Source organism: Aotus nancymaae, unplaced genomic scaffold, assembly GCF_030222135.1.
Source record: "Aotus nancymaae isolate 86718 unplaced genomic scaffold, 86718_ANA_hifiasm-v0.15.2.pri h1tg000046l, whole genome shotgun sequence".
NCBI lineage: Eukaryota > Metazoa > Chordata > Mammalia > Primates > Aotidae > Aotus > Aotus nancymaae.
The window spans coordinates 23,724,819-23,795,153 of record NW_026988460.1 but is presented as its reverse complement, the minus strand read 5'-3'; the positions used below and the strand labels follow the sequence as shown (position 1 = coordinate 23,795,153).

The 70,335-nt window shown below is 49.5% G+C and overlaps 2 protein-coding genes and 1 non-coding gene across 3 annotated transcripts; 2 read left to right on the top strand and 1 right to left on the bottom strand.

Moving 5' to 3' along the window:
- Window positions 1-17,938: 17,938 nt before the first annotated feature.
- On the top strand, window positions 17,939-23,717 carry RPL32 (ribosomal protein L32). Its single transcript, XM_012472399.3, has 4 exons — window positions 17,939-18,005; window positions 19,248-19,348; window positions 19,955-20,136; window positions 23,524-23,717. Exons 2-4 carry the CDS (start codon window positions 19,253-19,255, stop codon window positions 23,651-23,653), a joined length of 408 nt encoding a protein of 135 aa, XP_012327822.1. The 5' UTR covers window positions 17,939-18,005; window positions 19,248-19,252; the 3' UTR covers window positions 23,654-23,717.
- On the top strand, window positions 19,040-19,178 carry LOC135268942 (small nucleolar RNA SNORA7). The gene has a single exon (XR_010337275.1). It is a non-coding gene; the product is annotated as a small nucleolar RNA SNORA7 (small nucleolar RNA).
- A 1,816-nt stretch (window positions 23,718-25,533) lies between the features above and the next one.
- On the bottom strand, window positions 25,534-65,495 carry CAND2 (cullin associated and neddylation dissociated 2 (putative)). Its single transcript, XM_012472386.3, has 15 exons — window positions 65,416-65,495; window positions 58,777-58,920; window positions 54,271-54,425; window positions 53,390-53,513; window positions 51,339-51,604; window positions 49,034-49,139; window positions 48,740-48,882; window positions 46,733-47,025; window positions 46,159-46,300; window positions 44,290-45,792; window positions 41,978-42,073; window positions 37,100-37,269; window positions 34,760-34,924; window positions 30,122-30,229; window positions 25,534-26,513 (listed from the first exon to the last, which is right to left on the bottom strand). The coding sequence occupies exons 1-15, from the start codon at window positions 65,481-65,483 to the stop codon at window positions 26,286-26,288; spliced, it is 3,711 nt and encodes a 1,236-aa protein (XP_012327809.2). The 5' UTR covers window positions 65,484-65,495; the 3' UTR covers window positions 25,534-26,285.
- Between the last annotated feature and the right edge of the window lie 4,840 nt (window positions 65,496-70,335).

Here is a 70,335-nt window from a genome sequence, read left to right as displayed (position 1 = left end):
CCTTCAAAGGGAAGCACTTTGAGGTCAAGTCTTTAGAAGTAGAAGGAAAAGGGAGACTCTGGATATCTCTCTTACATTGTTCTATTTCTTGCTGAAGTCTTTCCTCAGAAAAGGTTGCTTAAGTTGACAATGTGCAGGCTTTTGGGATGACAGCTCTTAAAAGTCTGGGTTATGTGGGTGAGAAATAACTTGGACAGAAGGGTCAGGAACTGGGTCTGGAACTGGGTCTGGAGTGGCAGCGACTGCCAGAGGAGGGGGAAGGGCGAGGTCAGGACTGGGAAACGGGAAGATGGTCTCAAGGACCTTCCTAATACTGGAAGCAAAGACTTCCTTCTTATAGAATGTGGCAGTTTCTGATTCCTTCTTACTTTGTTTCCTTCCTTATCAGTTTTAAGGGATAGAGAAGAACAGGCCCTCCCCGCCAACAGAGGGTGTAGTCTGTTTTGTTTTAATTTTTTTATTTTTTTTGTGAAACAGGACTTGTGACTACATTATCAGGAGTTGGCAAACTTAATCTTTATCCAATCTAAACTTTGGCTAGAAAACTGTGGGTTTAAGGATTGGCTCCTTAGACCGGATGAAGCAGCAATATTTTATCATCTGCTGCTGCTTCTTTCTCTTTGTCTTTTCATTTTCTAATATTTTAACATAAATCTTAAGGGGCTATCGGGGGGAATTTTATCATCTGCACTTATCCTTATCCCCGCCTTACTGGAAACATTCCTTGTACTGGGTACTCAGCCTCTCAACTTAGAGATACTTTAACTGTTTTTCTGGCTTGTTCAAGACTCAACCTTACATGCTTGAGGTTTCTTTTACTTTCTTCTCCCTGGGAGAGGATCTTATCTCCCTGCCCTTTGGAGGTTTCTCACACTTTCCGCCTGCTTTGTCCTACCTGGCCGCTTCTTTTTTTGGGAATTTAGGCCCCTGTTAGCGTTGGCATGCTGGCATAAACTTTACAGCAGGATCTGGCCTAAGCTGTGTGAGGGAGCCATGGAACTGCAGATAGGACCTACTCACTCAGTCCCGCAGTGGGACTTATCACCATTCACACTCACTTTCAACCTCCAGAATATCCTGACCACCAAGGAAGCACTTTGTCACCTTCTTGTGACATTTCTTACTTTGGTCTGCACAGAGTTGCCTGACTGCCGCAGTTTTGCAAGCCTTCTTTGCCCTTCTGTTGCTGAGAATCCGGGTTTATTCCTCACACCAGGTGGGTCCTGGCTCCTTACCCCCGAGGCCACCGCAACGAGGCAGCAGGCACGCCACCTCACGAGAGAGGACTGAGGACATTTCCAGAGGGGAATGGCTCCCTGTAAGGGCCACTGAATTTGTGGGAAGTTAATGTTTATTCTCCGGTGTTGCCAAGAAGAATTAGCACTCAGACTGTATGTTTTCTCAGCAAGGCAGTTTTACTTTCTGCAGAAAGGGCACTACTTGCTAGCAGTCCTGCCACAAGAGTGCAGTGAACAAATGAAAGGAGGAAATATTTATCTTTCATGCAGCTGGGTCCTTATTGCTGTATCCTGCATCTATTGGCTGGAGCTGGACCTCACAGTCTAAACTAGACCTGATTGGCTAATACCTTAAAACTTTCTTAAATTGGTAAGGGGCAGGAAAGAACAAAGAAAAGAGGAAGTTGCTTAGAAAAGACTTGACATACTTAAATAAGGAAAGATATGTGTTACAAGTTTAGACATGCCTAAGCCTGCCTGGGCATGTCTGCTAAGAAACCACTTCTTGGTTTACAAATACCTGGTTAGCTATTTCCAAAAACTGTGAAGTATTCATGCCCACAAATCCTGCCTATTTCTGCAATTTTTGTTTAATGTCTTCTGCACACTGACTGACTAATGTCATATTTATCATGCATTGGTTTTCGGGGCTTTCAGGATCAAAAGGAGTATATATGCAAAATGCTTCACACAGCCTTTCCTCTGTGTTAAAAATATGCATAAGCAGCTGGTGACAATCAGCCTGAGTGGGGTTATGAGTCTGAATGATAGTTTGCAGTAGGTCAATGAGAGCCTGTGGCTTCTCGGTATCATTGGGAGTCCATATCTCTGCTACTGAATCTGCCCAGACCTTGAGAGTCCATGTCTCTCAGTGGAGAGGGGGTAGTCTCTAGCAGTCTGTCCCTTGGCCACTGAAACAGTCACTGCCTGTCCTCTTAACCACTTCGGAGGGTTCAAAACTAACTGCAACCACGAGTGTATGTACGGAAACTGATCAGGGTGTTCTAGCTCACCGCATATAACCTCATGTCTTACTTTGGAGATGAGACCTGTTGGGAGTCCCCTCTGAGGGCCAACCTACCCCAAATGCTGGTCAGTCTACCTCACATAAAGTCCTTAATTTCTCTGGTGTCATAGCTTCTCTATAATTTCCACTAAATCCCTTCTTGAAATTTTTCAGCATGGTCTCTAAAGCAGTGGGCTTGCTATGAGTGTGACCCATGCTTACACTTCAAAAAAACAATTCTCACAGTTAAGAGAGTGTTACTCCACCCACAGCAGTTCCCACCCAGCGAGACGTAGTACACACTCTCCAATTCACATTTGCTTCAATCCTTTTACAAAGCCTAGATGGCAAAAAAAAAATCCACTTAGCCTTATGTGGCTGTCTCTAATTCCAACCAGCCCTACAAATTGCTTGGGGTATGAGGGCCCCCTCTAATGGGCCTGATACTCCCACCTTTCGTGGCTGATGAATCCAGTTGGACCCCTCCACACACGCACACAATCGCTCTCCTCCCTCCACCCAAATCAAAACCATAAGCAAAAGCTTCCAAGGTTAGTTACAAAAGGAGAGAGAGAGAGCCAAGTTTAAAAGTGCCAACTCTGGCACACGTGGGTGATCAGGCCACGCTTCCACCTAAAGGAGGTGGGCAAGTTTCCCAGGACCAATCCTACCGTGTTTCTGTTGTCCGGACGTTCCAAGTACCTGTTCCTTCTCGGTGTTCAGCCACTGGGTGGATCCACACTGCGGTGACTTTCCTGCTCCGCTCTGGCTAGGTTTTCCACCGGACAAATACCTGCCTGGGAGCACTCTCAGGAACTGCATCACCCTATCGGGCAGGAGTCCCCCGCAGGGATGTGCCGAAGGGCTAGGCAGACCACCTAAGAGGCTTTTCTGGCCGTCTGCCAACCAAAACTTGTTTCCCAGTCAGGGAACCAAATGAAGCAGGAGTGGCCACAAGAAACAGACCTCTCGAACACCGAACTGGCGAGGAAGAGGTATTTATTATTATTATTATTATTATGGCCAGGAGCCAGGCAACACTTTGTCTAAACAACCAAGCTCGCCTAACAAAGAGAAGCTCTGCCTTTATATAGGCTTACACTCTAGATATTACAATGAAAGAAGCTTAGGTTCACAGCCTTAGAAACTACAAGTGAAAGGGTCTTGGGTTTCCAGTTTTAGAAATCACATATGAAAGGGTCTTGGTCAATGGAGGAGTGGGGTGGGGGTTTGATCTTGTTTAAGTAAAAATGATGTCTTCTGGAGAGATTCCCCCACAACATGCCTGCTATTTACAGGAAGGTGATTCAGGAGGCGCCAGTTGGCCAGCCTTTTCTTCTATTGAAATGTGGTGTGGAGGTCAAGGGGGAGGTGATCCTACATGCCTGGGTCTCCTTCCTCATCTGGAGCTTGGCTTCTTCAGGAAAACTGGGACAAGGGGGTGGTGGCAAGCTCACTGCAGTCCTCTCTCTACCTGAGAGCAAGACCAGCTCTCAGGACCCTCGTCCTTCCACCCTGTGATGGCTTTAGGCGGTTCTCAGGGACCACCTTTTTCAGGAAGATTTCTCAGGTTACACGAAAGTAAATGGAGGAAATGGGTTTTGAGTGGCCCTTAGCTCAGGCTCTAGGCTCAGTGTTGATTTGGTTGGCTTGCTTTTTCTCCCAACCCACACCCCTTCACAAAACCTGAGTTCCGGCTAGGGCCAGGGATGAAACTTCCATGTCTAGATTTTTACCGTTCTGTGTTGCACGGGAGGAGGCCTAGGGGAAAGGGGACAGATGTTAGCAGTGTATAAAAGAAAATTTAGCCAGAGGAACCTAGAAGAGGAATGAGGGTGAGGGGATTAGGAAAGGCAGAGGAGGAGCTCGGGGAGAGGGAGTTGGGGGGAGGCTGGGACAAACAGAAAGGAGGCAGGGGAGGTGACCAGGGAAATGAAGTCCCAGAGGTCAGTGGGGACCAGAAGCCACAGGCTTAGTGGTGGCCTCAGGAGAGCGGGAAGCTGCATGTATGCTGGAAAGGTAGAGAGGGAACTGCAGTGAACTGGGTGGGGAGGAAGGGGCAGGGAGCAGGGGACAGACAGGAGGAAGAGTTGGGGCCCTGGGCCAGGTGGCCACCGCCGCTACCATCTCCAGAAGTGGAAAACTTTTTGCCTTCTCCTTACCCCTGTCGCTATGATGCCCCCATTCTTTCTGCCCCCACTTCTTTAGTAATAGTGCTGGCAACTAAGGAGCAGAGTCTGATTTGAGGTTGCCAAGGAAACCCTCAGAGGTAGCTCTGAACCCACCAGACTTGCCCAGTATAGGGAGCTCAGGATTCCCAAGATTGGACGAGCAAATAAGCTTAGTGAGTTTCAGTCCCACCAGCCTTCCTGAGAGTGACAGTAGGGATGCACTGCCCCTGCAGGTCCCCAGGCCTGCTCTGCTGGGAGGCCTCTCGCACCCAGGACTCCACTTCCAATGCTCTGCAGACACACCTCAGGCTTGAATCCCATCTCACTGATTGTACAAATGTTGATTTGTAGCCTACTGGGTGTAAGGCCTCTGTGGCTGTCGGGGAGGCAAGGTCCCTGCTCCAGTTGAGGTGACAGGTGGAAAGCAGGATGACTTAAGAACCTGAGAATGGGTACAAAGCAGAGTACTGGGAAGTGGCTGGGTGGGTGCAGGGCAGCCTGCTGCGGGGTAAACAGCAAATCTCTGCAATTCGTTCCTGTCCAGATATCATAGGGAATGCTACCCAATCTCTCTTCAGCCTCAGTGTCCTCACCTGGACGGTGGAGTTTGAGCTTCCCCGCTGCCTGTTCCTCCTCTCTGGGCTGCCACTAGAAAGCCTGCCCTGCTCAGGCCTGCTCCCACTCCTCCATGGCTGTCAGTCCCCACCAAAAAGAATATTCTCCCAAAAGGAGGCCAGTGGCTGCAAAGGGAGATGAACAAGCCAAGGATTCCCAGCTGCACCTGGGGCCACATGGCTACTGAGGCCCAGCCTGGGTGGACCCTGGAAGGAGCTTTCTCTGTCTGTGGGTTTTGCCCTGGTGTCTGGAGCCCCTTCCCTATGGTGTATTGACCCAGCCCAGCTTGCCGAGCCTTGGAGCCCTGGCTTCTAGATTAGAGATGTCAAGCTCTACTGCAGAATATGAGCCAGAACAATTCTGACCTTCTCTGAGGCCAGTGGATGCCAGGCCTGGGGAAGGCACCTCCACTCACAGGGCTGGCACTTCCAGAGGATAGAGGGCAGCAAGGTGGGGAAGGCAGACTCTGAAGGAGCACAAGCGGGGCACACAGGGACCCTTTCTCTGGGGTTACAAAATGGCGTTAAGTGGAGGGAGATTCAGTATTGACACCTAAGAGAAACGTCCCCAACGTGGATTTTAAAAATGGCAACAAACTGAGGAGACAAGGGTCCTACAACACTCCCACCCTGTCCCCAGCTCACTTCTTATTTTCTGGTCCTGCTATCTTGAGGGGAAGGAGAATCTTAACTGATTTTCTCGGACTTCTGGCCCTGCTTGGGCAGCTGAAAAAGACAAGTAGGAAATCCTAGCTTGCTTTGAGCCTTCTTGGTTTTGCTGGGAAGGTGGTAACTTTACCAGTTGTGGAAGGACAGGTGGGAATCCCTGGAGGAAAAGACGGTGCTCTGATGATGGAGCGTTTCCTCTTCTGTTATATCTTGTGTTCCCAAATGAGGTATGTGCCATGGGATAGGCGGTTTCTTTTCCAATGTTGACACTGAGATGTCCTCAGCCTGCATCGCATGGCACCATGAACTGGGTCGTTTAGGGTCCAGGTGGTCCAGGAGTGGCTTTGGTGTGGTGTGAGTGCCATCTTGGCACTGTTTACCCACGGATCCCAAATCAACTTGTCCAATGGGAGTTGCTCCATGGGGTCTAGCATTAGAAATTTTTATTCTTTTAATTGGAAATGAAAAAAAGTGGTGGCAAGTAGTCACTTTTCTGTCCTATTTTGTTCTTGAGTTCCATAGAGTTAAAGGGCAGAGACCTGGCCATCGTGGAATGGAGAATAATGCTAAGGCATTGTATGCCCACGATGGGTCACTGGCACCCTGGACCCAAAAAGACTTCCGTGGCCACATAGGGGAACATGCCACAAGAAGGTTTTCAGAATCTGCTTCTCCCCGAATATCATGCCAAACCCAAATCCATGATTTTTCTATCGCGTTCCTCAGCAAGTGGGATGTTTGTAAACTTACGTCTGCATGTGTGATGCTTTTAAGTGGCAGTACTGCAGTGCTGACAGAATGTGCCTGAACATAATCCGGGTCTCCTCCTCCTCCTCATCGTGGCCACGGTGGCATATCCACGGTGCAGCTCTCCTCCGCTGGCTTACCGCGTCACCACAGATGGTTTCCCCCTTGTCAATCACCCAGTAAAGCTGAATTATGTTGGGTGGTTGAGAGTCTTCATGATACTCATCTGTCTCTCTGGAGAGCAAGGCCAATCTTCTTAGAGATGATTTGGAGGACAAGCTGGGTCCCAGTTAACCTGTGCTGGGCCAGTTCCCTGGCGAATGGCATCTATGATCTGATGATTTTGTATTTCCTGGTGAAGTGAGGTGGAGGCTGATCCCTGCTTTATGGTACCTCCTATGTTGCCTCAAAGTTGCCCGGCCTGCTATGGCCTCACAGCTCCTGAGGCCTGGCCAGGGTTGACAGTGGAGGGGGCTTTCCTTGTTCATGGAGTTTGTTCTGGTGCCTGAAGCCCCTTCCTTATGGTCTTTTGACACAGCCCAGCTGGGTCTGGCTTCTAGAGATGTCAAGCTCTACCACAGGTCACAGGCAAGAAACGATTCTGGCCTTTTCCAGTGCCAGTGGATGCCAGGCCTGGGGAAGCCACCTTTTTTCAGAGGACTGGCAATTCTAGAGAAGGTGGATCACAGCAAGGTGGGGAAGACAGACTTTGAAGGGCCCTTTGGGAGCTCAAGCAGGTCCATGGGGACCCTTACGTTGGGGTTCCAAACTGGCATTGGGTAGAGGGAGATTCACTATTGAAACCTGGTAGACCCTCACCCCCAAAGTGGATTTTAAGGAAAGCAAAACACTGGCTAGACAAGGGAGCCCATAATACTTTGACCCTCTCCCCAGCCTGCTCCTTGCTTCCTGATTCTTCTCTGTTGGGGGAAAGGGGAATCTTATCTGACTTTCTCTGACTGTTGGCTCTGCTTCTGCCTCTGAAAATGACAAGTAGGAAATACTGGCTTGCTTTGAGTCCCTGTTGGTTTTGCTGGGAAGGGAGAGATTTTTACAGATGGAGAAGGACAGGTGGGAACCCCAGGAGGAAGGGACGGTGCTCTGATGGTAGAGCGCTTCCTAATCTGTTATTTCTTGTGTTCCCAAATGAGGTATGTGCCATGGGATAGGCGGTTTCTTTTCCAGTGTTGACACTGAGATGTTCTCAGCCTGCATCCCATGGCACCATGAACTGGGTCGTTTAGGGTCCAGGAGTGGCTTTGGTGTAGTGTGATATCTTCTTGGCACTGTTTACCCACGGATCCCAAATCAACTTGTCCAATGGGAGTTCCTTCATGGGGTCTAGCATTAGAAATTTTTATTCTTTTAATTGGAAATGAAAAAAAATGGTGGCAAGTAGTCACTTTTCTGTCCTATTTTGTTCTTAAGTTCCATAGAGTTAAAGGGCAGAGACCCTGCTATTGTGGAATGGAGAATAATGCTAAGGCATTAATAATGTATGTCCATGGTGGGTCACTGGCACTCTGGACCCAAAAAGAGTTCTATGGCCACGTAGGGGGACATACCACAAGAAGGTTTTCAGAATCTGCTTCTCCCCGAATGTCATGCCAAACCCCAAATCCATGATTTTTCTATCGCGTTCCTCAGCAAGTGGGATGTTTGTAAACTTACGTCTGCATGTGTGATGTTTTTAAGTGGCAGTACTGCAGTGCTGACAGAATGTGCCTGAACATAATCCGGGTCTCCTCCTCCTCCTCATCGTGGCCACGGTGGCATATCCACGGTGCAGCTCTCCTCCGCTGGCTTACCGCGTCACCACAGATGGTTTCCCCCTTGTCAATCACCCAGTAAAGCTGAATTATGTTGGGTGGTTGAGAGTCTTCATGATACTCATCTGTCTCTCTGGAGAGCAAGGCCAATCTTCTTAGAGATAATTTGGAGGACAAGCTGGGTCCCAGTTAACCTGTGCTGGGCCAGTTCCCTGGCGAATGGCGTCTATGATCTGATGATTTTGTATTTCCTGGTGAAGTGAGGTGGAGACCAATCCCTGCTTTATGGTTTCCTCCTGACTACGCTGCCACAAAGCGGGATGAAGAAGCCAAAACTGCCTGGCCTGCACCCACGGCCGCACAGCTTTTGAGGCCTGGCCTGGGTTGATGCTGGAGGACGTGCTCTCTGTTCATGGGTTTTGTTCTGCTGCCGGAAGCCCTTTTCCTATGGTCCCTTAACCCAGCCCCGCTGGCTGAGCCTGGAGCCCCAGCTTCTAGAGTAGAGATGTCAAGCTCTACCGCAGATCACAGGCCAGAAACAATTCTGGCCTTGTCTGGTGCCAGTGGATGCCAGGCCTGAGGAAGGCACCTCCTCTCAGAAGGCTGGCACTTCCAGAGGGGATGGATGGAAGCAAGGTAGGGAGGACAGACTCTCAGGGGTACTTTGGGAGCTCAAGTGGTACCCTCTCTCTGGGTTTGCAAACTAGCATTAGGTAGATGGAGATTCAGTATTGACACCTGGTAGACCCTCACGCTCAGTGTGGATTTTAAGGACAGCAGCGGCCAGGCACAGTGGCTCACGCCTGTAATCCCAGCACTTTGGGAGGCCAAGGCAGGTGGATCACGAGGTCAAGAGATCGAGACCATCCTGGTCAACATGGTGAAACCCCGTCTCTACTAAAAATACAAAAAATTAGCTGGGCACAGTGGCGCGTGCCTGTAATCCCAGCTACTCAGGAGGCTGAGGCAGGAGAATTGCCTGAACCTAGGAGGTGGAGGTTGCGGTGAGCCAAGATCGTGCCATTGCACTCCATCCTGGGTAACAAGAGCGAAACTCCATCTCAAAAAAAAAAGAATCAATTTGGTGTACACATCTTTCAAGGCCGGGCGCGGTGGCTCATGCCTGTAATCCCAGCACTTTGGGAGGCCAAGGCGGGTGGATCACGAGGTCAAGAGATCGAGACCATCCTGGTCAACATGGTGAAACCCCGTCTCTACTAAAAATACAAAAAATTAGCTGGGCATGGCGGCGCGTGCCTGTAATCCCAGCTACTCAGGAAGCTGAGGCAGGAGAATTGCCTGAACCTAGGAGGTGGAGGTTGCGGTGAGCCAAGATCGTGCCATTGCACTCCATCCTGGGTAACAAGAGCGAAACTCCGTCTCAAAAAAAAAAAAAAAAAGGACAGCAGCATCCTGGGTAGACAAGGGGGCCCACAACACTTTGACCCTCTCCCCAGCTGGCTTCTTGCTTCCTGGTTCTCTGTTCAGGTAAAGGGGAGTCTTATCTGATTTTCTCTGACTTCTGGCCCTGCTTGGGCAGCTGAAAATGACAAGTAGGAAATCCTGGCTTGCTTTGAGCCTTCTTTGGTTTTGCTGGGAAGGTGGAAATTTTGGCAGATGGGGAGGGATAGGTGGGAACCTCAGGAGGAAGGGACGGTGCTCTGATGGTGGAGCACTTCCTATTCTGTTATTTCTTCTATTCTCAAATGACGTATGCTCCATAAAATAGTTGAATTCTTTTCCAGTGTTGACACTGAGATGTTCTTGACCTGGGATTTTATGGCACCATGAGCTGGTTTGTTTTGAGTTTGAGTGGTCCAGGAGTGGCTCTTCATACGTTGGTAGTGGCATCTTCTGGACACTTTTCACTTAGGGATTTTCTATCACTTGTTCTAGTGAAGGACACTTTCTTGGTTCCAGCGTTAGTCACTTTGTAATAAGTCTTTTCGTTCATAGGGGAAAAAAAATTGTGGTGAATGGTATTCTGCACTGATAAGTTTTTCTTGAGGTCTGTAGGGTTCCCTGAGTAGAAAGGCAGGGACCCGACCATCGTGGAATAGAGAATAGTGCCGAGGCGCTATATGTCCATGGCACATCAATGGTACCGTGGGCCCAGGAAGAGTTCTGTGGCCATGTATGGGTACAGGCCACAAAAGGTTTTCAGCATCTACGTCTCCCTGAATATTGTCCTAAAGGCAAGGTCCATGATTTTTATATTGCCTTCCTCATTGACTAGGATGTTTTGTGGCTTTAGGTCTGGATGTGTGATGTTTCTTTAAGTGGCAGTACTGCAGGGCTGACAGAGTCTGCCTGAAGTTGGTCGGGGCCTTCCCCCTTCCTCCATGTGGCCGTGGTGGCATATCTGGTGGTGCAGCTGGGTTGATGTTGTTCTTGGGTCTCAGCATCATATAAGTTGTTTCTGCCTTGTCAATTACCTGGTAAAGCTGAATAATATTTGGGTGGTTGAGAGTCTTAATGATACTCATCTGTCTCTCTGGAGAGCAAGGCCAGTCTTCTTAGAGATGATATGGAGGACGATCTGGGTCCCAGTCAACCTGTGCTGGGCCAGTTCCCTGGTGAATGGTGTCTATGATCTGATCATTTGGTATTTTTTTGTGAAGTGACATGGAGGCTGATCCCTGCTTTATGGTACCTCCTAACTACACTGCCACAAAGGGAGATGAACAAACCACAGTTGCCTGGCCTGCAACTAGAGCCGCACAGCTCCTGAGGCCTGACGGGGGTTGACACTGGAGGGGGCTTTCCTTGTTTGTGGATTTTGTTTTGGTGCCTGAAGCCCCTTTTTTATGGTCTTTTGACCCAGCCCAGCTGGCTGAGCCTGAAGCCCCAGCTTCTAGAGAAGAGATGTCAGGCTCTACCACAAGTCACGGTCCAGAAACAATTCTGGCCTTTACTGGTGCCAGTGAATGCCAGGTCTGGGAAGATACCTCTTTTCAGAGGGCTGGCACTTCTAGAGAGGGTGGATCACAGCAGGGTGGGGAAGACAGACTTTGAAGGGCAATTCGGGAGCTCAAGCAGGCGCACGGGGATCCTTACTTTAGGGTTGCAAACTGGCATTGGGTGGAGGGTGATTCACTATTGAAACCTGGTAGACCCTCACCCCCAAAGTGGAGTTTAAGGACATCAGCACCCTGGGCAGACAAGGGGGCTCACAACACTTTGACCCTTTCCTGAGTCTGCTTCTTGCTTCCTGGTCATTCTGTTTTGGGGGGAAGGGAACCTTATCTGACTTTCTCTGTCTTTTGGGTCTGCTTTGCGCCTCTGATAATGACAAGTAGGAAATACTGGCTTGCTTTGAGGCCCCGTTGGTTTTGCTGGGAAGGGAGAGATTTCTGCAGATGGGGAAGGACAGGTGGGAACCCCAGGAGGAAGGGACGGTGCTTGGATGATGGAGCGCTTCCTCTTCTCTTATTTTTTGTGTTCTCAAATGAGATATTTGCCATGGGATAGCTGGTTTTTTTTCCCAGTGTTCACACTGAGATGTTCTGGCCTGGAATCCCATGACACCATGAGCTGGGTTGTTAGGGGTTTGGGTGGTCCAGGAGTGGCTCTTCATATGTTGTTGGTCACCTTTTGGACACATTTCACTTACGGATTTTCCATCAGTGTTTCCAGCCAAGGACACTCTGTGGGGTGTACTGTTCATCACTTTTCAGTAAGTCTTTCCATTCGTAGGGAAAAACACTGTGGTGGTGAATGTTATGCTGCAGCAATAATTTCTCCTTGAGGTCTGCAGGTTTCCTTGAGTAGAAAGTCAAGATCACGGCATTGTGTAATGGAGAATAGCGCTGAGGCGCTATAGGTCCATGGCAAGTCAATGGTTCCCCGGGCCCAGGAAGAGTTTTGTGGCCACAAGGGATACATGCCACAAAAGGTTTTCAGCATCTGTTCCTCCCTGAATAGTGTAGGAAAACCAGTCATGATTTTTATATTGCCTTCCTCATTGAGTAGGATGTTTCGCAGCTTTCGTTCTGGATGTGTGATGTTTCTTTAAGTGGCAGGACTGCAGGGCTGACAGAACCGGACTGAACGTGATCCAGGCCTCCTCCCCTCGTCGACGTGGTCGGGGGGTGGATCAGCTGGTGCAGCTCTCCTCCTCCAGCATACTTCCTCACCGCGTAGATGGTTTCAATCACCTGGTAGAGCTGAATGATATTTGGTTGATGGAGAATCTTTATGATACTCATCTGTCTGTTTGGAGAGCAAGGCCAGCCTTTTTAGAGATGATTTGGAGGATGACCTGGGTCTCAGTTAGCCTATGCTGGGCCAGATCCCTGGTGGATGGTGTCTGTGATCTTATAGTTTTGTATTTCTTTGTCAAGTGAGGTGCAGGCTGATCCGTGCTCCATGGTATCTCCTAACTTGCTACTTACAACTATGCATGATGCACTGCACCACTGTTGCTAACTAGGCTAAGGTCACTAACTGTTGCTGACAATACCTTGGTTGCCAAACTTTCTGGGCCTGGAGGCCCTTCCCTTTGCTGGTTATAACAGAGTGCATCCCTGACCTATTGCCCACTTCGCAGGGAAGAAGCAGAAAAGTGAACATATGGACAGGCTCATGATGTCTCCTGGTGGGACAAGCTGGGGCTCCATGGCTGCAGGCACAGACACGGCAGAGACTGGGGCAGGTCTAGGTGCCGGGGGTGTGTCTGAAACAGGATTCCCATGGGCAAAGGCCCTGCCCAACTTGGTCTCCCTAGGCTCAGCCTGACCCCTGTGGGCTGCTGTGGCCACCTCCCTCCAGGTAATGCTGCCCCCACACTGTTGGGTGCCCTCAGCAGGTTCTGTGGCTCCCAGTGGCATTCAGCACCTCGAGATACCTCAGGGGGTCCTCTCCACTGTGGCCCCAGTGGCCTCAAAGCACTGGGCCCAGCATAGGGTCACTCCCCTGAGCCCCCCAACCTTCCCATGGGTGTTTTGGAGCCCTGGGTTTTGGAGCTTGTCCTTCCTCAGTGCTGCCTACCCGGACACAGCTGCCCCAGGACCACAGCTTCCTGAGCGTGGCCATGTCCCCTGCGGGCCACCCATCAAGGGCACATGCAACAGATGCCCCAAGGCACAATGGCCTGGCCTTCCAGGGGCTGACCCTGAGGGTGGGGAGAGGGCACTAACTGGGCAAGAGAGACTAGCCTATCAGTGCAGAAAATTCCCAGTAGGGTTAGGAACTAGGAAGGAAACCAGGAAAAGTGATGGTGGAAATGGGGGTGACCCTATTGCAGATGGGGTGCTCAGAGAGGGCATTTTGACATGCTTCCCAACAGATAGAAATCATCTTTTAAAAATCCTGCACATAGCTTAGGCTCGCCAGACAAACTAACTCCAAGTAGTTGGAAATGAATTAAAATCTTGCAATGGGTTGAAAAAAAAAATGGTTTTGGCTGGGCATAGGCGCTCACATCTGTAAATCCTGCACTTTGGGAAGCCAAGGCAGGAGGATCGCTTGAGCCCAGGAGTTCCAGACCAGTCTGGTCAATATAACAAAACCCTATCGCTATAAAATATAAGCTTCCAGAAAGAATTTACCAGACATGAAATTCCGTCCGTATCTGTTCTAGGCCCCAGGATATCACTATGACCAACGAAAACAATCTGTGGCACTCAGCAGGTGCATGTCACCATGGGCAGGTTCTGTCCCCCCGTCAGAGGACAGGAACATCTCCCCTATCCAAAGACACCTCCTGAGGATCCACAGGTCTCTGGAATTATGCTGAGCACACAGATGTGTGCAGCTAAGGCCACAGGCAGTCAACATGGAGCGCACTCAAAGGCACTCTACGTTTTATTATTATTATTTTTTTTTATTGCATTTTAGGTTTTGGGATACATGTGAAGAACTGACACAAGAACACAAAATCAAACACCGCATGTTCTCACTCATAGGCGGGTGTTGAACAATGAGACACTCTACTTTTTTTCAGAAGACACTCTTAGGAGTTTAACCCACTTCCCAGCTCATAGCACATGAGGAAAGGCAGACATTTTGACCTCAGTAAGACGTGATAAATGACAATAGTGGGACCCCACAGCAACCAGTGACTTTTGTAGGGAGGAAAAGTATGGTCCTTGCCTTCGGGTGAAGACCCCTAGATCCAGGCCAGTTGATTTACAAGTGAGAATCAGCAGCATGGTGCATCAGCCAATAGCTCTGAATAAGCCCTTTACCATGCAGGTAGGTAAACCCCAGAACATACAGATGCTCCTTACAGCATGCAGGTGGGGAGGGTACATGGCCAAAAGAGCATGAGCTTAGGAAACATACTAGGCTTGAATTCCACCCAGCTTTTGGCTGTGGACTCATGGAAACGTGGCATAGCCTCGCTGAGCCTTAGTTTCCTCCTGCATGGAATAGGGAGAGCAATGTACCTGCCTCATTAAGTTGGTGTGAGGATCTAGAACAGTGCCCACATGGATTGTCCCAGTCAAAATGGGCTGACCTGCACCTAGAGGAAGTAGCAGCTCTGGAGCCCTTTGAATTGAAAGTGCGGAGCACCCCTGGCCACTTGCAGCTCTCAGCTGTATGGCATCCTCCCTCCTAAAAAGACCTGGGGAGGTGAATAAGACTCTGGCCCCTGGCTGCCTCAAAGATGACTACAATGTGACTTCATCCTTTCATCCTGCAGGGCCAGGCTTCCGGTTAGAGGCTGCTCTGCAGGCATCTGTAACTCAGTTGTTGCACAGCTAGACGAAGCCGTGAGGATCGAATGGGAAGATGCCTGTAAAGCCTGACTCAGGAGCAGCATCTCATAGATTCTGGCTGTCACTTTTATTAGCTGTTATCTATGGGAAGCACCTGGCTAGTAGCCTGGCACATCAGAGGCACTCCGTAAATGGTGGCTTTTATTATCCGTGTAATCACTGGCCATGTATTACACAATGCTGCTTTCCTTAGCATCTGCCAACTAAGGTGGGAGAGGTGGTCAGGGTCTCTGATTCTGACAGCAATGTGGGCACTTCCCACGTACCTTCATGGCGGGATTCATGGACTTGATTCGTTGTGTCCTTTCCTGGCCTAGTCTATGAAAACTAGAGAGATGGCTGAAAATGTCTGACCCCTTTCTGCACATGAGGAAAAGCCCAGGTATGTTCCTGAGCTGTGTTTCCATCTAGAACCTGAGATGGAGTCTCAGGCCAGAATCTTCAAAAAGATATGGTGAACATGGGCCTCTCTACCTTGGCTTCTCCCTCCTCCCCCTCCACATAGCCCAATCCTCAGCTCCTAGAGTCAGTGGCACCTCCCCCAGTCCCAAGTGCTCCAGGAGTGCAGGAGTGTGAGGGGCTCCTCAGCTAAGCTGGAGGCTGTGGGTGGTTTTGCTCCCAAAGGCCCCCCTCCTCTACACATACAGTTCTTGCTGTGGTTCAATGGGTCCCCTCGGCTTTTTTCCTTTTTTTAAAAAAAAAGTATTTTGCGAAGCTGAATTTATTCAGTTGAAAGATTGTCCTTTCTTCTGCAACTATGCCTATATTATTGCTCTTTATAACAACTTTTTGAGATGTAGTTCACATCCTGTACAATTCACCCATTTAAAATGTACAGTTGCTGGGCACAGTGGCTCACGCCACTTTGGGAGGCTGAGGTGGGCGGATCACTTGAGGTCAGGAGTTCGAGACCAGCCTGGGCAACATGGTGAAATCTCATCTCTACTAAAAATACAAAAATTAGCCGGGTGTGGTGATGGGCACCTGTAATCCCAGCTACTCGGGAGACTGAGGCAGGAGTATCGCTTGCAGTGAGCCGAGATCACAACATTGCAATGCAGCCTGGGTGACAAAAGTGAAATTCCATCTCAAAAAAAAAAAAAGAAGTGTACAATTAAGTGGCTTTCAACATAGTCATTGAGTTGTGCAATCAACATTACCATCTAATTCTAGAACATTTCCATCACCCCAAAGTAAACCCCATTAGTAGTCTATCTCAATTCCTCCCTCTCTTCAGCCCTGGCAACAACTAACATACTGTCTCTCTGGATTTGCCTATTCTGGACAATTGATATAAATGGAGTCATACGATATGTGACCTCTTGTGTCTGGTTCATCCGTGCTGTAGCATGTACTGGTACTTCATTGTTTTTCATTGCTGAATAATACTTCATTGAATGATAGCCAACATTTTATTTATCTGTTCATCAGTTGATGGACATTTGGGTTACCTCTACTTTTTGGCTATGATGAGTAAAGCTGCTGTGATTATTCATGTACAAGTTTTTGTGTAGACATATGTTTTCATTTCTCTTGAGCATATACCTGAAAGTGGAATTGCTCGGTCATATAGTATCTCTATGTTTAACATTTTGAGGAACTGCCACTCTTTTCCAAAGTGACTGCACCATTTCATATTTGCACTAGCGCTGTACGGGGAGTCCCATTTCTCTGTCCTGCTTAGTGTAAAGTGGTACCTCACTGTAGTTCCAGTTTGCATTTTCCTGATGGCTAATGATGTGGATCATCATTTCATGTGCTTATTGGCCACAGAGAAATGTGTTTGGCTTTTTTACCCATTTTTCAATGGGGTTGTTTTTATAGGTTTGTTGTTGTTGTTGTTGTTGTTGTGACAGAGTCTTGTTCTGTCACCCAGGCTGGAGTGCAGAGGCATCATGATGGCTCACTGCAGTCTTGAACTCCAGGGCTCACGTGATCGTTCCAGCTCAGCCTCTCGAGTAACTGGGGCTACAGGCATGCACCACCAGGCCCAGCTAATTATTTTAGTTTTTGTGGACAGGGTCTTGCTATGTTGCCTAGGGTGGTCTTGAACTCCTGGGCTCAAGCAAATCCTTCCGCCTCAGACTCTCAAGGTGTTGGAATTATAGGTGTGAACCATAGTGCTCAGCCAATTTTCACAATAATCTTAAATACAAAAGCTAAATAAAACAAATCAAGACCAACTTTAAAAACTAGGCAGTCTGGGAGGTAGGGGCTGCAGTGAGCTGTGAGATGGCGCCTTTGCATTCCAGCCTAGGTGACAGAGGGAGACCGTGTCTCAAAAAAACACAAAAAACAAACAAACAAAAGAACTAGGCAGTAGCTACTGGGCCCAGGAGCTTGTGTCTGTAATCCCAGCTACTCAGGAGGCTGAGGCAGGAGGATCGTTTGAGCCCAGGAGTTCGAGACCAGCCTGAGCAACACAGTGAGACCCCATCTCTGAAAAATGAACAAACAAAAACTAGGCAGTTTAGCCTAATGGTTAGAAGCATAGAGTTTGGAGTCAATGCTCCAAAATTCACCTTCCACATATGCAAAATTGAGACAATAATAGGGGTACATTATAGAATTGTGGTAGGCTTAGTGAACCCTATCACATGTTAGCTGTTACAGTCTCGTTACTCTTTACTGTCTAAATTCGGTGAGGAAATTATTAGGAAGGCTCTGTCTTGTTCTCTCCTGACCACTAAGAGGCGCACTTCGGAATAGAAGAAACGCGGGCGGAAATAGCCCCAAAGCGGAGAGGCTTCAACTTCTGGCGGAAGTAAATTCCTCCCTCCACCAGGTCTTAGCTCAGAAATAATTCCAAATTTCTACGTAGTCCCAAGGACAAGTAGGATACATTTTCAGTTATATTCATAGATATTAATGTCTATTAAAACAGTTATACTCAGAATTTTTAGCGGCACATTTTTTGACGCGTCTTTTTCGTTGAAAGAGCTGGATCCGGAAGTGCTCTCCTTTTCCCTGCCAGGACCTAGGGGGTTACGTCCCATCAGCCCTTGCGCGCCAACGTCCCTTTTCTCTTCCTCGGCGGTGCCTACGGAGGTAGCAGCGATCTCCTCCTCGGTGAGTCTTAAAATCCGTGGCCATCCGCGTTCCTGCTGCGTTCATCTGGCCCCCTCGCCCAGTGGTGCGGAGGTCTCCCCTTCGGCGCGATAGTGTCTGTGGGTATTGTTATTGTCGGCTTACTGGGGCATGTACAGGCACAGAGTGAAGGAGCTCAGTGTGATGGTGCTTTGCGTCCCCAGGGCCTCCTGCCCTCAGCCTGTAGTCACAGCTGCGGGCTACTGGTTTGTTCCTTGGCGGTGGAGGGTGCTAGTTGAGGCCAGACTGCGGGGTCTCCTGGGGGCCGCGGGACGAACAGGGGTGGCCCAACTTAACAGTCTTCAGCTGAGTTCCGTAGATCACAGCGCTCACGTGTATTCGTTCGTTGTCATGGTCCGCTTCTTCCCCTGCAGTCTCGCCCTAGGGCTGCTGCGGCGGGACCGCCAAGGAAAAACCAGGTGTAGGTCGGCTGGTTCCGTTGCTGGCCCAAATTCTGTAGTATCTCTGGGAAGATGAAGATGCAGCCGCCCCCACTTTGTCTTCGAGAATATCATGGGCCAGAAGGCAAAGTCGTTTTGCATACGTGGTTCATCGAGTACCCACTCTGTGCCAGTTGACGGCTGCGAAGAGAACAGAAAGGGTGTTATTGTAGGAAACAATGACTCGGAAGACCACACTGAGGAAGGTGTGAGTTGATACTGGAAGATCTTCGTATTCGAGGCGGCTTAGAGGGAGATGATGGTTTTGTGTGTGTTGTGGGTGTGGTAGTGCAGCAGCTCCCTAGGCAATTAGAAGGTTCTCTTTATTGAACGTTTACTCTGTGACAGGCACTGCAGGCATTCAGCGAGCCGTGTCATCTCCGTTTTACAGGTGAGGAAACTGACACGCCGGTTCAAGTAGATAATCAAGGCTAGTACTATCGGAAGGACCATCTGGGGGTTCGGACACTGGTGGGGTGGGATTTGCCGCCCCTTGCAAATTGAGTGTGTCTTGGGAACAGTTTTGCTTTGCTCAGCTGTTGGCATTATGTGGGTTCAGAGGGTGGGGTGACTCCTGACCTCCTGGGATCGCGTCTGGAGAGTGCCTAGTATTCTGCCAGCTTCGGAAAGGGAGGGAAAGCAAGCCTGGCAGAGGCACCCATTCCATTCCCAGCTTGCTCCGTAGCTGGCGATTGGAAGATACTCTGCAACAGTGTTCAATCCCAGGGCGGGAAAGCCTCCTTCCAGGATTCTTCTTCACCTGGGGCTGCTTCTTTCCCAAAAGGCATCATGGCCGCCCTTAGACCCCTTGTGAAACCCAAGATCGTCAAAAAGAGAACCAAGAAGTTCATCCGGCACCAGTCAGACCGATATGTCAAAATTAAGGTATGTAGTCCTGGGATGGAAATGGGTGTGGGTGAAGAAAGTTAATGACAGGCTGTCAGTTTCTGACATCACCTAGTCAGGCTTACCTTTGGCCCATGAACTGGTTTGTGGAAGAGCTTTCTTCCAGAAAATAAAGGTCTCCCCTAATGTGCCTTAGTGCTGGTACTTGAGTCTCTTGATGTGTTAAGTGAAATTTAAATGAAAAGGGACACTCGGCAGTTTTGATGTGTTTAGAGGGCTTTGCATTTGTGTCATGTATTTCGGGTTGTCTTATGACAGCAGGATCCCTATTTTATATAGACAAGAAAACTCAGGTGCTGAGAGTAGTGTCTGCACCTGTGCTCATCATCTTGGTATCTTCACAGTCCCTTGACATCCTATTGGTGTCTCCTCCATTGCTTGGGAGTGGGAATGGTGGGGGTGCCTGCATTCCTAGTTGCTAAAGCCACCCACTCAAAAAGTATATAAGGAAATAATGAAGTCCTGTTACCAAAGGCAGTTACTGTGTGGCATACTTCCTCTTCATTTGGTCCTTTTTTTCCTCCCCGAAAGGAAGAATTGGCACTCTGCACAGACACTAACCCACCTGTGTGTTATTTCCTTCAGCGTAACTGGCGGAAACCCAGAGGTATTGACAACAGGGTTCGTAGAAGGTTCAAGGGCCAGATCTTGATGCCTAACATTGGTTATGGGAGCAACAAGAAAACAAAGCACATGCTGCCCAGTGGCTTCCGGAAGTTCCTGGTCCACAACGTCAAGGAGCTGGAAGTGCTGCTGATGTGCAACAAGTGAGTTGGGTCCCACCTCTTGTTTTCAGGGATCAGAAGTTTGCATCTGTGTGAGCACTTCTGGCAGGAACTCTAGAAACTCTTGGGATGCATTTTGGGGAGTTGTACATTCTGAGGGAATCTGAAGTTGTTCCTTGCAGGATTTTTAGAGAATGCTTGTTGGGGATTTCAGAGTGTTTACTTTGCTGGAGATGGAGGAGACCTGGTCTGCTAAGTGTAGAGACCCAAGCCCAGGAAGAGACTACTTTATGAACACTGCAGTAAACACTGCAGTAACAACCACTTTCCAATACTACACTACCCTTTGGCTGTTGTTTCCAGAACATTGCTTTATGAGGGTGTCCACCAAAACAGTTGAACTCTGAAATATTTGAAGAGATAATTCTGAACCAAATATGAGTTGGCCATGGCCCGTGACACAGCCCTCGGGCGACCCTAAGAACATGTGCCCAAGGTGGATTGGGAACCGCTTGGTGTTTTACATGGTTTAGGGAGACATGAGAGATAAATAAATTTAAGGCATCTGTTGGTTTGGTCCAGAAAGGCGGCACTTCCAGGTTTTGGATAGATTTTATGTTTCTGATTGGGAATTAGTTATCACTAGAAGGGAATATCTTGGCTATGATAAAAGGTGATGGAAACCAAGAGTGCCCTGTTCAAGGTGGGGGTGTATTCAGATGGTTGCTGCGGGCTTTGAATTTTATTTTTGGTTTACAAGGAGAGTAGGGAGAAGATCAAACATGAACCTCAGACATTAAGGGGCCCTTAAGTCTTTGCTGTATGGTAAGGGATCTCTTCAGGGGTGGGAGGGCTTTAGAACCAAGTTTGGATTAGGTGGAGAACAGGAAGAAAACCTGGCAGGCAGAGTGCTTACACAAAGGTGTAGAGGTGAAAGAGCGCATGGAGGGTTTATAGGGCATTGGTTCCGGTGGGTTTATTGGTTTTGTTGTTTTTTAAGATGGAGTCCAGCTCTCTTGCCTGGGCTGGAGTACAGTGTCTTGATTTCAGCTCACTGCAACCTCTGCCACCCACTTTCAAGTGATTCTCCTGCCTCAGCCTCCCAAGTAGCTGGGATTACAGTCACACATCACCACCATGCCTGGCTCATTTTTGTGGTTTTAGTAGAGATGGGGTTTCACCATGTTGGCCAGGCTGGTTTTGAACTCCTGATCTCAAGTGATCCCCCCACCTCGGCCTCCCAAAGTGCTGGGATTACAGGCATGAGCTACTGCACCTGGCCTGGTTTGATTTTAGGGATGGACAGGCTCTAGGTTGCCCTCACTGCACTGTAGTGGCTATTCACAGCTGTGATCATAGCACACTGCAGCTCCAAACTCGAGGTGGGCTCAAGCCGTCTTCCCATCTCAGCCTTCCTGGTAGCTGGCACACTACCACACCCAGCGAGTTCTAGGTGTTTTAAGTAAGTTAGACACTTGGTGAGCTCTGTGTATAATAGATTCAGTGATCTGCTTAGACCAAAAAACTAGGGCAGTGGAATGAAAAATTCTCATGGGAAGTGACAGTTTGTCTTCACTTATTGGTAAATGGAAGCCAAAAAGCTGAATTTTCCTAAACTAGAAAGAACGTGGAGTGTGACTAACTAGGATGTTTGTGTTTATGTTTGCGAAGATCTTTTATCGACAGTGTTGTAGATACAAGTAATAAAAACGAACAAGAGCAGTATTCTGACGTGATTACCTTTCAAGGTTGGAAATGTAACCAGGCATTGAAATGCTGAAAATTTCTGTTTGAAAAGATGGGTGTAGGAATTAGCAGTGGACACGGAAACCACAGTTGGCTGTATGAGTTGGGCTGTAACAGGCAATACCTGTTGTATGGCCAACATGATTACTCAGTTGCAGCGCACATGTTAGCTGCTTGCCATATTCTCTGTAAGCACAGCTTGGCAGTCTAAGAGCCGTAGAAGTTCTCTATCTCTGACCTTTAATCTCTTAAGTTCCATTTCTGGGCATTTGTCCTTAAGGAATGGAAAAGCAGGGAAACTAAAGCTAGTCACTGTAGCAATAGTCCACTGGAAACAATGAAAATGTAATTAGTGACTTGTAAAGTGCTGGATGGAATGTTGTGCGTCCATTCAAGATGACTGGAGTGTTACAGTATGGAAAGTGCCGAAACCAGGGGGACGCATTTCAAATGGTGGGTGCGCTGATTGTGATTATCAGGTATGTGGGGGGACAAGGACAGGAGGGGTTTCTGAACAGTAAAGACATGAGAATTGTAATATAACCTAAGTCTTGAAAAACTTAGAAACATTTTAAAATGTAGTTGCTTCGAATTTGAGTGGACTCCTATATAAAACAAGGAATTGTTTGGATTTGCTGTCTTGCTGTTCAGATGGGCTTCTTGAAAAGAGCTGTGTCCATTGCCTCATTTAATCATTCTTCAGTCCTGCTGCTTTGCTGAAAATGCTTCAGGGGTGGAATGTTGGTTCTTAAATCCACTATGGGTGGCTTCATAAATCACCTCCTTACTGAAATGTGCTGAATAGGCCAATTGGTTATTAAATAGGGCACAGTGTAGCTGCCTTTTAAAAAGTTGTAAGGAGGCCAGGTGTGGTGGCTCATGCCTGTAACCCCAGCATTTTGGGAGGCCGAAGTAGGTGGATCACGACGTCAGCAGTTCAGGATCATCCTGGCCAAGATGGTGAAACCCGTCTCTACTAAAAATTCAAAAATTAGCCAGGCGTGGTGGTGGGTGCCTGTAATTCCAGCTACTCAGGAGGCTGAGGTTGCAGTGAGCTGACATGGCGCCACTGCACTCCAGCCTGGGCAACAGCAAGACTGTCTCAAAAAAAAAAAAAAAAGTTTTTAGGAATGAGTTAGAAGCAGATCTGGCACACCAAGTCCTCAGGTATTAGGTATGACTATGACAGGGTGACTTTTTTAAGCATTGCTGTTTCTCAGCTTGCTTTGTATCCTCAAGCAGTCAAAGCGGGTGCTCTTGGCTCCATTCAGACTCTGTGTTCTGCTCTTGACCACTTTGCAGAGAGTTCTGAAACTTCATGGGCAAGGTCAAGCACCCTACAACTGGGGAGAACCTTTGAACCTGGAGCATGGGCCTGGGTGCACCCCAGATCCCTGTCCATTGTTTGCTGTGGCCCTTGGTTTCCTTACCTGTAAAATGGAGGTAATGTCTGGATTCCAAGGCTGCTATGAGGATTAGATGAGAGGGGATAATAAATGAAAGCATTCTTGTCACCACCAGGGAACTGCAGAGTCAGGATTTGAGGGCATGTAGATGTCATTCCACAGCCACTTACCAAGCAGCCTTCCGTTGGCTTGGTGCTAGGACTCATTGCCTCTGCAATGGAATTTTCCAATTGTGTTCAGGGCTCTCTTGCTTCTTACCCACTTGATTCTCTTACAGATCTTACTGTGCTGAGATCGCTCACAATGTTTCCTCCAAGAACCGCAAAGCCATCGTGGAAAGAGCTGCCCAGCTGGCCATCAGAGTCACCAACCCCAATGCCAGGCTGCGCAGCGAAGAAAATGAGTAGACAGCTTATGTGCACGTTTTGTGTTTAAATAAAACTGGCATCTTCCTTCCTTAATTAATTTTAAGTCTTCAGCTTCTTGGCTAAGTTTGTCAGAGATCGTTCTTTTGCTTGTTAAGCCCTTTGGAATCTCCCATTTGGAGGGGATTTGTAAAGGACACTCGGTCCTTGAACCAGGGGAACATGGTCTCAAGTGCACAGACTAGCCTTAGTCATCTCCAGTTGAGGCTGGGGATGAGGGGCACGGACTTGGCTCTCACACTAGATAGGTTCTGACACACTTGAAGAAGCTTACAGCTCCCAAGCCACAAGCAGTCATTCTTAGCCTTGCTTTGTAAAGTTAGGTGACAGTTACTCCATGTGATGCTTGTGAGAATTGAGAAAATCTGCATGGAAAAATCCAAATGAATTTCTTACACATTGTTATGGGATACCTAAATTGCATCCTATAAAACTAACTTCTCTCCAAAAATAATAGGATGATGTACAAATTGCTCTGCCAGGTAATCCCCCATGGTTACTGGAAAAGCACTTTCAGTCTCTCATAACCTCCCTGCCAACCAGCTGCTGCTTCAGGTATAATGTTACACCAGTTTCCCAAAGCAGGGAGCTAACTAACTGGTGACAGTTGGGCCTCTTGTGACATGGCCCTGATTTCTTTTTTTTAAGAGATGGGGTTTTGTTCTCGCCCAGGCTGGGAATGCAGTGGTGCACTCACTGCAGTCTCAACCTCCCTGGGCTCAGGTGACCCTTCCACCTTAGCCTCCCAAGTGGCTGGGACTACAGATGCGCACCTCTCAACCTGGCTAGTTTTTAAAAAAAAAAAATTCGTAGAGAGTCTAGCCATGTTGCCTAGGCCATCTCAGACTCCTAAGCTCAAGCAGACCTGCTTTGGCCCCCAAAGTACTGGGATTTCAGGCATCTTAACATGGTAGTATATAGGTCACGAGGGGTATAGAATGTGGTACTTACTTACTAGTTAAGAGTCAGAAATGCTTACCGGATTCTTTTCTGTAACCATCTTGGTCAACTTAGCAGAAATGCTATGCTGGTTATAATAAAGCCTTTCTAGGTCTAGTCTCATTCTAGTAAACAGGCATCTTACAGATTGTCTCCCGTACAAAACCTAGTCATAACGCTGGGCGCGGTGGCTCACATGTATAATCCCAGCACTTTGGGAGGCTGAGGCGGACAGATCACCTGAGGTCGGGAGTTGGAGACCAGGCGGGCTAACATGGTGAAACCCTGTATGTACTAAATATATATATACATATATATAATTAGCCACACACACAGGCATGCACCTGTAATCCCAGCTACTTGGGAGGCTGAGGCAGGACGATCGGATGAACCCAGGAGGTGGAGGTTGCAGTGAACCAAGATTACACTATTGCATTCCAGTCTGGGCGACAGCAAGACTCTCAAAAACTTAGTCATAAATATTTACAATGTAAATTGGTCATTTTGGGGATTTTTATTTTTTGAGACTGTCATGCTGTCACCCAGCCTGGAGTGCAGTGGCGTAGTCTTGGCTCACTGCAAATTCCACCTCCTGAGTTCAGGTGATTTGATCCCCACCCCCACCCCCTGCCCACCTTAGCCTCCTTAATAGCTGGGACTACAGGTGTGCCACCATACCCAGTTAATTTTTATGAACCAAGATTACACCCTACTAAAAGTAGGGTCAGGGGTTTGCCATGTTGGCCAGGCTGGTCTCAAACTCCTGACCTCAGGTGATCTTGCCTGCCTCAGCCTCCCAAAGTGCTGGGATTACAGGCGTGAGCCATTTCACCCAGCCTAATTTTGGGGATTTCTTACAAATTGACAAATACACTCAAGATACTGGTCTAACAATTGGAGACAAGTTGTATAGAGAAAATAAGTAACTTAGGATCTAATCTTTTATTAACCTGGGATATCATGGAAAATACTTTGGCCTGCCACTTGTATTTCTCTGTCCTCAATACTAACACTAGACACATCTGAAACCTTCCTCAGAAACAAACCAAATGGTTTGCCTGGGTGTTGTTGGCATGTGAAATTAGAAATGAAACATGAGGTCCAAACCTGTCCAGTTCCCCACCCAACACATTCATCTTTCCTGGGAAAAAGAAACCTGTACCATCCAAATTTCGGATTCATCACTGCCACTTAGAAATGAACCATTTTAAATTTTAAAATGTAACTCAAGTTTTCTTTTTGGGATGCCCAGCCTGAGCACTAACTTAGAGGCATTGCTGAGTGCAGTGAAGAAACCGAAGTGGTGTCTGCTGCCTCCTTACCATTCACAGCTAACAGCACAGCCTATTTCTAAATACTATTAGTTTGTGAGGTAGAGACACCCTCTGAAGGAACCAGATAGACTATGGAGGGGTAGAGTGTGAAGTCACTGGAAAACTTACCCTATTTCTTTGGATGACTGTCCTGAGTTAAGGATGGGGCCCAACTGTTAGCAGCCTTGCAGCTCGGGCTCAGGGCCTTGGAGTTGGGTCCCTGGAGAAGGCACTGTAAGCCCTGGGGCCCCCAGTGAGGGTGGAAGGGCAAAAGTACAGGCCTGTGGTAGTGGACTGGGGAGGCCTCATGGTTGGGTGGGCTCCTTTCTCTTGAGTGAGGGCCCACCTGGGTGCTGGGGAGACTAGCTGAGCTCCATTGAGTCTGTGCTGGGGGCTGAAGCGGAATCCTTCTGGATGCTTTCAAAGAGGGCATCAAGTTCAGGGTTGGATCTGATTTGGGAAGAGAAGTCGGCCATGATGGGGCTTTTCCCCACCTCAGGGATGGTCAGCAGGGCGGCCACTGCCCTCATTGCAGAGCGCTTCAGTTCATCTTGCTTTTCAAACTCCTGTTTCACAGAACCAGCTTTGACCTAAAGTAGGAAACAACAGAAGAAGCCATCCTTTATTGCACCTGGCTGGCACCACTGCCTGCTCACTGGTCTTTGGCCTCCTCTCTGCCCCATAATCCCTAAGGTAAATTCCTGCTGCAAGGTCTCCTAAGGCTATTTCCTAACTCCACCTCTGGGCTTTTACACTGACTTGTTTCCCACAGAGGTTGTCATTCAAATCAGCTTGAGTACAGCCTGAGGGGGCCTCTGAGCAGCCAATCTAACATGCCCACTTTTTGTTAATTGACAGTAGCAAGTACTATGTTCCCATACTTAGCCTCCTCCCACAGATTGCAGGGATCCAGCCTATGCTTAAAGTGCTTAAAACCAGCTTTTAGCACCTTATGATTAGACTGAAAGAATGAATCACTGCGGTGGTCTTGTAGCAGCCTCTTCCCCCACTCAAGCCCCTGCCTGGAAATCGTTCTATAGATGCAGCTGGAGAGTAAGCACCTCAGACTACCTCCTGCAGTTTCTGTTGACTTCCCCACCATCTCCCACTTAGGCAAAGGAACTCAGTAATTCCTCCACTGCTTATGAACTAAAGTTCAAACTCCTTCTTATGCTGGACTCTACCGAAAGAATCCAGTATAGTGTTTAACAGCCTGACATTGGAGTTGCACAGTCCTGCGTTCAAATGGTTCTGCCCCCAAGAGCTGTGACTCCAGGTAGCTACATCTTTGAGCCTCATTTCCCCATCTATAAATAAAAGCTGCCTATAATCTCAGCACTTTGGGAGGCCGAGATGGGCAGATCACAAAGTCAAGAGATCAAGACTATCCTGGCCAACATGGTGAAACCCCATCTCTACTAACATTAGCTGGGTGTTGTGGCGTGCACCTGTAGTCTCAGCTACTCTCAGAAGGCTTGAATCTCCTTGATGTAGGATAATCACTTGACCTGGGAGGCAGAGATTGCAGTGAGCTGAGATTGCGCCACTGCACTACAGCCTGGTGACAGCGAAACTCTGCCTCAAAAAAAAAAAAGTTGCCCAGATAATTAAATGACACAAGTCTACACTCCCTTCTTTGAGACCCCTGGAGCCAGATGTGCTTTGGAATCCAGGACATTTGGGGTTTTAGAAAGGTAGTACTATGGAGATAACATTCTCAGGGGGATCTGGTACAATTTCTTGTAATCAAATACATGAATACTCCACTACGTGTATGAAAAATGTATGAGTATTGTGAGGTACAGGTATCCCTCAGTATCCATGGAAGATTGGTTCCAAGATCCCAGGGGATGCCAAAATCCTCAGATGCTCAAGTGTCATATAAAAGTGGTACACTGGCATAGAACCTAGATGCATCTTCCTGTATACTCTAAATCTTCTCTAGATTCCTTTTGATACCTAATGCAATATAAATGCTGTGTAAGCAGTTGTTATACTTTTTTTTTTTTTTTTTTTTTTTTGAGACAGGGTTTCACTATGTTGGCCAGGCTGGTCTCTACCTCAAGTGATCTACCTGCCTCGGCCTCCCAAAGTGCTGGGATTACAGGTGTAAGCCACCGCACCCAGCCTTTGTTTTTTTTTTTTCTTTTTTGAGATGGAGTCTTACTCTGTCACTCAGTCTGGAGTGCAATGGCGTAATCTTGGCTTATTGCAAACTCTGCCTCCCAGCTTCAAGCAGTTCTCCTGCCTCAGTCTCTGTAAGTGGATCGCAGGTGTGCACCACCACACCCAGCTAATTTTTATATTTTTAATTAAGAGGATTTCACCATGTTGGCCAGGCTGGTCTCGAACTCCTGACCTCAGAAGATCTGCCCACCTTGGCCTCCTAAAGTGCTGGAATTAACAAGTGTGAGCCACCATGCCTGGCTCCTACATTTTTTAAATTTTTATTATTTTTGAGACAGAGTTTTGCTCTTTTGCCCAGGCTGGAGTGCAGTGGTGCAATCTCGGCTCACTGCAACCTCCACCCCTCCATGTTCAAGCGATTCTTTTGCCTCAGCCTCCCAGGTAGCTGGGATTACAGGTACACGCCACCATGCCCAGCTAAGTTTGATATTTTTAGTAGAGACACATGTTGGCCAGGCTGGTCCTGAACTCTTGACTTCAGGTGATCCACCTGCCTCAGCCTCCCAAAGTGTTACGATTACAGGCGTGAGCCACCGCGCCTGGCCTACATTGGTTTTTTGTTTTTTTTTTTTAAGATGGAGTCTTGCTCTGTCACCAGGCTGGAGTGCAGTGGCATGATCTCAGCTCACTGCAACCTCTGTCTCCCGGGTTCAAGCGATTCCCCTGCCTCAGCCTCCCGAGTAGCTGGGATTACAGGCGGGCGCCACCACACCCGGCTAGTTTTTTGTATTTTAAGTAGAGACGAGGTTTCACCACATTGGCCAGGACGGTCTCGATCTCCTGACCTTGTGATCCATCTGCCTCAGCCTCCCAAAGTACTGGAATTACAGGCGTGAGCCACCGTGCCCGGCCTGTTTTCTGACTAATCTGTGTGGAACCTGCGGATACAGAGGGCTGACTGTTTAACAAAAGAAAATAAAGATCATAGCCTCATGCCACTTCAAGTCCTGTTGACAAGTTCCTAAAAAGCTTTTGGTTGTCAGAGCTTGGTAGATTTTAGAGTCATGGGTAAGGATTGTGGGTGTGGATGTGTCCACACTCATCCCAGTGCCCAACAGACAGCATCTTCTGTATGGCCAGATGAGTGGCTCTCGTGGGAACTCAGAGCAGAGCTTCTCTTGCCACCTTGGCCTATTGCAAGAATGTTCTGGCACAGCAGTACCACGTATACCTCCCCTCTTAAGAACTGGGACTTTTCTTGGTGCAATAGAGCTCAGAGAAAACTAGATATGATTTGGCCAGAGATTGTCAAAACTGCCCTGGTCTTGCAGAAGCTTTTTTTTGGATTGACTCGATAGTGAGCATATGTTAAAACTGTATACTTACAAGGCAGGTTTCTATGAATAAACTACTAATTTTAATGTTTTATCCACAGATTTCATTTTTGAAAATCACCACTCTATGGGTATGTCTCCTCTTTAAGTGCCAATCTAAAACACTGCTCTCCTTTTGATAATGATTCCCATCCTCAGAAAACCCAAATATACTCTTTCATTCAACAGGTACTTACTAGGTGCACCAGACTCTGCTCCCAACACCAGCATTCCATGGGAGCTTCCACCCCAGATCCCTCCTCCAGACCCTTCAGGCACTCTAGTCTAGCAGCAACTTTGCTCTAGATGAATCATCTAACCCAGCTTCCCAACAAAGAGGTTAGAGATTGACAACAGGGAATCTATCAGGCTCAGTGTTACATCTTTAGTATCTCCCATGAGGCTTGGCACCCAGGAAGTATTTAATGAATGGAAGAAGAGACAGGTGGATCTGAATCCAGCTCTGCAACTTACTAGCTGTGTAGCCTTGGCCAATAACAATCTCTCAAAGCTTCTGTTCCCCTGTGTATACAGTGAATGATAAGAAGTACTTTGTAGGGCAATGATAATGATTAAATGAAGCACTTTCACAACATCACCTGCACTGCACAAGTGCTTAGTAAGGGGTAAATGAACAACTGGCTGAGGACTCAGTAGGTGCTCCAGGGCCTGGGCTAGGGCTAGGTCAGAGGACTTACCTTGGCAGTGCAGGTGGCCCTAAGTGGCTCAATTAGTCGGTCCACCCTCTGTAGGACTGGTGCAGGACACAGGGTGGCCAGCCGGGCAAGCATAATGAAGGTCAGCATCTGCTCAGAAGGAAGGAGACAGAGTTCTTAGTGAGATGGTGCAGCAACCAGCCCTGGGAAAGAGCAGAGGCCCCACACCTGAAAACTGAAGCGCAAGTCCAGACCACCATGAAGCCCTGCCAGGGTCTGTTTCCTCAAATGGTGACACTTTGCCAATTACATTTGGCTGACCTGAGGAGGATCAGATAAGAAGCACCAGGGAGGGAGTGGTTCTCAAGCTCAGATGCCCACGGGTCAGGCAGTTGCTGGGGATGAGTGAAGGAGGCCGCTGGGGATGAGTGAAGGGGGCCCCTGGGGCCTGGGACGGAGCAGGGAGCCCTTGCTGCAGCCACAGGGGCTGCTCGGCTCTGGCCGACTGTGGCCAGGTGAGAATGCAGACATGTGGCTTGGGGCCACTGGACTGTTTTCAAAAGAAACCCCAATTTTCAAGTAAAAAAAAAAAATCTCGATTTTTGAATGTTGGCACCTGATTTCAAAACCAAACAAAAACTTTGACACCAACTAAACACGGCTGCAGGCCTGGACTCAGCCTGTAGGAGAAAAATTGTCATCTCTTTTGAAAATGGTCAAGTCTTCACAAAGAAGCCTTGCACGGTATAAAGAAGGGCTATCTGAAATCCCCACATCCTGACCCTCCTACACCCCACAGCAGAGGAGGAGGCCCAGCCCACAGCAGCGAGAAGCAGTGGTACTGGACTTCATGAGCTATGATTTTGGCTCCTCCACCACCGTGTCCTCGAACCAGACAAGAGTCCCTGTCTCCCCTGTGAACTGGGCGGTGTTCACTCTCCAAAGGCTCACTTAAAGATAACACAAAGCTATGGGCTCTAGAGCCGTCACGCCCACCCTCCTCACCCTAGGGGGTGGCGGCAGAGTGGGCTCCAAGGCTGCACTGGTGCCTAGACCCTGTCCTGTGTTCCTGGAGGGCAGGCACGAGGATATGGCCAGAGTGGACGGAAGGAAGAGACTTGCTCGAGCCTGGGAAAAATCCCCACAAGCTGGAGTTTTGGACCAGCCCAGAACTCCTCAATCTGTGTTCTGGGGTCACTAGCACCCCAAGATGCCTAATACCAGGCACACCTAAATAAGAGAAGCTGGGAGCCCTGTGGTGGAAAGTCCTGTTCAGCTTTGTGTGCCCCATCATTTCCTACTAGTTCTCACGGCTTACACTGGAAAACCCAACCCCCTTTTCTAAACCAAGACCTTGGGGCTGGAACCCCAGAGAAGTTATGTAGAATTTATGTCGTTTTTCTCTTTCTTGGGAGTTGGCAGGAAGCAAGGGTTTAAAGCAGTAATAAAGCCAAGGAAGAGACAGGCAGACTGGAAGTTGAAGAAGGAGTTCGGAGTGGTCAGAGGCACACCCGCCGCAGGAGGCGCAGCCTGACCACGCGCATCAGATAACAGGAACACGAACTCCACCCTAGCGTGGGTCACAGTGATGCCCCAAGGTGTTCACAGCAGCATTGTCTGTAATAGTCAAAATGTGCGAATAAGCTACATGTGTAGCGGTGAGTGCAACAGAAATGGGAACTCCTGCAGCTGTGAAATATGACGGTGAGGTCTGATACGTATTGAAAAGCAAAGCAAACAGCTACATACAGTAAATGAAAGTTAAAAGATTGGGGAAAAAACAGCATGTGTGGTGTGATCCCATTTCTAGAAAACAGATCTCATACACTCGTCTCCACAGCTTTGAGAGCAGGAACCCCACCTCTCGCACTGACCACAGCGTGTTGGCACCACTCAGCATTGGTTGACTAACGAACGAGGGTCTATGTGCATCATCCCAAGAAACACAGAGTCTTACAGCAGGCCTCTCTGGGTAGGGGAAGCTTTTGGGTGTTTTTTGTCTTTTGTTTTTTAAGGCGGAGTCTTGCTCTGTTGCCCAGGCTGAAGTACAGTAGCACAATCTCGGCTCACTGCAACCTCTGCCTCCCAGGTTCAAGGAATTCCCTGCCTCAGTCTCCTCAGTATCTGGGATTACAGGCACCCACAACCACACCCAGATAATTTTTGTATTTTTAGTACAGATGGGGTTTCACCATCTTGGCCAAGCTGGTCTTGAACTCCTGACCTCGTGATCCACCTGCCTTGGCCTCCCAAAGTGCTGGGATTACAGGCATGAGCCACCGTGCCCGGTGCTTTTGGAAACAAGTATGAATTGCTTTTGATTACTTTGTATTAGTTTTTCATTATAAAAAGTGACTCAGGCTTACAGTATATATATTTTTTAAGTTGTAGTATGCGGTTGGGCGCGGTGGCTCACGCCTGTTAATCTCAACACTTTGGGAGGCCGAGGTGGGTGGATCACCTGAGGTCAGGAGTTCAAGACCAGCCTGGCCAACATGGTGAAACCCCACCTCTACAAAAATACAAAAATGAGCCAGGCATGGTGGTGCACATCTGTAATCCCAGCTACTCAACATGCTGAGGCAGGAGAATCACTTGAACCCAGGAGGCAGAGGTTGCAGTGAACTGAGATCGCACCAATGCACTCCAGCCAGCCTAGGCAATAAAGTGAGACTCCATCTCAAAATTTAAAAAAATTTAAAATAAAGTTGTAACATGACAGTTCCTTAAGACATTAAACACAGAATTACCATATGATCCAAAATTTCACTTCTGGGTAAAGTGAAAAGAACTGAAGGCAAGATTTCAAAGGATACTGGAACACCCAAATGTCCAGTGATGGATGAATGGGTAAACAAACTGTGGTCTGTACATACAACAGAGGGAAATTGACACATGCTGCAACATGGATGAACCCTGAGGACATCACACTAAGTGAAACAAGTGTGTCACAAAAGCACAAATACCACCATATGATTCTACTTACAAGGGCAGAATCCTAGAGTAGTCAAATTCATGGAGAATAGTGTTTAACGGGTAGAGGCAGTTTGGGAAGGAGAAAGTTCTAAGATGGACAGTGGTGACAGCTGCAGAGCAGTATGAATGTGCTTAATGCCACTGCACTGTGCACTTAAACATAGTGAGGATGGAGGCCGGGTGCAGCGGCTAACACCTATAATCCCAGCACTTTGGGAGGCCAAGGTGAGTGGGTCACAAGGTCAAGAGATCGAGACCATCCTGGCTAACAGTGAAATGCCGTCTCTACTAAAAACATGAAAAAATTAGCCAGGCATCGTGGCATGTGCCTGTAGTCCTAGCTACTCAGAAGGCTGAGGCAGAAGCAGGAGAATCACTTGACCCCAGGAGGCGGAGGTTGCAGTGAGCCAAGATCACACCACTGCACTCCAGGCTGGGTGCCAAAGCGAGACACTGTCTCAAAAAAAAAAAAAAAAAAAAGTGAAGATAGGGTCTGTTGCAGTGGCTCACACCTGTAATCCCAGCACTGTGAGAGGCCGAGGCAGGCAGATTACTTGAGGTCAGGAGTTCGAGACAAGCCTGGCCAACATGGTGAAACCCCATCTCTACTAAAATTACAAAAAAAATTAGCCAGGCATGGTGGTGGGTGCCTTTAGTCCCAGCTACTAGGGAGGCTGAGGCACGAGAATCACTTGAACCTGGGAGGCAGAGGTTGCAGTGAGCCAAGATTATGTCACTGCACTCCAGCCTGCGTGACAGAGCAAGACCCTGTTTCAAAAAAAAAAAAAAAAAGAAAAAAAAATAATGAGGATGGTAACTTGTGTTATTATTCTGCCACAATTAAAAAGTAATGATTTCTATTGTATATGTGAATAAACTTTAAAATTTCAAAAAAAGATATAGAAGGATATAAAATGAAGAAATCGAAGTCTCCCAACTGCCCTGCTGGCCCCAGACTCACTCCCTCAGGTAAGAAAATGGCCCTAACTTCTGGAACTAGCTCCTGCCACTCAATAGTGGGGCTTGGAGCTCTTTCAGGTCACAACATGAAGAGATGCAGCTTGCTCCTCAATGTCACTAGCATTCCACAGCTGGAGGTGCCCAGCTGATGGAGCCAGTTGTCTACAGATGGACAATTAGGCAGCTGCCAGCTTTCCCGATTTCCAGAGGCTGTTAAGAACAATTTTGTACATAAAACTCAGAACATGTGTAGGAGTCAGCTCAGAGGCTTTGTGTATGGGTCAAATGGGATGAGATGGAGTTGCTGGGTCAAAAGTTTTTTCTGGGAATTCCCTGCCTCCCCCCCTACTTTTTTTTTTTTTTTTTTTGAGACAGTGTCACTCTGTTGCCCAGGCTGGAGTATAGTGGTGCAGTCTCAGCTCACTGCAGCCTCAACCTCCTGGGCTCAAGCCATCCTCCTGCCTTGGCATCCCAAAGTGCTGGGATTATAGGTATGAGCCACCGCACCTGGACGATTATTGTTTTCCAGTTGCTGCCAAACCATCCTCCAAAGAGCTTGCCCAGTGTAGACTCCCACCAAAGGTGTTTGAGGCACAGGTTCTTTTTCTTATCAGAAAACAACAATGTAGCTCTTTTCATTGGATGCCTGGAGTAGGGAGCAAGGACAAACAAGCATGGGCCCAGTGGTGCCTGACTGTCCTTTGGTACAGGGGCACATAGATCTGGCAGGGGGCTTGGTCCTACCCGAATATCGTAGTGATCCTTCAGCCCGTCTTCTACATGGTTCAGGAACTCACAGATATCCAGCTGGCTCAGGCAGCTCTCAAGCAGTGAGTACATGCACTCAAAGGCTGCCTTCCGCACATCCAGCCCATCGTCCACTGTATGTTTAAAGGGCCCCATCTCCACCTGCAGGAGGGAAGGACAACTGAAGGTTGTAGATATGGCCCCACGGTGCAACACCTCTTGCAGTTTCTGCTACAAACCCCACATCTCTATTCCACACTGCACGCTGGCCCAAATCATGCCTCAGACTCTCGAGTCTCCATGCCTTTGCTCAGCCTGCAGTATCCTTTCCCCCAGGTGATCACAGTGGCAGTAAGAGTCATTATTGTTATAATCTACTGAGCAGGCACTGTGCTGAGTGCTTGATGGATGACACTTCATTCAAGCATCACAAATGCCATCAGAAGTAAATGTTATTGGCCAGGCACGGTGGCTCATGCCTATAATCTCAGCACTTTGGGAGGCCAGGGCAGGTGGATCACAAGGTCAGGAGATCAAGACCATCCTGGCTAACACAGTGAAACCCTGTCACTAAAAATACAAAAAATTAGCCAGGCATGGTCGCACGTGCCTGTAGTTCCAGCTACTCGGAAGGCTGAGGCAGAAAAATCACTTCAACCTGGGAGGCAGAGCTTGCAGTGAGCTGACATCTCGCCACTGCACTCCAGCCTGGGTGACAGAGCAAGACTCTGTCTCAAAAAAAAAAAAAAAAAAAAAAGTAAATGTTATTGATCTCGTTTAACAGATGGGAAACTGAGTTGGGCAGGTTAATAACTGAGTTGGACAGGTTAATTAAGGATACACTGCTGTAAGTGGCTGAACTGGAATTTAAAACCCAGGTAGGTTGGACATGGAACCTACTCCCAGTAATTTGGGAGGCCGAGGCAGGAGGATCACTTGCACCGAGGAATTTGAGACCAGCCTGGGCAATGTGGCAAAACCATCTCTACAAAAAAAAATAATAATAATACAAAAAATTAGCTGGGCATGGTGGTACACACCTGTAGTCCCAGCTACTAAAGAGGCTGAGGTGGGAGGTTTGCTGAGCCCAGGAGGTCGAGGCTACAGTGAGCTGTGATTGTGCCACTGCATTCCAGCCTGGATGACAGCAAGACCCCGTCTCAAAAAAACAAACAAAACAACACCCAGGTCTTTCTGAAGTTTTCAACCCTGAAGCCCTGTTTTAATGGTAAATGCCTTTTTACCCTTCAAAGCCCAGCTTAAAGGGCCCCTCTGGGCTGGGTGCGGTGGCTCACGCCTGTAGTCCCAGCACTCTGGGAGACTGAGGTGGGTGGATCACCTGAGGTCAGGAGTTCAAGACCAGCCTGGCCAACATGGTGAAACTCCACGTCTACTAATACAAAAATAAGCCAGGCGTGGTGGGAGGTGCCTGTAATCCCAGTTACTTGGGAGGCAGAGGCTGCAGTGAGCCGAGATTGTGCGCCACTACACTCCAGCCTGGGGATACAGTGAGACTCTTGTCTCAGAAAAAAAAAAAAAATGGTGGGGGCTCTCCGAAGGGAAACCTTTACAGTCCCTGTAAACAGAGTTGCTTCAATGTTGCCAACTCAGTGCTGCCAAATGGTTCAGACCTTTCTAGTATACTGTGTGATGACTCAGCTTATTAAATCACCTTTAACCTCTGCCCCTTGAATCCTTGCTTTACCAGGTGGGCTCCAAGTTAAATGCAGCTGCTCCTTGGTGTATGATGGGATTGTCACATTGTAAGTTGAAGATACGGTAAGTCAGTTTCCAGAGGCAACCCCATCATAAGGTGAAGAGCCTGCTGAACCCTATTGCTTTTGCACCATCGTAAAGTTGAACCATTGTAAGGCAGGGGCTGTCTGTAATCAGCAGAGTGGGCATCTCTCTGTTTTAGGGGCCATGATGAGCTCCTTGGTGGTGGCAACCAAATCCGGTCCAACTCTGAGTCCTGGCACTTGGGCTCAGCGCAGATGCTCAGTGAGCACCTGCTGAATGTCAACATTTACTGAGCACCAGCTGTGTGCCTGTGGTGGTTCTAAACACTTAACAGGACCTTACTCACCGAATTGTTGCAGCAACTCTACGAAGCAGACACAATTAGCACCCTCATGTGCTCACGAGGAGAAACTGAGGCTCCGAGAGGATCAGGTTGCCCTGGCTGGGGTCACACAGCTGGGACTGGGGACAAGACTTGACCCAGGCCATGTGGCCCCAGCACCTGCTCTGATTGATGAGATAATACTGCCCTACCAGTGAGGCATGAGAGGCGGCATCACCCTCAGCTTCCCCAGGGTCCCTGGTTCTGCTCCTCACCTCTCGGATGAGGTCCCGGCGGATCTTTGTCTCCTGGTAGAGGAGGGGCAGGATGTCATCCAGCAGGTCCCGGACTAGCGAGGGCTTGTTGTGCACGGCCGAGTTGAAGAAAGCCAGAGTTGCACGGCGCACATTCAGGTCTGGGTCCTGCAGGCTCTCCATGAACTCTCCTGGCAGGAGGACATGAGGGATGTGGGGACGTACAGCCAAAGCCCAAAGTCACCTCCCCCACCACCCCGGCCATCTGGTTACCATGCATGTGCAGAACTGGCTGAATGGGGGTAAGCTGAGTGTGGTGAGCATCTACTTTATACCAGGCACAAACAACCCTTCAAAGGCCAGATAAGAATGTGGGTTTGAGGCTGACCTGGCTTCCATGCCAGCTCTACCAATTAACTGTGGGACCTTGAACGCCTCAATGTCCTCATCTGTAAAATGGTAGTCATAAGAGAACCTATGCTATAGGAATGCTTTTAGAATTAAAAATGTGGTGCCTCAGCATTATCTTGAAAAAGAAAATTTAACGTGGTAATGTATTAAAAGTACACAGCAGAGTGCCTGGCACACAGAGCATGGACTCCGTGAATGTTAACTTGGTATTACCGGTGAGGCTCCTGAAGATCAGAGAGGTCGAGAAACTTACACAGAGTCGCCAGCACTTCTCAGGATGCTCCTTTTTGTACAGTGCTATGATTTGTTTTTGAGACGGAGTCTCACTCTGTCGCCCAGGCTGTAGTGCAGTGGCACAACCTCGGTTCACTGCAACCTCCACCTCTCAGGTTCAAGCAATTCTCCTGCCTCAGCCTCCCAAGTACCTGGGATTACAGGTGTGTGCCACCATGCCCGGGTAATTTTTGTATTTTTAATAGAGATGAGGTTTCACTACATTGACCCAGGCTGGTCTCAAACTCCTGACTTTAAGTGATCCACCCACCTTGGCCACCCAGAATGCTGGGATTACAGGCATGAGCCACTGCGCCCAGACTTGTACAGTGCTATGATTTGAATGTCCCCACCAAAACTCATGCTGAAACTCAATTGCCATGGTAATAGTATTGAGAGGTGACTAGGTCATGAGGGTGAAGCCCCAAGGCATGGATTAATGCCGGCACTACAGGAGTGGGTCAGGGATCATGGGAGGAAGCTCCTGTTAAGGAGAAGCTCAGCCCTCATCTCGTCTCTCTGTCTCCCACGTTCACTCTGCCCTTCCACCATGGGGTGGCCCTCACCAGATGCTGGTGCCATGTTCTCGGACCTCCCAGACTCCAAAACTGTGAGGAATGAATTTCTCCTCTTTATTAATTACCCAATCTGTAGTATTCTGTTATAGTAGCAGAAAAGGGACTATGATACAGAGTTTAAACTTAAACAAAATAATTTTTTTTTTTTTTTTTTTTTTTACAGATGGAGTCTCACTATCTTGCCCAGGCTGGTCTCAAATTCCTGGACTCAAGTGATCCTCCTGCCTCAGCCTCACGAAATGCTGGGATTACAGGCATGAGCCACTATGCCCGGCCATCATAGTTTAAACATTTTAGAATTGTTAATGTTTTATATACTTAATAAAGAAATATAATCAAGGATAGGGAATCCCTGAAAATAAAACCAAAACGCAAAAAACTATTTATTTATTTTTTGTTTTGAGACAAAGTCTCGCTTTGTCACCCAGGCTGGAGTGCAGTGGCACAATCTCGGCTCACTGCAACCTCCGCCTCCCGGGTTTAAGCGATGCAGCCTCCCAGGTAGCTGGGATTACAAGTGTGTGCCACCACGCCCAGCTAATTTTTGTATTTTTTGGTAGAGATGGGGTTTTGCCAGGCCGGTCTCAAACTCCTGACCTCAAGTGATCCTCCCACCTCAGCCTCCCAAAGTGCTGTGATTGCAGGCATGAACCACCATGCCTGTCCTCAAAAAAAAAAAAAAAAACAACAAAAACTGTATTTAAAATGATCCACATAACCACCCAGGTTATGAAGGAGAAAACAACCCAAGCCACTTCCAGAGTATTTTGACTGGATGCCCTCTATCGAATGACAAAAAACTACACATGAACATTAATTTTCACAGAGATAAGAGTCAGCAATTCTCAGATTACTTTCTGTGTATTTCAGGATTAAGAAAATAAATGTCTTGTAGATAATGGGAGCTGGGTTCCTCACTGTGAGAGAAAGGAGTTACAGATACGGAAAGGGGGCTAGAGTGCAACAGGAAGCAGCTATGAACTCAAGGTTTACAAGATAGGTGGTAGGTAGGGAGAAAAGAGAGAAGAGAAAGAGGCAGGGAGGGAAGAAGAGAGGGAGAACGATGAATGTGCATCTGGAAGCACATGTATACACATGGCATTTGTGTCTCTGCATATAGACATATTTCCTAGTTCTGTCTGCTGAGAGGGCCTAGAAGCAATGATGCCCCAATAGCAACAGGCACATCTAGTGTGTCCAGATCTTGGATTCTAAATACCATTCTCCACTAAAAGGAATCAGGACTCCTTGGAGAAAAGGCCAATTCCAGGACTTGGGCAGGAAAGGTTCGGGATGAATCTGGAGCATCTCATTGTGCCAAAAGCAAGGATACACTTAGAGAATAATGGAGGCTGCGTGCGGGGGCACACGCCTAGAATCCCAGCACTTTGGGAGGCCAAGGTGGGTGGATCAATTAAGCCCAGGAGTTCGAGACCAGCCTGGGCAACACAGCAAAACCTTGTTTCTGTAAACAATTTTAAAAATCAGCCAGGTGAGGTGGCGCACACCTGTAGTCCCAGCTACTTGGGAGGCTCAAGTGGGAGGACTGCTTAAGCCTGGGAGGCAAGGGTTGCAGTAAGGTATGATTGTGCCACTGCCTTTCAGCCTGGGTGACAGAGTGAGACTCTGTCTCTCAAAAAAAAAAAAAAAAAAAAAGATGGAAACATGTCACTAGAAAATAGAAACCAGCTTGAAGGGCTCCCAATGGCTAAACCTGAGATAATCTTGAGCATCAAAATTAAATAAAGAGTAATAGTTTATAACCCATGGAATGAAGTGGGAAGAAGCCATGAGTCTCTAATGACAAATAAATTGATGAATAAGTGATATTTGGCAAATATCACAGTAATCACTGACTCAGGCAAGAAACAGCCATGATGTTAAACCTAATGGGCAAAAAAATTGATGAAAACAAGCATGTTTATATAAAACACTTATTTTATGTACTCAAAACTTCATATTCGTTCCAAAGGAAAAAAGTGACTTTAGAGTGGAGAGAAACCCTGGCAGTATCCACGTGAACTGGGTGATGAAAGGCACCATCGCCAGCCAGGGAACAAGCCACCTCCACGTGCCCCTGGTGCGACACACTGGGAAGGGCAGGAAGGCTCCCAGCAGAGCAGGATGCAAGCTCAGAGCTGGCGCTTCTTCTAGGCCCCTTTCAATGGTGCTGCACTGGCTCCGAGGTTCCACGTTCTCTGTGAGAACACAGCTGTGGGGAACTGGCAAGATCTAAGTTCACATCCCTACTCTGAGAGTTAGTTTCCTCATCTGTAAAATGGGCCAGTGCTACAGACCATTCAGGGGGCTGTGAGGATCCACTGTGATGAGGTGTATTAAAGGGCCAAGTGTGGTGCCTGATACACAGTGAGAGCTCAAAAACCAGTTCAAACGTTCTAAAGTAAACCAGAACCCCTAGGTGAAGGTCACTGGTGGTGTCAGCCAAGGGCAGCTCCATCACGGTGGAGGAAATGAGGCGGGGGTGGGTGGGTACATGCCCACTGCATTAGGGCAAGGGACGAAGTTGCTGCTGATGACACTGCAGCTTCTGCACATGTTCTCCAGTGCAGAATGTGGTCTGACCCCTTGGTCCCACATAACAGGCCCCTGGCAGACGGGGATCAGCACCCCCATTTTTTTTTGAGATGGAGTTTCACTCGTCGCCCAGAGTAGAGTGCAATGATGCAATCGCAGCTCACTGCACCCTCTGCCTCTGGGGTTCAAGCGATTCTCGTGCCTCAGCCTCTCGAGTAGCTGGGATTACAGGCACCTGCCACCACGCCCAGCTAATTTTTATATTTTTAGTAAAGACGGGGTTTCACCATGTTGGCCAGGCTGGTCTTGAACTCCTGACCTAAGGCGATCCACCTGCCTTGGCCTCCCCAAGTGCTGGATTACAGGCGTGAGCCACCCCACCTGGTCCAGTACCCCCATTTTATAGCTGAGGATGAGAAGACCTGTTCACACTCACACAGCCAGGGAATGGCAGGGCCAGGATTCGAACCTGAGGGTGGTGAGCTCTACTGGGCTGCCCGCCTAGATGTGGGCCTAGAACCCAGTGCGGCCCAGGCTACAGACTTCAAGCTCTGAAGGGGTGAGGGCTCTGCCTTCCTAGGAAAAACACGGTAGTCCTGCTGAGCCCCAGAGGGAGGTCTCAGTTCCTCTCCTGCCAGTGAAGGCTCCTCGGGCCAGAAGGCCCCTCAGACGGAAGGCGATCTGGGGGTGTTGCTCTTCCCTGCCCCACTTTGGGGCCCACAAAAGCTCAGGCATGTGAGAGGCTGGTGGTTTTCCATTCCCAAGAATCTGTGTGTTTATGAAGCATCTTCTCGCTCAGTAGCCCATGGGCCTCCAGGACAACTCTAGAAGATGCAGATAATAAAAGTTTCTCATGCCCATTTGGCAGATGAGGAAAGCGAGGCTTAGAGGTGCGATGGGGCATGCTAGGCCCACCTGTGATTCAGTGGCAGTAGAAAGGCAGGGATATGAACCCAGGCCTTTTAACTGGAGGCCAGGCCGCGCTGCCCATCTTGGGCACGTCTCCGACTACCCTTGGCTTTTGGGTAGAAAACATCAGCCCAAGCTCAAGGACTGGGTGGGGGCACTCAAAAAGGCAGAGGGGCAGGAGGGAGGTGCTCACCGATGAAGCTCTTCAGCAGGGGATCAATGGGATGGGGCTGGTCCGAGATAAGGAACTTGACCGCTGTGATGACGGTGCTCCGGGTGTGGGGCCGACCTGCAGGACAAGAGATGACTTAGTGAGGGGCAGGGGCCAATCCTGGATGCTCACACATCAGAAGGCACTGAGGTTCCTCCCCCTGCCTCCCTGGAAGACAGAACTGTACCCTCTCCCCATCTCTGGGAAAGCAGATTCTACCATTTCCGTTGGCAGCCTTGAATCTCCCCTCATTTCTTCCTGAGGCAGCTCAAACAGTAAGGCTGCCTGTGCTCAGATAACCACACCACAGGCTGGAAACAGAACCAATAACCAAGACAGGAACTGCCCCAACAGAGACCTTCCCTCAGGCCTTGGGACTGCATGAGATTTTTCAGACATGTTATCTCAATTAGTCCTAATAATGATCCTATTAATTAATAAATAAAATAGTGAGAAAATGCCATTAAAATCACCAATAAAAATCATCTCTTTGTCACATGAGGAAAGAGTCTCAGAGAGGGTAAGTTCATTTCTAAGGCCACACAGCAGATCCAGACTTCCTGGCTGGGCCCCTCTTCCTGGGCCTGTGTTTTAGCTGACAGACAGGGGGACCTAACAGAACTAAGATCATCTCTAAGCTCAGTCATGGAGAGCTCGCTTACTAGTTCCTTTCTGAGTAGAGGAGCAGAATAAAGAGGGGGAGTACATTCCCTTAATGAAGGAAACAAATGGGCCAACGTTCCACCTGCCTCTGAATCTCTCCTCAGTGGCTCACCCCTCTTGCCCCCCACCCAACCCCCAGCACACTGCCGTGAGGGGACTAAGGTGTTTCCACCACACAGGCCTTACGTTCAGCCTCGAGGGAAAGTTTACAATTTGATGCTAAGGCATGAATGAATGGGAGGGTTATTGAATTCAGAATTTTAGTTTTTTCCTCTTTCACTTGCCAGCCTGACTGGCTCCCAGGAAGATTTGGGGGGGTGCTGATGAAGACACAATAGAAAAAGATTAAGTGAACTGGAAACAAGAACAAGGCCAAGGACCACTGAAGGCAGGGAGGTGAGAAGGAGACTAGAAGGAGGACCTACAGAGAGCATCACTGAAGGAGTCCCAGGAACCTGCTAGAAGCAGGCCACACATCTGGCTCTAAGATTCCCAGCAGCTGGAGGTAAAAAGGAAACATGACTGGGTAGCTGATTCAACAGAGTGCGTGGGACAGAAACAAACAGGTGTTTAGGCAAAGCAGGGCTCCTCTGTATCTTAAGACTCGTCTCTCAAGGCTCTTTGTGTGATGCAATAGTGTCCTCAACAGTGTTCTTCCATCCACCATCATGGACCAGACACAACTGCTTCTTATGAACCCAGCACCCAAGAAGGCCCCTAATCACTAATATACCTAGTAACAACAGCAGCTCTTGATTTACTCAATATTAATTACCGTAGCTACCACACAGCATACCAAGCACTGTACCTGTGTTCTGTCAACCAGAACATTCACTGGTCCTATAAGGGGCCATCTGCCCAGCTCGAAGCCCAGTGACCTTTCATTCTGGGGGCTCTCACTTTCCCAGGAGTCCCACGACCCCACCTGCCTGCTTTCCACCTCCTGGAGCTAAGATACCTGGTGTGCCGAAACATGACATGACATGCCAAAACATGACAAGCCAAAACGCCTGCCTCTCCTGGTTCTTGCCCAGCCCTCTCCAAGCCCCAGGGGCATGTCAGCCTGTCCCAGTCTACACTGACATCTGCTCTTGGCTCAAGCAAGCCCCAAAGAGCTGACCCTCTGCAGGCTGCAGTCTATGGCTACTCAGAAAACTGCTTTTGTTGACCTCTGTGTGGAGCACTAAGCTACTGTCCACATCAATGATTACGAAGTTGTGATCACGAGACTTTTTTTTTTTTTTTTGGTAGAGGTAGGGTCTCACCATATTGCCAAGGCTGGTCTCAAACTCCTGGGCTCCAGTGATCCACCCACTTCAGCCTCCCTAAGTGCTGGGATTACAGACATAAGCCACCGTGCCCAGCCAATATCACGAAATGTTCAAGTGTATTTGTTGTAGGGACCTATCAAGAACTCTCCCTTCTATCCCATAGGTTCCCCCAGGAGAAAGCTGTTAAGTCTCAGGTATCACTGTGTGTTCCTCTGTGGCTTCCCTGCCTCTGTCACGTAGATACTATGACTGTTGTACCCAATGACTTGAAATAGCTCACTCTTCCCCAGCTGCTTAGATGCTCCGTGGCAAACTGCCCACCTCCGAGCTGGGCTGCCTTGCCCACGCCTGTGTGCCTACCTGCAGCAAGCTGCTTCCGGAAGCGGGGCAGAAGGAACGGAGGGTTTACAAGGACCAGCTTCCCAATGCACTCGGCCACCACCCCCCGGGTGCCTTCCTCGGCACCCTCGCAGCGCTGGAACAGCAGGGCCCAGATGTCCTCGGCGTAGGGCTTCAGGCTGTCAGGCTGGGCAGCCCCCAGGGCCTCCCTGAGTGAGTGCAGCAGCAGGTACTGTCGTCGGGGCTCAGCCTCAATCTGCTCCAGCAGGAAGGGCAGGAAGTCAGGCAGGCTCCCAGCACCCACGCGGCCCAGTGCATAGGAGGCTGCAGCCCTCACATCCTCACTGGGTGACCCCAAGGCTTCTAGGAGCACTGCCTTCAGCTCCCGCTGGGGGCCTGGCCCAGCCACCTGACCCACCTCAGCCAGCGACAGGAAAGCCAGGACCTTAATCCCCGTGCTGGAGTGGGGTGACCTGGCATCACAGACCAGGCGGTTGGCTGTGCTTGCCGCCTCTTGGGGACAGGCAGCTGAGAGGGCTGCCACACACCGGGCCAGTGAGTGGAATACCTGCTTGTGCAGGCCCGGCCCACCATCCACAGCCTGGTCATAAACGGGCGCAGTGAGCAGGCTGATGAGTTTGGCATAGTCCACACACGGGGGACGGGTCCCCACCAGGGCCTGCAGGAAACCTTCAGCGGCTGCCAGTACCCCAGCTGGCAACAGGGGCGAACGCAGCAGCCGCAGCAGCTCTGAGAGCACAGGGCCGCTGACCTCCACCAAAGAGGCCGGCTGGGCCTGGGTCACCGTGGCAAGGAAGTCCACAGCCAGCTGGGCCACATGCATGTCACTCTCATTGACCAGGGCAGGCAGCTCAGCCAGCACGGCCTGCACGGCAGATGGTGGGAGGCTGAGGCCCTGGTTCTGGGCCAGGGCATCCAGGGCTGCCAGCGTGGCCAGCCGCAAAGCCCGCTGGTTCTTACGCAGGAATGAGGCCAGAATGGGCAGTGCCTCAGCCAGGATTGGCTTCAGGTCAAGCCGCAGTGGGGATACGGCCACCAGCGTCAGCGCCTTGACAGCGGGCAGCCGGGTGATCTCATTCCGCAGGCGGTCCAGGAGGAGCAGTAATGTAGGCTCCAGGTCATCCCCAAGCCAGTCACCCAGGTGGCCTACAAGATGGCCCATGCAGGAGATGGCCCGCTCCTTCACCTCCTGGTCCAGGTCAGTGGCACGGAGTCGTGCCAGGGTGGCCGCAGACATCTCTCCAATATATGGCTCAGGATCCAGTGTCCGAGGCCTGTCCAGCGGCCACAGGGCCTGCACCAGCTCCTGTAGCACCAGCAGGGCCTCAGCTGCAATCTTGTAGAAAGGGTCGGCCACACAGGCTATCACAGGTGGCAGGAGGGTGGGCAGGTGTGGGTGGAAGGCCTCAGCTGGCTCGGTGCCCAGCAGCCCCTGCAGGAAGGCCAGGGCATCCATCCGGATGGTGGAGGAGCTGGAGCGGTCGGCCAGTGAGAAGATGATGCCTGCAGTGTGAGTGCAAGGGTTACAAGGCCACCAACTCTGATGCAACGTGGCCCTCCCTGGAAGCAAGGCTGGAGTACCTACAGGTGCCTGAGCTGAACTGAAGCACCTAAACCTTCTGCAGAAGTTTCCAAGAAGTCAGCACTGACCAGTGGCCAGGGCTGAGGGAAACATGGCCAGGGAACTCACTGGAACCAGCCTTGTTCTCACTGCTGGTAGTGGGAGGCCAATGGAGACTCTTGATCAGGGACTGAGCCTGGGACTGGGTCCCAGACTCTCAGGAATTGGGGGCTCAACTCAGGGGTGGGGTCTGGGTTCTGGAAGTGGCCCAAAACAGGAGATGCCTGATTGCAGTCGGTCCAGCCTACCTGATACCAGCACTGGCATGTGCTCGGCCAGGCTGCCGGGGAGGACGCCTGCCAGCTCGGTGAGGAGGCTAAAGCAGCCCTGGCGTGCTCTGATGCTCCGATCTTTAAGCTGCCGCTGCAGAGCCTTGACCACAAGGGGCACCTGTGGGCAGGAGGGGCAGTCAAGGCCAGGGACCACCCAGGAAACCTCCCCACTTGCCCACTACCAGGAGGCTTCACCACATCCCCAGGGAGGATGTTGGCATTGAGATTGTATCTCCCAAGCACTCGTTCCTCACTCTGTGATGGGTGTTGTGACCACACACAGACCCTTGAGGGGTAGGCAAATTTCCTACATCCATTTACAGGTACATAGAGACCAAGCAACTTGCTGAAGGTCACCCAGGCAGACTGGCTGTCACTACTCTCCAGAAGCTTGGCTGGTTCCCACCCCCCACCCCAGGGATCCCTTCCCTTCCCTTCCACAGCTGAATGTTCTCCCCAGGTGAGTTTCCAAGTCCAGGGACACTAACCGTGAGCGGCTGGGTGGGCGAATCAGGGGTAGGGGTAGGGGTGGAGGTGAAGGTGTACCCACCTGTCCACGTAGCATGTGGAGGTTGCTGCCGGTCTGGGTGGGTTCCTCCATGGCCTCCAGCCATCCCTTTGGGGGCCGTGTTTGCCGCAGCAGCACGATATAAGCAGTGAAGATGTCGGCCTTGACATTCTCCTCGCGTTCTTTGAAGCGGCGGATGAGCACAGGCGCCAGGGTGCAGTGGAAATCGGACAGCAGGTCAGGCCGCGAGCCGATCAAGGCCGTGATGCACTTGGCCGCTGCCCGGCGCACCTTCCAGCTCATGTCATCATCATCGCTGTACTCGTCCTCACTTTCTGGAGCAGGAACAAGACACACGTGGAGACCTCATCTCCCAGGACAGGTCTGTGGCTCAGGGGAGAAGGGATGGGGAGGACAGGGAGCTGGGCACTGTGCTTTACCCTTTGATGATCAGCATTTATATATACCCTATGGGGAACGTTCCCTACCTTGTAATGGACATCTACTGTGTGCTAGGGATAGGGCTAAGCACGTCAAACCCATAATCTCATTTTAGCTTTCTGACCACCTTTTGAGACAGGGATTATTTCCCCATTATACAGAGGAGGAAATGGGTTTAGAGAGAGAAGTGGCTTGCCCCAAGTTAAGGAAATATTAAGGAAATACTTGGATTAGGGTCCTCCTCTGCCTCCAGACCCTTAATTATCTGGACCATACCAGGGAAAAAACAGACTTCCAAGTCTTCAGTGTAAACTTGGAGAATCCATTTGGGGCACAAAACTCATCTTTTGGCATCAGGTCTGGCTATGTGATATTTCATTTACTGGGATTGCAGAAGGGAGAAGGGACAGAGCCTCCCTTTGGCCTCTTCTCTCCCCTGATCCCCGCCTCTCAAAGATCCTGATTCCAAAGGCTTCCAGGCAGGACTAATAAAGAGGAAATGCTGGGTTTGTGTGACTTTCTACCCCAAAATCTCCCCAAAAGTCAAGAGCTTGTGCAATCTTTACCATCACCTCAGAAGTGAAGGTACTGCCAAGCCCTGTTTTACAGACAAGACAAAGGCTCAGAGGGGGTGACTCTCAGGCCACACAACCAGGAAAGGCAGAGCTGAGATTCAGGCCCACGAGGCCCAGCCCTATCACCTGTGGAGACACACAGGAGGCTCAGAGGGGCACAGTCCTGCCTGGCAGTGCCCTGAGGCACAAGCTCAGAGCCCAGCATGGCCCTGCCCATACTGCTCTGTGGACCACTTTGGTGTCTGGACAGCCACAGTGGGCCATAGCCACTGGGCAGCTCAGCAGCCATCCCCTCTGATGGACCACTGTCACCCCCACAGGAGGCCACCCACAAACACACATCCTTAGCTCCCTATTACTGACAAGTGTCCCACCTCCCTGGCTTGGCATTCAAGCCCCCCACAAGCCTGTCCAATCTCATCTACCATCCCATCTTATTCCAAGTACCCCATCAGGCTCTAAATCCATCGTCTCCATCTATGCCCTGCCTTCAGGCCTAGGGGCATCTCTGCCCTGGAAATCTGTCTGAGTGATAGACAGGACCACAGGCGCAGGAAGAAGGAAGCTGTTGAGTCCACCCCCACTGAGACATCTTGCTCCCCTGCGAGTACCTGCCATTCCACCATCAGAGCTTTCCTCTGCTGGGTTAAAGACCCAGAAAGCTATCTCCTGAAAGCTATTCATAAGAGTACATAGTGGCAGTGCAGAGGTGGGGGAGTCTGACAGACCTGGCTCCTAGGCCCAGCTATGCCACTTCTCTTCTCAGTCTGTGTCCTTGTCTGAAACACGGGGTTAATACCTGGTTTTTTAGGGTTATTGTGAGGAACATGACCAGTAGATGCTCAATAAATGACAGCAAAGACCACTATCATCACTGTGGTCTATGCAGTCACAGTGGGTGGGACTGGAGCTTGAGGAAGAGCTGGCATCAGGATGGGGACACCACATGTCACTGCTGTTTTTAGCTGGGGGATCCCAGGAAGGCTGTGCTCACCTCTACCTTACAACCCCAATGAATGGGCTGCCCACCAACCTTGATCACTGAATTCACTATCCTCTGTCTCCATCTGCTCCTCATCCTCATCACTGTCGTAGTTGTAGTTGGGGTCGTGTTTTATGTACTGGAGGCAGAGGCTGGTTACGTTGGGCACGTGAGGACCCATTTCCTTGGGGCACCTGTAGGGCAGGATGAGGAAGGCTTTGCTGGATCCAGGCAGGATGGGAGTGGGGGTCAGGGCCCAATGGGAGTCCTGAAATTTTACTGCTTTGAGGCCAGCATCCCCACCAACTTCCCAAAGGAATCTCCAGGCATCCCCACCATACATACTTCCTCAAGAAGGCCTCAAAGGCCTGGAGGCAGGACTCCCGGAGCTCATCATCATCCAGGTTGCAGAAATCCTCTACCAGGGGCACCAGGCGGTCCAGGTGAGCCCCTGCAGGGCCAGGTAGGTCACTGAAGTCAAGCCAGACACTCTCCCAGAGTTCCCCCAGCCCACAGCACTCAGCCTATCCCTGTACCTGCAGCTCTGACCCCTACAGATTCAACTCAGAGGCTTCAGAGTCAAGCAGATGAGGGTTCTAGCCCTAACTCTGCCACCCAACTGCTACGGGACCATGGGCAGGTCACAACACTTCTCTGACCTTAGTTGGCTGATCTTCACAATAAGGAGAACGATGCCTCCTAGGCAGAGATTTTGTGAAGATGAGTTATATGATAAAGATAAGCAGCTTGGGCTGGGCACGGTGGCTCACACCTGTAATCCCAGCACTTTGGGAGGCCAAGGCAGGCAGATCACCTGAGGTCAGGAGTTCAAGACCAACCTGGCCAACATGGTGAAATCCCCTCTCTACTAAAAAAAACAAAAATTAGCTGTGCATGGTGGTGTACCCCTTTAGTCCCAGCTACCTGGGAGGCTGAGGCAGGAGAATCTCTAGAACCTGGGAGGTGGAGGTTGCAGTGAGCAGAGATCATGCCACTGCACTCTGGCCTGGCCGACAGAGGAAACACGAGACTCCGTCTCAAAAAGAGGAAAAAAAAGTCAAAAAAGCTTAGTCCAGGTTCTGCATGAGCAGGCACTCAATAAGTGGCAACTGTTGTCAAAACCTTTATTCATGTCCTGGCCTTATTTCCTTCACTTGGTTGTAAGCCCCCTAGATGAGAGAAGCAGGAGGCAGGTACTGCCCTAATAGACCAGGAAAGCAGGGTTCCTGGCTGTGTCCAGGCTTTAGAGCACCCCACTCACGTCATTCTCCAGCCACACCCTTCCCCATGGTACAAGAAGGGACATGCTGACCTCGAGACCCCCAACACTCCTAGACTCCACTCTGTCTGAGTACCTGGGAACCCCAGAGTTTTCCACCCAATGGACCCCAAGTCCTTGTCCGAGCCTGCACAGGCCTCTTTCCCAGGTCTATGCAACCAAGGATGGCTGAGGACTGGCAGCTATTGAGGAGGGATGGGACAGGGTGTGGCCATGTCAGCTGGGGTTGTTCCCACGTGTGCCTGCAAGGCCCCTTTGCAGTGAGAGAACCAGGAGTTCAGAGGGGCTGACTGTAGGCCATCTCTATCCAAACTGCTTTGGTATAGCCAGAACTCCAAGGTGTCTGAAGATACATTCAAACCTGATTGCAGCTTTCCATTTCTAAAAAACTAATATATAGTGACAGAAAGCAGATCGGTAGCTGCCGAGACAAGGCAGAGAGAGAGAGCTGGACTGCAAACAGACACAAGGAAGCTTTTGGGGGTGATGGAAAAGTTTCACTGGTGTACACAAAGGTCAAAACACACTGAATTGTACACTTTAAATAGTGCGGTTTATTGTACGCACATTATCCCCCAATTGTTTATTAAAAATTCAAACCTGGCTCACAGGCTGTCATTAAGATATCATTGTCAAAGTGGGAGAACAGAATAGTCTTTTTAACAGTTTAGTGGCATGACTTAAAATTATAATTACAGGCCGGGTGCAGTGGCTCACGCCTGTAATCCAAGCACTTTGGGAGGCCGAGGTGGCTGGATCACGAGGTCAGGAGTTTAAGACCAGTTTGACCAACATGATGAAACCCCATCTCTACTAAAAATACAAAAAAATTTAGCTGGGCGTGGTGGTGCGTGCCTGTTATGCCAGCTACTTGGGAGGCCGAGGCAGGATAATCATTTGAACCCAGGAGGTGGAGGTTGCAGTGAGCCAAGATTGAGCCACTGTACTCTAGCCTGGGCGACAGAGCAAGACTCTGTCCCCCCACCAAAAAAAATTATAATTACCAGCCAGCCTCCAGGTCTTAGAAGTGACTGATTCAATCCCTTTCTCTGCAGCATCTGCACTCGGCCAGGTTGGTTTGTCGAGCTAAGGGCACGCCCTGCGCCTCTCAAGCCCAATCCAGCCCCAACTTCTGCGTTCCAGAGGTTTCAGCCCCATACTAGCTAACCGAGGAAGCGGCCCGCCCCAGGCCCCGCCCCATGCCCCACCTACCATGTCAATCCAGGCCCCGCCCCATCCCCCCTACAAAGGAAGCTGTCCACCCTTAGGCCCTGCCCACACGGCGGCCCAAGCCCCACCCCGTTACTGAGCCATTGACCCGCCCCTAAGCCCTGCCCACCCTGCCCCCCCAGGCCCGCCCTGCTCCCTTACCGAGGCGGTGTCCGGCCTGGCGGCCGACGCTGCCCAAACATTGAATCAGGGTGCGAATGGTAGCCGGGCTGGTGGGCGCCCGCGGGCCGGGCAGCTGTTCCAGTAGGTGCTCAGCGAGCTCGACGAAGAGGTCAGTACTGCAGGCGGCCGCCAGGTGGCCCAGCGCCCCGACCGCCCGCTTGCGCACCGCCAGGCGCGGGCTGCTCAGCTGTGGCAGCAGGCAGTGCAGGAGGCTGGCGTGGAAGGCGCCCAGAGGGGCGCCCAGCCTGGGGAGCACAAGGGGGCATCAGGCCGGTCGCACCCCGTGGGCAACCTGGGCCAGGCTCCGCCCCTCTCCCCATTCTCTCCCGTCCTCCTTCCCAGGATTATGGGAAAAATTAGCTGTGCATTTTTAATCCTTCCCAGGATTATGGCAACTCAATGGCCCTTGCAAAATAGAGGTGCCCTGCAACTGTGAGGAGGAATTATTTTAATTACTTTTTATTGTTAAATGAGAGAAAGTGGAGAGAGAAAGGGACTTCTCATGGCTACTTAGCCAGGAGTGCAAAGCCTGGTTCCCAGCCTAGGAAGAAGGACCTGATAGGGGGAAGTGTGGGGGATCTAAGTAAGGCTGTTCCTATTTCTTGGAAGTCTAGGACTTGCCTCAATACCATCACCCCTCTCTGCCCATCCTCTTCGCTGAGACCAGAGCAGCATAAAATCTACCTCTCTCACCTGGTCACTCCTCTGCTTAACTCCTTCCATGACTCCCTAGTGCCTTTGGAGATCATGAGCTCTGGGCTCAAGACAAGAGGCAACACCAGAGAATGGTTTCTGCACACACAGCACAGCCCCTGCCTGCCTCAGCAGCTTCTAACCACACCTTCAAACCAGGCCCATGCATTTTGTGTCCCATAAACATCCTGAGACCTTTTCTCTTCTCACTTTATACAAACTCATTGACCTCACCTTCCCTTATTTCTGTCCAACCCAGTCCCCTTCTCCTGGGTTTGTTTGTTCACCAGCTAGGTGACAGGGACTGTGCTGGCAGCCAGGGTGAACAAGACAGACTGACCCCAGGACCTGCCCTCATAGAGTGTGTGATTGAGTGGGTGCCTCCCAGGAGCCTCAAGTTCAACAGGCCCCAGCCTGAGTCCATCACCTTCCTCCCCACACACCTGCTCCTGGCTCCTGCAGTGCACACCACCACAGCACCTGTCCCCCCAGTTACTAAAGCCAGAACCCTAGGGGTCAGCCTCCAGTCCCTGCCTCTCTTGCCCACTCCAAGTCCTGTGGAGTCTACCTTATGAATACAACCCAAATTGCTTTCCCTATAGCAGCTTCTTAACCAGTCCCCTGCCTGTTCAATCCCCTCCCATCTACTCTCCACTGCAGAAAGATCAGAGTAGAACACACAAATGCTCACCCCCACCCCATGGCTCCTGGCCAGCCCTCCACCTCACCTCTCCATACCCACCTCTCCACATTACAGCCCACCCCACAACCCCCTGGCAGACTCTGGGACCCCAAGTCTTCCCGTGTTTCTGCCTTCTGGATTGGGGGCAGTCTCCCCTCCAGCATCCCGCTTATACCTGCCCAAACTCAGCTAAGTCCTGCCCCTCGTGGAAGGCTTGGCCCTAGCAGCACCCTCTTTTGGAAGGCTCCTCACTCCCAACTGGGCTGGGAGCTCCTCTGGGCTCCCATCAACCCTCCTCTTATCCTTTGTTGTGCTTGCTACAGTCACAGCTTTATATATGTCTGTGAACTCCTCCCTAGGAACAATCAAGACTGACCTAACTCCATATTCACAACACTAGGCCAGCACCTGATATTTTTCTATAGAGCAGCTGTTCAAGTATTGGGAGGTTTTACTGATCCTGTGACCTTGGGCAGGCCACATCACCCCTCAGAGCCTGTAAAATTGTGACAATTGAGTTCTCCTTTGTGAGGCTGCTGGGATGATTAAGGAGCCCCGAGCACAGGTGTGCAGTAAATGCTAGCTCTGTGGACATGAATCACTCCCTGTACCCTTTTACCTACTCTTCCTCAATCCCCAGAGTGGCCTCCCACACCTGCTCAGCATGTCAGAGAGGATGTCCAGGGCTTCCAGCTGCACAGCCACATCCTCCTGCTGGGCAATGGCACTGGTGAGCTGGCCCGTGATCTTCCGGCACACGTTGGTGGCCAGCCCGGAGCCTGCACAGGGCACAAGGTGGGCACAGTGAGGCCTGGCCTGGGGAAAAGGCAGCTTCCACCACTGGTCTGCCTCTGCTCTGGCTGTTTTCCTGAGCCCACATCCCTGGGAATCTTGCTGATCCACAGGAGCCGGGTCTCCAGAGGTCCCAGGTTTGACCCAGAGTCTGGCCAAAGTAAAGGAGACGGGAGCTGCAGAGAGCCGATGGCCAAGTTGCTGGGTGGCTCACACACACCCAAGCCCTTCTTCCTTTCCCTCTTCCACTAGGAAGGCAGGGAAGGCTAATAAACACTTCCTTTCCTGACTCCCTTGCTGCTGGGAGTGGCTGGGTGGTCCAGCTCTTGCCGGTGAGATATAAGTAGAAGTCTTCTGCGGGCTTCTGGGAACACGTGTGCTTTCCCTATAAAGGGAGGGTACATGGGGGGAGACCTGAACCCTGTCAATGTTGAGCCACTAAATCAATTGCTACAAAAATGGAGTGGCTGATTCCTCCAGGATTGCCATGTGAGAAAAGCCACCCTGATTTCTTTAAACTGCCAATGGTTAGATTTCATCACTTGAGCTAAAAGCATTCCAAACTGACACAGAGCCATGAACTTAAACTGAGCTGGGTCTGAATTCTCTGCCCTGCTTACTAGCTGAATGACCTTAGGTAAATCTCTTCAACTCTCCGAGCCTCAGTGTTTTTCTGTTTGTTTTTTTTTACTATAAACTAGGATAAAGTGTACTAACAGTACCTAGCCCTGGGGACCTGGGTACCTGTGGCTGCAGGGGGTAGCTCCGAGAGGACAGTCTTGAGGCCAATGCCGGCAATGTCTCGTAGCTGCTCCTTGTCCGACCGCATGTTGGCACACAGGGTGTCCACGATGGTCTCCACCTGGTACTCCTTCACTTTGCCCACCAGAGGACCCAGGCTGAGCAGAGAATGGGGAGGTGAGTCCAAGGGCCCAAGGCTCAGCCTGAGTCAGGCTGCCCCCCTTATGTCTGCTCATGCTCCTGGGGCCGCACGGGCTGAGGCAAAGGCCTCAGATCAACAGGGGAGCCCATCTGGACAGAAAGAGGCACTGTCTGGCTGTACCAACATTGTTCCCGGCACCTCCCAAATGTACATTTCTTCTTGTGTTTTACATCTCAGGAAATAGCCAAATAGTGCCCCAGAACAAGGGTTCTCAAACTTGAGCGTGCATCCGAATACCAGGGAGGGCTTGTTGAAACAGATTGCTGGGCCCCACCCCCAGAGTTTGTGAGTCAGGAGGGCTATCTAGGTGGGGCCTGAGGGTGTGCATTTCTATCAAGCTCCCAGTTGATGCTGATACCTGGTGGTCCAGGAAGCACACTTGTAGAACCTCCACCTTAGAGCCTTGCTTCTCAAAGTTTGGTGGTGGGCTAGCATCAGCAGCGCCACTTGGGAGCTTGTTCAGTATGTGGCATCTCAAGCCCTACCCTAGCCTACATCTACTGAGTCAGGATCTGCAGCTCCACGAGGTCCCCAGTTGATTCCAATGCACAGGGAAGTTTAAAAACAGCTGCACTAAACTACCCGGTTCTCAGCCTTAGCTGCCATCACCTGGGCCTCTGAAAAACCCCTACCTGGGCACTGCCCTCAGAGAGTCTGAGTTAATTGGTTTCAGGTGTGGCCTGGATGGTGGGTGGGGTGGAAGCAGGGCGGGGGGGTGGAATTTAAAAATTCCCCAGGTGATTTTTTTTAATTTTTTTTTTTTTCAGGAGAGAGCTGGAGTATCCCCAGGTGATTCTAACATGCAGTCAAGGCTAACAACCTCTGCCCTACACAAGTGGTTCTCAGACGGTGGTGTGCATCAGAATGCAGATTCCAGGGTGCTATATTCTCATCCTCTGCCCCAGCCCCCTCCCTGCTTCATCACCTAGATTTCCCTGGGCAGGGAATGCATAGTTTCAACAAGGGCTTTAGGTGACTGCAGTGCACAATGATTTTCTTTTTTCTTGATTTTTTTTTTTTTTGAGATGAGATCTCGTTCTGTTGCCCAGGCTGGAATACAGTGGCATGATCATAGCTCACTGCAGCCTCAAATTCCTGGGCTCAAGCGATCCTCCTACAAAAATGGGATTACATATTCAAGCCACCATGCTTGGGTAATTTCTCTTTTTTAGCGTCTTGCTATGTTGCCTAGCCTGGTCTCAAACTGCTGGCTTGAAGGATTCCTCTTGCCTCAGCCTCCAGAATAGCTAGGACTACAGGCATGCACACCATGGTTTTCAAACCTTGGCTCTCTCAACTTCCTTCTCTGCAGCTCCTCTCTCTGTGTAATCATAGAGTCCTCCATCCTACCTCCTATAACACTAGTTCCCAGTAGGAATAATATCACCTTGGCAATTTATGGGGGTCCTTGGTCATCATAACCTTTTTTGAGACAGAGTCTTGCTCTGTCGCCAGGCTAGAGTGCAGTGGTACAATCTCGGCTCACTGCAACCTCTGCCTTCCAAGTTCAAGCAATTCTCCTGCCTCAGCATCCCAAGTGGCTGGGACTACAGGTGCGCACCACCATACCCAGATAATTTTTGTGTTTTTAGTAGAGACGGGGTTTCACCATGTTGGCCAGGATGGTCTCAATCTCTTGACCTTGTGATCTGCCCACCTCAGCCTCCTAAAGTGCTGGGATTACAGGTGTGCACTACTGCACCTAGCCAGTCATCATAACTATTGAGTTAGTACTCTGGCCTTTGGCGGCAAGGTCAAGAACAGCAGAAAAATAATGCAAAACAAAGCACTGTCCATGCCCTACAAGAGTTTCTAACATCGCAGTGGGCATTTGTATAGGCAAAAGGCCTTTCTATAATTATCTGAGTCTAAAATTTCATGTTAGACATAGACACAAAATAATTTCTGCATTGTTTTAATATAACACATTCTAGATTTTCCAAGAATACAATTACCAGATAAACTGAAGGAAAATTATACTTTATTTCCTGGGAAACTGTATTGGGATAAATAGAAGGAAAATTATACTTTGTTTCCTGAGAAACTGTATTGGGAGATGGTCACTCACTTTAGAAAATCCTGGCAGGGCGAGGTGGCTCACGCCTGTAATCCCAGCACTTTGGGAGGCCAAGGTGGGAAGATCACTTGAGGTCAGGAATTCGAGACCAGCCTGGACAACATGGTGAAACCCGATCTCTACTAAAAATACAAAAATTAGCCAGGTGTGGTGGTGTATGCCTGTAGCCCCAGCTTCTCAGGAGGTTGAGACATGAGAATCACTTGAACCTGGGAGGGAGAGATCACAGTGAGCCGAGATTGCACCACTGTACTCCAGACTGGGTGACAGAGTGAGACTCTGTCTCAAAAAAAAAAAAAAAAGAAAATCTTGCCACTAAGAGCAATGCCTCCAATTCTGATACCTGAGTCCCCAACACCATCTGTTTGTATTTGTACTCACGATGAGTTCACATGTAGGTACAGGCTTCTTGTGACTTCATCACTTCTACCATCACGGTGCCCAAGCAGGTATACACGGAAACACACATACTTTACTATAAGCTACATCCCTTCTAACTTTCCTTTATGTTTAAGGTTCGGGTATTATGTGTAGTGGTAGGTTTTATAATGTATGAATTTCATTTCCTAATAGGAAAATGGTATTACAAACTATTTGTTATAAAAAGGTATTGGGGGGCCGGGCACGGTGGCTCACGCCTGTAATCCCAGCACTTTGGGAGGCCGAGGTAGGCAGATTATGAGGTCAGGAGATCGAGACCATCCTGGCCAACATAGTGAAATGTCGTCTCTAAAATATACAAAAAAAAATAGCTGGGCGTGGTGGCACATGCCTGTAGTCCCAGCTACTTGGGAGGGTGAGGCAGTAGAATTGCTTGAATCCAGGAGGCGAAGATCGCAGTGAGCCAAGATCACGCCACTGCACTACAGCCTGGGCGACAGTGTTGAGACTCTGTCTCAAAAAAAAAATTGGTATTGGTTCTGCTGGTGAGAAACCACAACTCCATCTACTCCACGGCCAGAAAGACTCTCCCAGCTCATAAACTTGACCATGTTACCTTCCCACATAAAACCCTTTTCTGAATTTCCTCTGCTCTTGGGATCACATCACAATTCATTAACATGCCCCAGAAGAATGCCGGGACCCAGCTCACAGAGAGGCAGTGCCCAGTTCTCGCACTCTTGATCCCTGGAATTCTATTTAAAATTACCCAGGTGATGCTAACCTGCAGTCGAGGTTGACAACCCCTGCCCTACATGAGTGGTTCTCAGATGAGTGTGAGAATGACCCCACCACACAAGCATCTCCACGCGCTCTGCACATACCCTTGTCTTATTTTTTCTACTCTGGAGGTAACTGGCCAAGAAGGTCTCAGGATCACAGCCTCACAGTGACCTAAGACTGGGGCTTTTAGGACCTCCCCCAATCCCATGTGCCCTAAGCCTTTTTTTTCTTTTTTTTTTTTTGATGGAGTTTTCACTCTTGTTGCCCAGGCTGGAATGCAATGGTACGATCTTGGCTCACTGCAATCTCCGCCTCCCAGGTTCAAGCGATTCTCCTGCCTCTCAGTCTCCCAAGTAGCTGGGATTACAGGCATGCACCACCACACCCAGCTAATTTTTGTCTGTGTATATAGTAGAGACAGAGTTTCACCATGTTGGTCAGTCTGGTCTCAAACTCCTGGCCTCAGGTGATCCACCCGCCTTGGCCTCCCAATGTGCTGGGATTATAGGTATGAGCCAGCGTGCCTGGCCTTTAAGCCTTTACCACCTTGGTGTGTGTGAGCCTGACCTTCCTAGTATTTACATACGTCTGAGGGATTTCTCTGGCTGGCGGTGGCAGGAAGTGAACAACTCTCTGTCCTACCCCTTAAAGCAGCCCTGAACCAATGACTACCAGGGAGCTGGTAGATTAATACCCCAGCTCCCTCACCCTTTGGGTGGGAAAAGTCCAAGGGGCATATCCTGTACTGTGTCCCAGAGGTCCCCATGGAGTTAAGCTCATCAGGCCCACTGTGGTCACTTGCTTCATACCATATCCTTGATTGGTCCTCTTCCTTTTCCTGCCTCACTTCCCCACTCCTCTACCATGTTTCCTGGGATCACTTCCCAAACAAACTTAAGATATGAACCCTTGTCTCAGCATCTCCTTCTGGGGAACCCAGACCATCAAACAAGAGCTGCTAAGCAGGTCTCCTCTGCAAGGCTGTACCCCAAAGGGGCAGGGGTCGCCAGGATGCTCCCACACCAGGCAGGGCCCCTTCTCCTGCTCCACAGAGGCTGACACTCACCACTTGACAGCCAGGTTCTGCACCTCACCGTTCTTGTCCTCTAGGAGCCGGAGCAGCATCTTCACCACCTTGCGCTCACTGTCCTCATCCAGCTGAATGGAGTCCTTCTGCAACTCTGACATCAGGTCACTGGTGGCCATGAACCTGGGCAGGGAGGGCAGAGGAGGATTGCTCAGCAGCTCCTGGGCCCTGGTAGATTTGGGCAGTACCTCGGGGTTCCCCTAGAAATAGACCTTAATACAAAGATTCAAGGTCAAATACAGTCGTCTGCCATATAATGATGTTTTGGTAAATGACAGGCAACATATACAATGGTTGTCCCATAAGATTATAATGGAGCTGCCCTATACAGGCATGCCATTTTAGTCTGTTATTATTTTACTTATTTATTTGGAGACAGAGTCTCACTCTGTTACCCAGGCTGGAGTGCCGTGGTGCCATCTCAGCTCACTGCAACCTCCGCCTTCCAGTTTCAAGCAATTCTCCTGCCTCAGCCTCCCGAGTAGCTGGGACTACAGGCACATGCCACCACACCTGGCTAGTTTTTTGTATTTTTAGTAGAGATGGAGTTTTACCGTGTTAGCCCGGATGGTCTCGATCTCACGACCTTGTGATCTGCCCGCCTTAGCATCCCAAAGTGCTAGGATTCCAGGTGTGAGCCACCACACCCCCTTTCTACCTATTTTTATTGTACCTTTTTTTATGTTTAGACACACAAATACCACTCTGTTACAACTGCCTACAGTACTCAGTACAGGTTTGTAGCCTAGGAGCAACAGGCCACACCATATAGCCTGGGTGTGTAGAAGGCTCTACCATCTAGGTTGTGTAAGCACACTCTATGAGGTTCGCACAAGGATGAAATCACCTAAGGATGTACTTCTCAGAATGTCTCCCTGTCGTTAAGTGCCACATGACCATGGATTATTTGGGCAGTGGGCTTGGTTGGGCTACAAGGAGACCCATATATGTGTGACACCAACTGCCACAGGGTGGCAGTCTAGGAACAGCCCAGCATGCTGGCTAATGCGTAAATGCTTCAGGGTCAGTGGCTCCCACCTCTGCCATTTATGCAGTGTGATCTTGGGCAAGTCATTTCACCTCTCCAAGCCTTAGTTTACCTGTCAGAAGACGGGGATAAGACTAGTATCTGCCTTATGGGGTTAAGTGCACATGGTGCGCACTCAGTAAATGGCACTGCCATTATTATAATGGCACATGACATCATCCACATCTCACAACAGCTGAGAAAAGGATGCCAGAAGGTTGAACAGACACCCTGCGTCCGAGTCAGGATCAGCTAGAAGCCTCTCTACCAGACAGATGGAGGAAGGCGAGCCCTGTCCACTCCCATCTCAGAGAACCCACTTGTTTCCTGCCCTAGAACAGTGGATCTCCAGCCATAACCAGCATCTGAATCACCAGCAGGGCTTGTTAAACAATACTAGGCCCCATTCCTAGAGTTTCTGAATCAGCAGGTCTGGGTTGGGGCCCAAGAATCCGTATTTCTAACAAATTCCTGGATGACGATGAGGGTCAGGGACCACACTTTGAAAACCACTGCCCTACGCCATGAGGATGGGCATGGGCATATTTTGGAGACCAGTGCCAATAGTGGACTGGCTCACTGACCTGGAGTGGGCAACAGAGGCAAGGGCTACCCACCCAGAGGTGGGGGATCCATGGGGCCTGACACCAAAAGCCTGATACCCTCCCAGGCATTTCAAATTGCAGTGGGAGTCTGAGCTGGAAGCCATGGAAAGTTGAGGCTGGGGCCATTACGGGGCACCATTCCTGCCAAAATTAAGAGGGTAGAGCAAAGGTCTGAAACTAGTAGCTCTCAGCTGTGTCCAGCTTGCAAACGTGTTTTTAAAAATTTAAATTACTGTCAACATTTGAACATTGGGAGAGTTGACTTTGGCCCGGCATGGTGGCTCATGCCTGTAATCCCAACACTTTACAAGGCCAAGTCGGGTGGATCATCTGAGGTCAAAAGTTTGAGACCGGGCCGGGTGCAGTGGCTCATGACTGTAATCCCAGCACTTTGGGAGGCGGAGGCAGGTGGATCACCTGAGGCTGGGAGTTTGAGACCAGCCTGACCAACATGGAGAAACCTTGTCTCTACTAAAAAAAACAAAATTAGCTAGGCATGGTGGCACATGCCTGTAATCCCAGCTATGCAGGAGGATGAGGTAGGAGAATTGCTTGAACCCAGTAGGTGGAGTTTGTGGTGAGCTGAGATCATGCCATTGCACTCCAGCCTGGGCAACAAGAGCAAAAGTCCGTCTAAAAAAAAAAGTTTGAGACCAGCCTGGCCAACATGGTAAAACTCTATCTCTATTAAAAATACAAAAATTAGCCGGGCATGGTGGTGGGCACCTGTAATCCTAGCTACTCGCAAGGCTGAGGTAGAAGAATTGCTTGAACCCAGGGGCGGATGTTGCAGTGAGCCAAGATCATGCCACTGCAATCCAGCCTGGGTGACAGAGCAAGACTCCAACTCAAAAAAAAAAAAAATACTGACTTCCAGACCAGTCGCAGTGGCTCACGCCTGTAATCCCAGCACTTTGGGATGCCAAGGTGGGTGGATCACTTAAGGTCAGGAATTCGGAACCAGCCCGGCCAACATGGTGAAACCCCATCTCTACTAAAAATACAAAAATTAGCCAGGTGTGGTGGCACACACCTGTTGTCCCAGCTTTTCAGGAGGCTGAGGCAGAAGAATCGCTTGAACCCAGGAAGCGGAGGTTGCAGCGTGCCAAGATCGTACCACTGCACTCCAGGTTGGGTGACAGAGTGAGACTCAAAGAAAAAACTGACTTCCAGATTATCTTGAAAACAGAATATTTGAATACAACAGGACCTGGTGACAATACCTGACTAGAGTGGGTAGTGGCGGCCCTCTCCCCAGTTCACCTGGTCCCCACTAGGCCTACTTCACCCACTGACTGGCTCCTGCAGGCACTTGAGAGCAGAGACTCAGGAGAAAACAGGACAGAGCAGCGAGGAAAGATGCCCCGAGGCTGCCTCGGAGAAAGCCTCCAGCTTTTGCTGAGCCTGCTGGACCACTCCCCTCCCCACACCCGCCCTGCTTTCCAGCATGGTTGAGCAAATTGACCAAGAGCCCTGCCCCCAGCCTCCTGTGGCAAAACCTGTCACAGCTGAGATTCTGGCCCTCATCTGTGCAGACTCAGACCTACTGCTGGATGTCACCACAGCCCACAGTGCCCTGTTACCAGGGGTCGACTGGTCGAAGTCCTATTTATTTTTAACAGGTAGATAAGCCACAAGCTGCTAGGAGAGGGAGGAGGCTGGGCTGGCAGCAGGGGCAGGATGACAGGACTGACTGTGCCCACCTCTGGGCAGAAGTAAAGTAAAGGAGGAGGTTTGGATTTGAGCCAGGCCAAGGCTCATGCACCCCTACATCTGCTCAGCTGAGAGGCCATTCTGAGATGGCACGCAGGGTCTCCAAGTTGTGTTTCTGCTGCAGTCCATGGGGGCCCAGCTCAGCCTGGCAACCCAGGCGATGTGCCTCTTTGCCCAAGATAGACCTCCTACGCCACTCTTCTTCTCCACCTGTTGAGCTCCTATTCACCCATCAAGAGCCCAGCTCAAATGTCCCAGCTCAGGGATGACGGACCACCCTGCCCTACCCCCACATCCATAGACCCTAAACACAATGGTCCCTGGACAGGATCCTTTCAGAGCACTCTGCACCCATCCATTACAGCACTTCTCACACTGCAATGCAAGTCTGGCCACCAGAGCATCTTCTCCATTGGCCTGTATACTCACTGAGGGCAGAGGCCCAACAGGTTTATCTCTGGGACCCCAAGCTCAACAAAGAACAGGTCTGTGGAGGGCCTTGTCAGGGAGGGTGAGGGCAGGAGGAGAGGTAGGGAGAGCTAGCCCTAAAGAGAGCTTACCGCCAAACTGCCCAAGCTCAGAAACCAACTCCTCTGAAGTACGCCTCAGCACTTCACACACCCCTGGTGTCGCGGATGCCAGCTCTCAGAGAAAGCAAGCCATGTTTTATACATGCATGTGTGCAGGGATGGGAGGGAGAAGGGAAAGCATGTAATTTGGTGGCTAAGAGCTTGAGCACCAGTTTGGCTTTGAGTATAGTGGTGTTGCCATTTATCAGCTAGGTGACATTGGGCAACTACCTCCTTCTCTCTGGGCCTCAGATTTTCTATACAAAAAATGGAAACTTTTCTTTGCCCCTACCTCACAGTATCCTTGGGAGGTTTTAATAGGACAACCAGCTCTTAGCACGAGGTAGTGAGAAAACTAGGCTCAGAGAGGCTGCACAAACTGCCTAAGGTAACAGCAAACTATTCCCACGTCATTTCTTGAGAATACTACGGTGTTCTTTCCTGCAAGACCCACAAGTGTACTCGTTTTGACTGTTGGAGTCTCAGTGGGAATGGAGTGCCTCCTGCCCATAGAGCCAGTGCCCAGGAAGAACAGGAACCAAAGGTCTCCTCCACCTCACCTGGGACCCCCATTTGCAGTCACTGCGGCCCTTCCAGGAACCAGAGGACACAGTCTCAGTTTCATTCCAGAGAAACCCTAGAGGCAACTCGGCTGAAACCCTTGGCCACACAGGCGCCTGGACAGCTGGTCTGCAGGACCAAGCACCCTGGTATTTGAACTTTAAAAATAGACACCATTCTCACATGCTTGGGGTGGTTTTAAGTGTTCTCCAGGCCGCTGGCAGAGATGGGCTGAAAGGGCTTCTCGGGCTCTAGGTGGCAGGGCCGACTCCCTCTCCCAGAGCCTAGACCCAAGGCCTGAGAGACAGTAGCACAAATCCCCTAGGCCATTAGCCAGCTATGTGACCTTGGACAAGTCATTGCACTCCTCCAAGCCTCCGAAAAAAACAGGAAGAACAATCACTAACACCCATAGGTGGACTGTGATTACGTGTGGAGTGCACAGTAGGGAGCCTGGGACCCAGCGAACATTGACTAAGTACCTACTGTGTACCCAGCACAGGTGCTGGGGCACTAAGAAGAAGTGCATAGTCCCGGTGGCCCAGGAGCTCAGGGTCTCCTGGGCTGAAAAGTGATCTAGCAGAAACGTGGAGGGGAGGCATGATGGGAGCTGAGGGGAGGTGCCTAACCCTGCCTGGGGTCAACAGGCATCCCAAAGAGTTATAGGAGCTGTCAGAGGAAGGGAGTAGGTCAAGGGAGAGCAAAGAATCCCCCTAGTGAAGGTCTGCAGAAGGGACTGGCCGTGGCATGTTTCGGATGTGCACCGAATCATGTGTCTATGTATTAAACACCAACCTGGTGCCTGCCACAAATCTGAGCATTTCACATGTACTATCTTATTTCATCCTTACCCCAATCCTCAGAGGTGGGTTCTGTTATCCCCATGTTATAGAAGCAGCAGCAGAGGGAGACTCATGGGAGTTAAGTAACTTGTCCATGGTCACACAGCCAGTGAGAAATGGCAGCTGGGATCTGTAGCCAAGACCTTGGATCCCAGGGTCTATTAATGTGGGGGGCTCTTGAGGGGTTCTGAGGAATGAACTGCAGGAGGGAGTAGGAGTCAGACTACCAGTGCAGGTCTCAGTCTCCTCACCTGTCAGGGGGCTGGAATTAGAGGGCCTCTGTATTAAACTGGCCTCTGTATTAAACTGGCCTGGATTTGGACCATCTCCCACTTCCTGGCTTTGTGACTGAACCTATGCCCTTCATGCCTCTGAGACTCAGTTTCCCTATCTGTAAAATGGGGACAAAGTGAACAAATGTTCATTAAGTGAGTCTCCAAGGTTTTCTTTCAGCTGGAAGGGTCAGAACTGGCCATGAGACCGCAGGCCAATCCCATTTCCTCCCCGGGCCTCAGTTTCCCCTGAGAATGCAGGTGGAAACTCATTGGACCAGATGTTTCCACCGTTCTTTGCAGCTCTATTCCTGTGGTACTGTGATGCTGTGATGGGGGGAAGAAGGAAAAGGGAGTGGGGAAGGGGAATGGCACACAAAACCTAGAAGGCCGCACCTCAACCATCACCTAACCTGTGCCTGGAAAGCCAGACTCAGCCCAGCCCCCTCCTTTAGGCTGGGTCTGAACAATTCCAAGAGGGGAGGAAGAATGGGAGGGAGGAGTACGGGTGATGTTGAGAAGGGGGCGTCACTGAGGATGCTAGTGAGAAAGTCAGCAGGTGGTTAACGTCCTGGAAGGGCCCAGGTTCAATGTGGGGTAGGAGAGGCAGGCACTGGGGTCTGCAGGGAGAGGTGGAGGGCTCCACTGTGGGCTCCCTTAGAGGGGGGCCTGGGGCATCAGATGCGGCAGAAGAAGGGGGCCGGACACACACGAGGGAGAAGCCAAGGCAGGGTGCAGAGGGAAGGAGCTGGGGCTCTGATGGGGGATGACAGGCAGGGCTGAAGCCTGTACGGTGGGAGACGAAGCAGGGATTGGAGTCACGGAGGGGCGGGACGGCCACTAGGGGAGAACAGCCTGAGCTTCAGTGGGGACCACCAGGCAGGGGCGGGTCTGTCCCTGGCGCAGCTTAATGCAGGGAGAAGAGCAGGGGCTGCATGGTCATGGGGGATGGGCTGGCGCTTCGGGAGGGGAAGAAGACCCCTGGCTTCAGAGCTGGAAGGAGAGGCGGGGGCCAGCGGCGGGGCGCACCTGAAGTCCTTGTCGCTGGACGTCATCTTCTCCAGGAGGCTGGAGATGTGGAAGGCGGCGGTGCTCATGGTGGCTGCGCGCCGCGGTGCCGGCTAGCAGGAGGGAATATGGCGGCGCGGGCGCCCCCTCCCTCGCCAGCTGCACGAACTGCGCTCACCAGACAGAAATAGCAGCTCCTGCCCCGCCCCGCCCCGTGCTCACGCCTTGGACGTGGCTACCGCGGGAGGCGGGCGGGCCTGGGCCTGGCTCGGTGGTCTTGGCCCCGGCCCCAGCCCCTGCCCTGCTGACAGCCCAGCGCCGGCTTGCACATTCCCCCGAGACGGGGAGCTCACTACCCGGCCACCACCTCCTTGTGATTCCTGCAGGTGCCGGTTCTGTCTTGCAACAGGGACACGATACCAGAGAGTCTCGGGTTCGAATCCCAGTTCTGCCTCCTCTGCTGTGTTGCCTTGGCCAAGTTACCTTACCTCTTTGAGCCTCGGCTTTCTCATCTATGGGCATTCAAGAAACAGGAGCTATCAACCAAATCTGGTCAACCCAACCAAAGGACCCCTCACCCCCCATGCTTGCCCGTCCCTGAGCCAGACAGGATCTGAGGAATGAACTCAGTCACACCAGGCTCCTTGCCTGCTATCCCCAACCCTCAGGACAGCAGGGTCAGTTTCTTCATTTTTTTTGGCAATGCAACTGAGGCTGAGAAGCAAAAGGATTTTCTGAGGGTCACACAGCCAGTGAATCTGGGATGAAGTCAGGATTGACCACAGATCCCTTAATATACTGGGCAACAATCCTTCCATAAACAGCCAGGAGGCTGCTGAATGGGAAAGGGAGTAGCCAGTGCTTCAGAGCCAGACAAGCCTGGCTTCAAATCTCTGCTAGGCTGCTTCCTGGCTGTGTGACCTTGGGATAATGAAACAACTTCTCTGGGCTATGCTTTTCTCACTCATAAGATGAGGATAAAAGAAATCTTTATTAAATTGACACCTCCCCCTTGAACACCGGTTATTCTGAAGGTACCTAGGTTCTTGACCAGCGCTAACAGAACACTATGCAATTTTGAAAATGTTCTACATCTGCAGTATCTAATATGATAGCCTATCTTTTCTATTATAAATACAGCTACGTCTGCTTTCTCTTGTTTAGAATATAACTGGCCTTTTTTTTTTTTTTTTTTTTTTGGATGGAGTCTCACTATGTTACTCAGGATGGACTCAAACTCCTGGGTTGAAGGAATCCTCCCACCTCAGCCTCCTGGGTAGCTGGGATTACAGGTGCAAACTATCACAACAGGCTCTACCTGGCTTTTTTTTTTTTTTTTTGGTCCATATTTTTAAGTCTTTCTGAATGCTAATGTTTTTGGTATATTGCCTGTAAACTGCATACACTGATTTTTTTTATTCTTCTTTTTCTAAGACAGAGTCTTACTCTGTCGCCCAGGCTGGAGTGCAGTGGTGTGATCTCTGCTCACTGCAACCTCCACTTCCAGGTTCAAGTAATTCTCATGCCTCAGCCTCCTGAGTAGCTGGGATCACAGGTGTGTGCCACCAAACCTAGTTAATTTTTGTATTTTTAGTAGAGACAGGGTTTTGCCATGTTGGCCAGCCTGGTCTGGAACTCTTGGCCTCAAGTAATCCACCCACCTTGGCCTCCCAAAATGCTGGGATTACAGGTGTGAGCCACCACACCCAGCCTATACCTTGAATTTTAGAAAGCATTTTATTTTGAAATAATTTTAGACTTACTGAAAAGTTGCAAAGTAGTATAGAGAGTTCCCTCATACCCTTCACCCAGCTGCTGCTTCTAACGTTAGCACCTTATGTTACTGTGTTACACTGATCAAAACCAGGACACTAATATTGGTATGACACCATTAACCAAACCATGGACCTTATTCAGATTTCAATTTTTCCATCAATGTCCTTTTTCTGTTGAAGGATCCAATTCAGGGTTACTCATTATATTTAGTTTCCAGGTCTCTTCCAATCTGTGACTGTTCCTCCATCTTCCCTTGTTTTTAATGACCTTGACACTTTTAAAAAACTATTTTACAGAATGTCCCTCAGTTTGGGTTTGTCTAAGGTTTTTCTCATGATTAGATTGAAGTTACAGTTTTTGGCAAGAACACAGCATAAATAGTGTTATGCTTTCTTCAGCGCATAGAGCGAGGGCTTTGTGATGTCACTTAGTCTTCTTACTGCTGGTATTAATCTTGATCACTTAGCTAAACTGTGTCTTGGTTGAGTTTTTCTACTATAAAGTTACTATGTTTCTCTTTGTAATTAATAATCTTATACTTTTTGTAAATTTGCATTTACATTTTATAAACTTGAGAAATTGTGTCAAATAAATATCTTGGAGGAGATCTTTTGAGATGACCAAAATGTTCTATTTCTCCTCAAAATTCCACCTACTAATTTCAGCATCCATTGGTTTATCTTTCTTTTATGATTATTACTGCTTAATGGTGCTTTTCTATTTCCCTGTTTCTTTCTCTCTCTCTCTCTCTCTTTTTTTTTTTCTGAGACAGGGTCTTGCTCTTGCCAGGCTAGAGTGCAGTAATGAGATCTCAGCTTACTGTAGCCTCAGCCTCCTAGGCTTCAAGTGATCCTCCCACCTCAGACTCCAAAGTAGCTGGGACTACAGGCTTGTGCCACCATGCTCAGCTAATTTTTGTATTTTTTGTAGAGAGAGGGTTTTGCTGTGTTGCCCAAGCTGGTCTCAAACTCCTGAGCTTAAGCCATCCTCCCATCTCAGCCTCCCAAATTGCTGGGATTACAGGAGTACACCATCGCACCCAGCTTCCTTCTACATTTATTAATTGAAATTCTTCTGGAAAGAAGATACAGTTATTTCTCCCCCATTTATTTATTTTCAATTATTTATTTAAATCTGTGGTCTCTGGCCAGGTGCAGTGGCTGATACCTGTAGTCCTAGCACTTTGGGAGGTCGAGGCGAGAGGATCACTTGAGCTCAAGAGTTCGAGACCAGCCTAGGCAACATGGTAAAATCCCATCCCTATTAAAAAATAATAAATAGGCCAGGTGCAGCTGCTCACACCTGTAATCCCAGCACTTTGGGAGGCCAAGGTAGGCGGATTGCCTGAGCTCAGGAGTTCGCAACCAGCCTAGGCAACACGGTGAAACCCCATCTCTACTAAAAAATACAAAAAATTAGCCAGGCATGGTGGCATGTGCCTCTAGTCCCAGCTACTTGGGAGGCTGAGGCAAGAGAACTGCTTGAACCGAGGAGGAGGAGGTTACAGTGAGCCAAGATCGCTCCAGTGCACTCCAGCCTGGGCAACAGAGCGAGACTCCATCTCAAAATAATCATAAATATAAAATCAATAAGTAAACATGTGGTCTCATGTATATTCCTTCTGTGTTTTGGGTTATAACCCAATAATATTACCATTTATTTTGTTGCTCAAATTGCTCTTGGTTTGGCCATTGAGAGCTCCTTCAGGTTGGCTCCTGTGTTCCTTTGATAAGCTCCCATTCTTTTGGGAGCATTTTCTTTTTTTTTTTCTTTTTTTTTTTTTTTGATAACCAAAGATATTCTAGGCTTATCTTATAAGCCCTTTTCCAACCCTGTAATCACCATCCACTTTTCTAAGGAGGACTGGTTTCTTTTATTGGAAGGTGGTACTTAGAAACCAAGATCTGGGTTCTGGCTATGCTGACTGCTACTGAGATGTCATTTCTTCTAGGCCCTCTCAGAGGACAAAGTTATGAAACATGTATGTGTATACTAACTCTCACACACATACATCTCTATCTATTATAAAAACCACAAGTTTATATTGATACCTCCTATTTCAATGGACCCAACATCAAAGGGTCCATTCTATCCTTCTATCTTTCCTTATTTGTAACTGCTTTCTTTGATAGTGATAAATCTTGTCCTCATTAGCTACAATATATTTACTTATTTGTTCAATCCTAGTATAAACATACACTACTTGCAGAATTGCTAACCCATACCCCAGTGAGAAACAAATTTCCTAACTAGAGTACGGTATTGCTATGTAGTTCTGTTTGTTGCCTTAAAGAATCCAGTTCAAAGTCTGTATTCCACAGTTACTTAGGTTAGGTCTTTTCTTGTCTGTCCCCTTGGTGTGGTCTGTTATTCATTTGGAATACAGTTAGGTTTATTTGCTAGTGTTTGTATTCCAGCTTGGGTTTCCCTAGTGTTCTGGTTTATTTATTTGGGGAGTATGTGAAACATTACTATTGTTCCTGGAGTCAGGGTTAACCAAAAAGGTATACTCAGTAAAATGTCGCTTCCAAGTCTTCCTTCTTGTCGCCCCATTCCTACATACCCGCTGTAGGTAGCCAATCTCTTTAATTTCTGATTTACCTTTCCTAGATTTCTTGTGCACAAATGAGCAGAAATGTGTATTTTCCTATAACCTTTTCTGTCTTACATGACCAGTAGCATGCCATGGATACTTTTTGACACTTCACCTTTTTCCCCTCTTAACTGCACATATGGAAATGACCCCATATCAGCTCATAGAGATCTCATCCATTTTAACAGCTATATGGTACTCCATTGTCGGAGATACCACAGTTTATTCAACTACTCTCCTATTATGGACACTTAAGTTTTTGCCAATATTTTGCAATTATAAGTAATGCTGCAATTAATAACCTTATAAATATGTATTTTCTTTCTTTTCTTGTGAGACAGGGTCTCATTTTGTCACCTAGGCTGGAGTGCAGTGGCATGATCATAGCTCACTGCACACTTGACCTCTCAAGCAATCCTCCCGCCTCAGCCTCCCAAAGTGCTGGGCTTACAGTGTGAGCCACCACACCCGGACTCATATTTTTTATTTATCTTCAGGTAGATTTCAAAGGGAGGGATTGCCAAGTCAAAAGGTAAATGCATTTGTAGCTCTCTCAGCTACTGCCAAATTCT

Coding starts and splice junctions, on each gene's coding strand:
- RPL32 (XM_012472399.3), top strand. CDS start 19,253: ATGGCCGCCCTTAGACCCCTTGTGAAACCCAAGATCGTCAAAAAGAGA. Junction 19,349..19,954: donor ACCGATATGTCAAAATTAAG/GTATGTAGTCCT, acceptor TATTTCCTTCAG/CGTAACTGGCGGAAACCCAG. Junction 20,137..23,523: donor GTGCTGCTGATGTGCAACAA/GTGAGTTGGGTC, acceptor ATTCTCTTACAG/ATCTTACTGTGCTGAGATCG.
- CAND2 (XM_012472386.3), bottom strand. CDS start 65,483: ATGAGCACCGCCGCCTTCCACATCTCCAGCCTCCTGGAGAAGATGACG. Junction 58,921..65,415: donor TCCAGCGACAAGGACTTCAG/GTGCGCCCCGCC, acceptor CTCCCTGCCCAG/GTTCATGGCCACCAGTGACC. Junction 30,230..34,759: donor AGGATCACTACGATATTCGG/GTAGGACCAAGC, acceptor CCTTCTGAGCAG/ATGCTGACCTTCATTATGCT.